A 72,089-nucleotide genomic window follows, 5' to 3' on the forward strand; every position below is an offset into this window, starting at 1 on the left:
ACTCTCCATCAGGTAGAGGCCCTTAGCTTCTCATTATCAACAGGGGGAGGGGGGATAATGATGAAGACAAGGAAGAAGGGAGGTGAGGGTTGGATGATGAAGAAGGAGAATTCTTTATTGTCACATGTACATTGTACAGCAATTTTTTTTCATCTGCATTTAACCCATGGGGTGATGTCTAAGGGCTGAGGGATGTTGTATGCTGTAAAGCCCTTTGAGGCAAACCGTGTTTTGTGAAAATGTACTTAATTAAAGTATATATATATATATATATATATATATATATATATATAATATATATATATATATATATATATATATATATATGTATATATATATATGTATATATATATATGTATATATATGTCTAAAACCAACCACAATTTATTAAAACTAATAATTAAAAATGGTAGAAAATGTAAAAGAGAGTGCTGAAGAATTGGCAGCGATGGCTGCAGACAGAGGAGGGACAAAATTCACACTGGGATAGAGTACCTCACCATACTCCAGTGCCCTGCACACACACACACACACACACACACACACACACATACAGCAAATATATAAACATAATCTAAAACAACAACAAACAAACAAACAAAAAAAAAAAGAAACAATATATATATAGAATTTCTTAGGGGAAAAACAATCAGTACCAGAAGGCCAGGCAGGTACAACAAAAACAAATCACTAACATTAAAACCTCCCTAATAAAGATAAAGGGACAATATAGAACATAATATTAACCAACACTTAAGTAAAACAGTTGACCAAACAGACAGCTGACCAACAAAACAGGCACTCAACCAGATCCAGAATCTACATGCTCACCAGCAGCAGAGTCATAGGGAGAGCAGCAGCACCATATTGAAGCCAGAAAGAGGTGTGGTCAACCCTATGTGACCTGGAAGTGACCTCACACTACCTGCTACACTATCATTTAGTAAATTTACGTCTATTACTACTATAGTTATATGATATGCTTTTGTAACCATTATTGCTGTACTTCTCTCCCCTTCTCTCCCTCTCTCTTCCCATTTCTATTTCTCTCTCTCTTTCTCTTTCCTCTATGTCATTGCTGTAATTTAATTGTTATTTACGACATCTACTGCATGTCTGTTCGTCCTGGAAGAGGGATCCCTCCTCAGTCACTCCTCCTGAGGTTTCTACCATTCCCTCGTTACAGGTTTTTAGGGGAGTTTTTTCCTTAGATGATGTGAGGGTCTAAGGGCAGAGGGATGTTGTATGCTGTAAAGCCCTCTGAGGCAAACTGTATTTTGTGATAATGGGCTTTATAAATAAAATTGAATTGAATTGAATCAAATTGAATTGTATCGAATTGAACAAAGAGAGTTCATGTTGGGAGGAAATCAACAATCTTGCAGAGTGTTGCTCAGAGAAGAGCCTACTGCTCAACATTAGTAAAACCAAGGGGGCTGATTGCTGATTTTAGAAAGAAGGGGGCAAAGATACACACCCCTGTCTACTTCAGTGGAGCTGAGGTGGAGCAGGTGAACTGTCAGGTCAAGTCAAGTCAATTTTATTTATAAAGCCCATTATCACAAAACATGGTTTGCCTCAGAGGGCTTTACAGTAATACAGCTATAGGTTCCTTGAAATTACTATTACTGAGAACCTATATTGGTCATCACACATCACCACCTAAGCACAGAAAAGGCTCTACTTCCTACAGAAACTTAAGAAGGTCAAATTCCAGAGCAAGTTGATTATTCTTTATTAGATATAATCAATGTGCCTTTATTATCAGGCTATGTACCAAAGTCCTTTAAAGTAGCTGTCATTAAACCTTATAAAAGAAGACCACTCTTGATCCAGAGGTTTTTTAGCAAACTATAGACCAATATCTAATCTCCCCTTCACCTCTAAAATCCTTGAGAAGGTAGTCACTAATCAGCTCTGTGACTTTCTCAACAACAATAGCTTCTTTAAGGATTTTCAGTCAGGATTTAGAGTGCATCATAGCACAGAGATGGCACTAGTAAAATCACAAATGACTTACTGATTGTCTCTGTACTAATTTCATAAGATCTCAGCGCTGCATTTGACATAGTTGACCATGAAATCTTACTCAATCCTATTCACTTTATGGATGCTTCCCCTAGGCAACATAATTAGAAATCACTGTAAATTACCATTGTTTTGCGGATGCAAGACAACTGTATTTTCATAAAGCCAGATGAAACAGATCAATTAGAAGCAGATCAGTTATCTAAACTTCAAGTGTGTCTTCTGGACATAAAAGCCTAGATAAGCTGCAATTTCCTGATATTAAATTCAGACGAAACTGAAGTTATTGTACTTGGCCCCAAACACCTCAGAAACTCTTCTTTTAAGGATATAGTTTCTCTAGATGACATTGCCAGCCATTAGAAACAAATGGAAAATGGATTAAAATGATTAGAATGATTTTTTTCTAAATCCCCCAAAAAACACACACAAACCACATCTGTACAGGTAGTAGTCCATTCTGAAAGATATTTGTACCTGACAAAACAACCTACTCCACCTGACAGAATGACCTACTTATCCTGAGAGAATGAACGACTCATCCAATTAACTTTGATAACTTGTCTGTTATGAGAGCAGGCCTCCACTTTAGATGTAATTTTCTGCAAAATGTGTATTTGGATCAGTTTATGTGGTATTTCATTAAAAAATTCTAATAAAAAAAAATTTGGATTTTGAGTAGCCTTTTAGTTAGGGCTGTCCTGTTTGCCCAGAAGCCCTTATTAAGACATTGTAGTGGATGATGAGGACAACTCCTGATAAGAAGATATTCAAATTCCTACCCAAAACTGAAACTTCTGTAGGAGATTCCTTAGATGACCCTTGGGGCCAGCTAATAGACCAAACTGCCCTATTAAAATTTATGACTCTGGGCAGCAGAACTAAATTATGGCAGATTTTATTGCCCAACTGACAGTTTGAGTTAAGTTATGACTCATTTGGGGCAAGGAGCTGTCAACTGAGCTCCTGCAAAGACCTAAGGAGACATCAGGAGATCCCTACATCATAGAAACCGACAATTTATGCTTTTGTTGTGCAATCATCATGTGACACACATCTGCACATCTCCAGACTACAGGACCACATTAACTGATTTTCGTATTCAAAGTAAAATGTACTTTGAAATGTTGTGTGGTGATCTCATACTCATACCTAAAGAACTGGAACTTTGCTTACATGCCAATTTTAAGGCCTAACTGAAAAACACATGCTGTGTGTGTGTGTGTGTGTGTGTGTGTGTGTGTGTGTGTGTGTGTGTGTGTGTGTGTGTGTGTGTGTGTGTGTGTGTGTGGAGGTGTGACCCTTGTAACCCTCTGCCAGCAGCATGCTACACACTGACTGGAAAGACTCTTAATACAGACTTGCATTTTGATCTGCAGCTCCCCAGGGAAGACCCAGAACACGCTGGAGGGATTACATATCTCGTCTGGCGGGGAATGCCTTGGGGTCCCCCAGGAGGAACTGTAAAGTTTTGCTAGGGAGAGAGATGTCTGGAGTACTCTGCTTAGCCTGTTGCCCCTGTGACCCACCCTTGGATAAGTGGAAGAAAATGGATAGATGGACGGATTTTCATTGTCGCTTCAATTGTAAGTGTGTGGTTCAGTTGATCATTTTATTCACTTGTCTCTGCTGTATTTATTGTTTCATCATTTATTTTGCAGTCTTTTAGGAGTAGTTTTGCTGTATAGTGAGTAGTTTTATAAACCTTTCGTTTATGAAGACACTTGATCTTGTGATGTGTGTGTATGTTTAATGTCGAGTCACTGTACACCTGGAAAAAAACCCTCAAATTATGGGACTAGATTAATTAATAAGGCAAAATGAGCTATCAACCGTTCTATTTCAATGGGTGGTGCTGCAAGGTTTTTAAATTCTAATTCTTTATGGAAACCTATTGTTCCTGAATGACGCAGTTTTTGCATTATGAGTTGTTTCATATTTTGGTATTGATTTATGCACAGATATATTTATTATTATATAAACCCCTTAAAAAGAAATTGCTTCAAAATTTCCAGTTGGTAAATCACAGTGAAAACTTTCACTTTTGGACCAGTTGTCCTGGAAAAGTGTGCACTGTGACCAGTAGGGCAGGCGATGTGTGTGTGTGTGTGTGTTCATAATAATAATGATAATAATAATAATAATAGATATCCGCAACTCAGACTCACTCTCATTGAAAATAAACTCCAAGCCCACCTTTTCTCTACAATTCTTGTCTCCCACTGCCTCCCCAAATCTGAACTCTTATATCACTGACTTTTGCTTTTGCATTCTGTTCTTGTATCTCTATCAGTTCTGTTCATGTTAGTGTTTTTTCATTATTTTGTATTCTCTATTTGGCATTTGTATGTGTTTTTCTTTCTGCAGTTCATGTAAAGCGTCATTGAGTACCTGGAAAAGCACTATTTAAGTTGTATGATTCTTTCTCTTTCTTACTCACTCACTCTATCTATTATCATTATTATTATTATTATTATTATTATTAGTTATTAGGTGTAATACTGCACACTGCAAAACAACTGCAATACATGAAATTTAGATGAACAGATATAACAATACAAAATGTAATGACAAAATCAAAATAACAATATGTCTCTCAATGACAAATATTCATTCACTATTTCCATTTAAAATAGGCCATTCTGTCAGTTACAAATATCTATCATAATACTTCCTTCATAGGTGTAGTTAAATGAGGCGTGGATCATTCTGATAGATGGCGTAGATCATTGTGTCAGCTACAAATTTTTATCAGAATGTACTACTTCCTGTATAAATGTAGTTAAATGTGGCATAGGTCATTCTGTCAAGGGTAATAGATCATTTTGTCAAATTGAATGACTTTTATGATATATTGAGCTATGCCGCCCAACTATAAGAACATTCAGTTCAAGTTTGGGTAGGGTGGCTGTGGATATTAAAAGCCCCTGACACTACTTAGCCTGTTATTGTATGAGTTCTTGACTGTTTAGACTGATCAAGTGTTGATTTAATTAAACCCCATCATATCACCTCTGCGTGCTAACCTTTTTCCTGAAAATTAATCTCTAGTCTGTAGAAAGAATAAAAGATTATCAAAATGTGGATGAGTTTATTGGGTCCAAAAGAATCTGATTTAATAATCTCTGAAACATGCAAATAAAATGTGTGCATATCAAAAGCCAATAACTTCTTTGAAATATTCAAAATGAAGCAATGAAAATAAAAGGCTTGCAAACGATTAATGAATAACATGAGGTAAAGTTAAAGTGAATACAGGACAGAATCTGATTTTCCCTTTACCTATATGGAAATTTACTTTAAATAAAAGTCTTTAAGTTCAATGTCATCCAAACTGAGGTGACATTAGTAAGGTTTTGTTTTTTAAAACTAGTGCACACTTTCTATGTTGCATACCCATTTTTTTTAAACTGAACATATGTTTTAATAATTGCGTATGCATTTTGTGAAATGGCTGCATGAAAATAGATAGTGAACATGCATTTTTTAAAATAAAATATTATTGTTGTCACCTCCCACGCTTGGTAATTTAACTCATCATTTCTAAGTCACACAGGTGTTTGGGCAAAACCTTTCAACCTAACAATGCATTTTAGATCTTCTAAACAATGCTTATCATTTGAATATTACATTAATGTTAACATTATATTACAGCTGCGATTTTATTCATTCAGAATTACATTAAAAAAACAGCTCACATCTCTTTCTTTTCATGTAAAGACATGTCTAACAACTGCAAGTGTAACAACAGTCCACAAATGTAATAGCAAACAAAAGTAATACAAAACTACAGTAGTACTTTTAATGTAATAATCCCCCAACATAATAAAAGTTCCACAATTGTAATAGCATTTCCCTACTACAGGGTAATTCATATTTTCCTGCAATTACATTTACAGTATACTATGGTTCTACCATGTGGAGGTGCAGGTGGACTGGCAGTGGACTGAACCAGTTATTACAATTTTTAAAGCTTAAGATTTTAACCTTCCCACAAACATAACAAATCCCTGCAAATGTAATAGCTTTAACATTTGCAGAAAATTATATATTTTGTTCGTAGTAGGCAACTGCTAAGAAATCGTGGGATTATTACATCAAAAGCTGCAGATTTGTATTATGTTTGTGCTATATTATATTTGCAGGCTGTCATTATGTTGGGGAGTGTTTACAGTGTCAGTGAAACAAAGCTTCTGGTCATGCTCTGAAGCAACCGCTGGGCAACCAACGTTAAAAGAGACTGCAAAACCTTTTAAGAACCCAAAAGATCTTAATAAATCATTGTCTCATTTCTTATTCAAAGATATGCCATTTCAGCTGCGCAACGCTGGGATTCCTTACAGCCTGTTCTACCTGGCTAGACTGGTGATAACAACTGACGGATCCAGACACTCATTCACTGATTCACAAGAGGCTGAAAAATTCCTGAACTCCAACAACCTGACCGTGGCTGAGAACTGAGGTGATGATGCTTCCAGAAACCCTGAATTGAGGGAGATCAGGTGAAACACATATTTACTCAGGACATGTGAAGTTAAAGATTGATTTCTTGGAACTGATGAGACAGGTTTCTAAAAACTGCCTCTTAGGCAGACAGGTCTGATTGTACGTTAGTTATACACATATTATGATTTTATTATTATTATTTAATGGTTTTTCTCTCCTTTTTACCCTTTACCACCACCAAATCCTATTGAATTTGAATGGTTAATTAAGTTAAATATTTATTTACTTATTCATCTAATTTATTTATATTTTTATTTATTTTATGTTACAAAACATTTTGGGAGAAAGGAGTTGAATTTCATTTTTTATTGCTATTTTAAAAAAATGCGAAATGCTAGGCCTAAAATTTTAAGTTATCAGTTTCAAGAAGGAATAATATGGTCCAGAAGGAATAATATAAGTGCTCAAAAGGAGCTTAGTGGTAAGTCAAATGTCCTCTTTCCTCTCGAAGTTTAAGTGGACAGAAACTTGTTCTTTTTCTAGGTTATCTCTTTGTCTTTTGTTCAGGTAAAGATAGAGAGGGGTTCAAGTTACGTTTCAAGGGGTCCTTTTTAGTTTGTTTTGTCAGATTTTTTTTTTATTTTTATTTTTTTTTTTTATTTATTTTAAGTGGAGGTCATGTGAAAAATATAATTCTATGGGTCTGTCTGTTATTAGATTACAAAAAAAGTCATGGCAGGAAAACATGATCAATCTGTAAAAACAGTATCACAAAATTTGGTCCAGTTTGTTTCATGGAATTGTAAAGGACTTAATGGCGTCATCAAACGTAATAATGTATTAGCCCACCTTAAAAGATTAGGAACAGACATTGGCTTCCTATAAGAAACACATTTAAAAAATCAGGATCACAGGAGATTAAATTGCAAGTGGATAGGATAGTTATTTCATTCTAATTTCAATGTGAAAAGTAGAGGCACAGCAATATTGATTAAAAAAACTATACCATTTATAGCAACTAAAACGATTTCAGATCCTCATGACAGATTTGTCATTGTGACAGGGACTCTTTACAATAATCCAATTACACTGGCAAATATATATGCTCCTAATGTGGATGATGAACAATTTATCAAATCTTTTTTCGCAGTATTACCAAATTTAGACTCCCATCAGCTCATAATTGGTGGGGGCTTCAATTTAACCTTAGATCCTAACTTGGACAGATCATCACGTAAACCAGCAATCATCTCCAAATCTGCTAAGTACATTCAGACATTCATTAATACATACAAATTAACAGACCCATGGAGAGCTTTACACCCTAACAGTCGACAGTATTCCTATTTCTCTCCAGTCCACCATACTTACTCAAGGATAGACTTCTTCTTAACAGACTGTGAGCTTCTACCACGAGTTAGACAGTGTGGTTATGAAGCAATAGTACTGTCTGATCATGGCCCAATTACCTTACAAATAACTTTTGGAAATAAGCAAATGCCAAAATCCTGGCGATTCAATAATAATTTACTCTCTGATCAGAGAGCAGTTGAGGGAATTAAAAACCAAATAGATCTGTATTTGTCTATAAATGATAACGCAGAAACCTCGAGATCCACGTTATGGGAAGCACTAAAAGCATATATTCGAGGGCATATAATTTCATGGTCTAGTTTAGTAAGCAAACAACGAAAAGGAAAGGAGGCTAAAATAATTGATGAGATAAAAAATATTGATAACCAGTATTCAACTTGCCCTCTGCAGATTTACATAAAAGAAAGCTGGCACTCCAAACAGAATCTAGTTTACTTTATACCAAAGAGACAACTAAACGTATGATTAAAACAAAACACAAATATTATGAACATGGAGAAAAAGCCGGCAGGATATTGGCACATCAAATAAAAGAACAAGCGGCATCAAGATCAATTACTGAGATACGTACCGATACAGGACAAATCACTATAAATCCAAAAGAAATTAATGACACCTTTAAAACCTTTTACACCAAATTATATACATCAGAATCTAAGGGTGATCAATCACTGATAGAAAATTTTCTGGAAAACATTAGTATCCCAACAATTAGTCCAGATAATAGAGAACAATTAGATAGACCTATAACAAAAGAAGAGATAGAACAGGCAATACATAAAATGCAAAATTCCAAAACTCCTGGCCTTGATGGTTATACCTCTGAATTTTATAAAGCTTTTAAGTGTCAACTTTCACCATATTATTAGCAGTTTTCAATGAAGCACTTGCTAAGGGCTGCTTGCCACCTACTTTTTATCAGGCAAGCATTTCTTTAATTCATAAACAAAATAAAGACCCTTTAGAACCAGGATCATATAGGCCCATAAGCTTGCTGAACGTGGACTACAAAATATTGGCTAAGATTCTTGCATTGCGCTTAGAAACAACTTTGCCAACAGTAATCTGTCAAGACCAGACAGGATTCATAAAAAACCGACAATTGTTTTTTAACATTAGGAGATTGCTAAATATCATTTATACACAAACTGCAGATTGTAAAACCTCAGAAATATTGCTTTCTTTAGACGCAGAGAAGGCCTTTGACAGGGTCGAATGGGACTACCTCTTTTCGACCCTGTCAAGGTTTGGATTCGGCCCTCAATTTATTGCCTTTACAAAATTATTATATGCTCAACCACAGGCCTCAGTACGGACAAACAATGTGTGTTCTGAATTTTTTCCTCTAAGTTGCTCTACTAGGCAGGGCTGCCCCTTATCTCCGCTATTGTTTGCGCTAGCCATAGAGCCTTTGGCCATTTCTTTACGAACAGCAAAGGAATATTCAGGAGTGAGAAGAGCAGGAACAGAGCACAAAGTATCTTTATATGCGGATGATTTATTACTGTACATCAAAGATCCTGAAATATCAATACCAGCTATCATTACACTCCTTAAAAAATTCGGATCGGTGTCAGGTTACAAACTGAATTTATCTAAGAGCATATTATTTCCCATCAATTCAGAAGCAAAACAAAATTTAAATACTTTCAGTTCTTACCATTTGCAATTTCTAATCATTTTAAATATCTTGGAATCAATATTAGTCAGGAATTTTCGCATCTTTTCAAACATAATTTTTCGAAACTTTACGAAGAAACAGAAAATAATCTCAAAAGGTGGGCTAAGAACACAATCTCATTAGCAGGACGCATAAATATTATAAGAATGAATATCTTACCTAAATTTTTATTTTTACTTCAGTGTATCCCTATCCTTATAAATAAATCATTTTTAAAAAAACTAGAATCTTTAATTTCCAATTACATTTGGAATGGTAAAACTCCCAGAATTAGAAAAGTGTTTTTACGAAGATCTAAAAGGCTGGGGGGGATGGGAATGCCATGCTTTCAACTATACTACTGGTCATGTAATTTAAGATCTATGTCTTTTTGATGTCAACCACAGGGGGTTGGTTGGTCAAGGATGGAAAATCATAGCTGTCATCCGTCTTCGCTACAGGCAATGATCTACTCACCTCTACCTATCTCTAACTTAAAAGTCGGAAATGTAGTAGTTTCACATTCATTAAAAATTTGGTCTCGGATTAGAAAACATTTTGGGTTAAAGGAAGGTTCCGTTTTGACACCGCTGATTAATAATCATACACTCAGACCATCTCTTGTTAATCCAACATTTATCCAATGGTATCATAGTGGGATACACACCTTGAAAGATTTATATATTAAAAAATATTTCCCCCATTCCAACAATTGCAGGAGAAATTTCATTTACATAATAGAGATTTTTTCAAATACTTACAAATCCGTAGCTTTGTTAAGAAAACATTTCCGTCCTTTCTCCATGAACCCCCTGAATCCATCATGGAAACATTGCTCCAATCTGACCCTTTAAAAAAGGGTTCAATATCCAAAATACACGACACTCTGTTTCAAATAGACTGTACAGCTACACTGGATCATCTAAAAGAAGCCTGGCAGGAGGATCTGGGTGTGGAAATCTCAGACAATCAATGGACAAAAGCCCAGGACAATGTGCACTCCTCATCTGTATGCATAAGACATGGACTTCTGCAATTTAAGATATTACACAGACTGCATCTGTCCCAAACTGAAACTTTCTAAGATGTTTTCTTCAGTGAGTCCATCCTGTGACAGATGTGGACAAGATCCAGCTTCTCTAGCACATATGTTCTGGAAGTGCCCACAAAATTGTTAATTATTGGAATAGGATATTCCAAACTCTATCTGAGGTTTCACAGAAACAGATCTTACCTGATCCCGTACTAGCATTGTTTGGAGTGAAACCTATTAATGTATGACTCTCAACTAACCAAGATAACATGATTCGCCTTGTAACATTATTAGCAAGGCGATTGATATTGCTTAATTGGAAACAGAGAAAACCCCCAACCCATGCAGCTTTACTAAATGATGTAATGCAATACTTGGAGTTAGAAAAAATAAGATACTCATTAAAGGAGAAAGAACACATGTTTTACTCTATATGGCAACCTTTCATGGATTATTTTAACAAGAAAGACCCATGTAGGAGAAAATGACTGAATGGAAAAAAAAAAATGGATGTAACAATATATTATAAGTATTACTTTGCTTTTTTTTTTGTTTTTATTGTCCCAAAATGTTTATGTATGAAACCATGCATTTATATTTTATTTTTGTATGTTTTGGAAAATGTAAAACCCCAATAAAAAGAAGTTTGAAAAAAAAAAAAAAAAAAAAAAGATTTCCCCGCCATTTCAAACAGTTGAAAACCCTGGCTGTTTACGTAAATATCTGATTGCCACTTGACAGAAAATGTTTGTTTCTGAGGTCAAGTGATTCCAGTAATTTAAGTGCTTTTCAGTGTAGGTTTTAAGAGTTTTTTAAACATATTTTGATGATTATCTGGATGAAATTGTTAAGCACAATAATTTTGACAGTTTTTTTTATACATATTGTAAACAAGCAACTCCATATACAATATTAAATAGAAAATTCACCACCTCTTCTGTGAATGTTCAGTCAGTGCATGCTGTATTGACAAAAAAAACTGTTGCTGCCAGTTGTAACCTACATGTACCATGATGTATTACACAAGCTACTGACGCCCACTTAAACACAGTGAAGCCTGCTATGCAGGTGATAAAATGGAAACATGGAAGCTCAGTAGTCCGAACCAGCGTGAACCAAGATGGTAGCTGATTGGACATCCACATAAGATGGCAGATTTTCCCTTTTAGTTAAGATGGTTTCTACCCGCTGTTCTGGTGAAAACTATTTGTGTCATGAGATAACAAGCTTTGATCATGGTTGCTCATAACAAGGCAAAAAGGACAGGTCAGTAAAATAGTCCATCTCTATCTGGATGGCAGTGAATACAGTATATGTGGAATAAATATTTCTATGTTGGAGTGAAGATGGTCTCTCAATCAATTTAGATCAAAGGAATCCTTCAAAAGGGATGCACCCACGTCCTGCTTCTTCACCCTGCTGGTTGGGTGTGCTGAATCATAGGGAACAGAAGTATCTGTGGACAGGGAAAGCAGTAAGTCCAGCCAGAGCTATACCCAGACTGTCCCCTACACTGGCAGCAGCCATGGCAAACTCCCTCTGTCTATCTTCAGTCTGTTGGACAAAACACAGATGGCAGAATGAACACACATATTTACTTCAAGGCTGCAACTCAGGTGCACACAGAGCAGGGTGTAATGGAAATGTATTACCACACATAGACACACATTTACTGGCATTTTTTAAAATAAAAATTAAAAAAACAGCAGTGTTTGTTGATACTGTCAGAAAGGTGTCAATTAAAACTGGCTTCTGTATGTTAATATTTAAAGCCTTTGGACAAAATATTAGAGACAGATTTAAATTTTTTGTCTTCAAGTACTTCACCAACCAAAGTTGGAAACAAGTTCCCGCCACCAGCCATGGTGGCAGGTAACAAAGGCGGCATTTAACAAATGACTGATAAATCGTCTGGGGGCTTCTTGAAAGCAGTGGGGACAAGGAGCTGGGCTTGAGTTTGTTTTTCCTCATCCCAGTGATTTGCAGATCTGGTTAATGCCACTGATGTTGCCTGAGCATGTTTGATGTATTTCCTTTCACATCCAGTATAACAGTGGAGAAATGCTGATACAGCGCCCTTCTCTTACACACAACTCTCTCTCCATTGCTGTTGTAGCTGTGCAGGAACCTGCAGGCGGGTCTTCCAGCTCCACCCTTTTATTTTAGCTTTCCATAGTGTGACCGACTCCCTGCCAATCACCATTTTGTGCTATCCTCAGCATCTTGCTTACACTGCTAATCTACATAACACCGGTATGTCCAGCTGTAGGAGCAAGACAATTTTGGACCCAGGCAGGCAGGAAGGAAAGATCAGGAGGACAAAATAACACTTTCCATATGTGATTAAGATTCTGATGTAGAGAAGGCAAGTCAGGGAGAGAGATTTTGCATTTGTGTGTGTGTGTGTGTGTGTGTGTGTGTGTGTGTGTGGTAGATTGTTCAAAGACAATGTTGTGATCTACAGTAAACACCTGGCTGTTTGGGTGTCTTTATTTTCTTTTGTTGTAATGTACTTTTTATATTGGCATTCTCAATAAACATTCAGTGTATGCATACAGGAGATATACATGCCTGTCAGAGATCGCTTAGTATTTTCACCGGTACACACACGGAGCAGGAAATTTTTATAAAAAAATAAATAGAATAGAATAAAATAAAATAGAAATATAACAATAAACAAAAATATATATATATTTTTAGAAAAAGATAAATAGTAGTAGTGATAATAGTAATAAACAAATCTATAGACAGTTACTGAGTGATCTTTTCTTAAATGTCCAAGACAGTTCTTCCTTTAAAGGGATATTACATGTTACATTTTTCTTCTTTCCTTTTTCATTGTTTGTATACAGTGTATATTGGCTTCCTCTTTGATATAGAAATACAATTTCTCTTTAAGTGAGTACAAAACACATAAAACAAGAATTTCTTTGTATAAATCTCTTTTAGTCGTTACTTCTTTCAAATTCAATTGCACTTGAATATGTCCTGTTTTTACCTTTTTTCCCCTCGATTAATTTTATTTTTTAAGTTTAACAGTGAATTTATCAGGAGTTATGTACCATACAACTGTTGAGCCAGAGCTAGCAAAATGGTAAATTTACACCTGTGAACACCCTGTGTGTGAGAATATTAAGAAAAAAAGAAGAAAGGCATTGCAATCCACTTTGCCAAAAGTATAAAGCAAAACAATTTACAAACAATTCTATTTGCAGAATTTACAAACAACAGAACGCTAATCAAAATGTTGATTTTTTATGGCACATTTTTGTATTGCTTTGAGTGCCCTACACTGTAACAATTTTCTTTCCTTTTCTCCTTTTTGAAAAAAAAAACAAGGAAAAAAAAGGACTAACCAGTGCGAGGACCCTATTGTAATTAGTCCGTCCGTTTATTAGGGCCCGAGCACTGGAGGGTGCAAGGACCCTATTGTAACTGAAGGAATAATTATCATTGGGGCCTGAGCACCAAAAGGTATGTTATGTTGCATTCATTGCTGCTTGCTTAGTATTTTTCTCTCAAATGAATTGCCTTTTTGAGGGCTTTAACATATTCAAAAAGTCATGACCATTAGCCTTAACCATTCCTCTACTTTAACAAAGAACAGTGATGAACAAAGAACAGAACAGTGAATAAAGAACATTTCAAAGTAAGATAAAGCTTCCAATCCCCAGGTCTGAACTATGACCTTGACAGAGCCAGTCGAGTCTAGCTTTTAAGCAAAACCTATGTCAAAAAGCAAAGGGCCCTCGCTGATCTTTTTTCTTTTCTTTTTTTCTTTTTCTTTAAATTTCCTTTTACTTACAATGACGTATGACACTACTTATATGCTGCAAAAATATACCTATCTGTCACAAGTATGAATTAAAATGACCCCCAATGATCAGACAAACTCACCACAGATAATTTAGGGGTGCCACACAGCATACCCACTCTCCCCCTTTCAATCAGCCCCTGCAGCGTCCTTCTGTAGAGCCTCCGCATCTTGGATAAGGCTGCACGTTATCATCCCCGCACTGAGTGGGCCGCTCATGCTGCTTCTCATCCAGCCTATTCGGTTTCATTCTCTGTTCAGCTTTTCCTCTGCTGAGATGGAGATCTTGATCACAAGAGGCAAAAGGCCCTCTGCTGCTATCCATGCTGACTTGTATGTTTTCATACCCTCCCCTAGATCAACCTTCAGTTTAGCTGGGTACAACGTTTGAAATGGTGAGTAGTTGTGATCCATGAAGATCCGTTTTCCCTTGTACTGAAGATTTTTCATGCCCCAGGCTTTGGATAGCACCTGTTGTTTATGCTGGTGCTTAACAAATCTAAGAAGTGATCTCGTGGGGCATTTGAGTCCGTTGGTCTCTGCTGGTGGCACCTGTAGGCTTGTTCCAGCTGAAGAGGAAAGTCTGCTGGTAAATCCAAAAGCTCCCACTGAAAGATCACCGTCCACTGAACCATGTCCCCCTTCTCTGAGCCCTCAGTGACCCAATAGATTTGCAGATCGTTCCTCCTTGTGTAGTTTTCAAATTCTTTGCATCTTTCCTCGAGTTGCCTCTCACATCACAGCAAGTAGCTTAGCAGGCAAGTGGAACAGGTGGGTCCGTCTGCCACCTGGCTAATTTCAGTCTCTGCGTGGGTCATACGCTTCCCCCATTTTCTCCACAGAATGCTCCAGGGAGGTCATAGCTGACGTCATTGCCGTCAGCTTTTCATATTCTCCCGCCTGGACGTTTTAAGCTTGGACAGTATTGCTGCGCTTAAATTGTCCTCTTCTTCCAGTCCGGTTTCCGAGCTAATGTTAGTGCTAGCGAATTTGAAAGAGTACAGCCTGAAGGTACCTCCTCCTCCGCCTCTTCACGGTGCATCAGCACTGCCTCCAAAGCCCCTCCCCTCATACACGTGCACGCTTGTAACCATAGCAAATGAGGCGGCCAGTAAAACAACATGGCGGACACACTGGTAGGAACAAAATACAAACAATACAGCTGGAAATAGCATGTTTTATGGTCTGTTTCCGACAATATTTCAACTAGACACTTGGTCTGCTTTACATTACCTGTATACTTAGCAGTCTGTTTGATACTGGTAATGTTACAGTGTTTCTGAACGTACAATAGCATTACCTTCAAATTGAATCGATTAGCTATCGGCAGCTAGCACTTTAGCTGCCAGATAGAAGGTACGCCAGTAAATAAGCAGCTAATTTACATTTGTCGCTTTGCAAGCTAATTGAAATTTTATCTTTGGTGATTATTGGTGTTTTTTGAAAGCATGAAACTAGACTCCTCCTCAAGTGATTCTACAGGCAGACTGGCGGGTAGACAAGGGAGCCAGCCGTGTCGAGGTGTATTAGGCAGGGCCCATGGAGGACAAGGCAGAGGGTGTTGAGTGGGCCAAACACCCGAGGATCCTGGCCTTTGCAAAAGGGAGCCTTGCGCCTGACAGGGGGGATCTGGAGAGGCGTACAGGCTGTAGCCGACCCTCCAGATGCAGGGGAAGGGGAAGGCAGTGGACTGCTGCTGTGGCAGTTCTTTACCAATTTCCAGTTCCTTACAGACAATACTACTAGTCTTACCCTTGTTATATGTAAATACTTTGAAGTGCGTATAAACTTTGTTTAAAGTAAAGTAAAGTGACTTGTTTCTGCTTGCATAAATCAAACACCACATTACCATATTATTATCACAATACTTTGTGAACCAATTTGAAACAATCTGAAGACCTGCATTCGTAGCATTGACATTCACAGTCAATATTAGGCATGCATAAAGTAGTACCTAAGAAGCATATGCAAACATGTACAATGAAATAAGGCAGGGGCTGAAAAGGAAATAGGCCATAACTTCAGATTTCTTTGAGCAATCCTGAGTAAAATCAGCTGGCACATGTGGTACTAACGTCTTAACGTACAGACCAAGTTTCAATCAATTCCAATGAAGGGACAGCAAATAGCAGGACTTTAAGTGCTGTTATTAAAATACTGCATACATTGTAATGGTGGGACAAGTGTTTGATTGATCTCCCTCCTTCTTTAGAAAGAATTACACAAACTGAAGTGACTTTGCTTAGCTGTTTGAGGCACAACCTGCTCCCTAATGCCTGAGGCTTTGATTCTGGGCGATTAAGCTACTTTCTTCTGGAGGCTAAGAAGGGCTTTAAAGGGCGGGTATGCCACTTGGGCTATATTAAGGCTTTTTTGTTGTTGTTCTTGTTCTTTGTCGGTCATTTACCTGCTATTTTATGTATTTCTCATGAGATGGAATGAGCTATAAACTTGAAACTTGGCCCAATAACTGAAAATTATATTTAAATGTGTCCCAAATATTTTAGAGTTGCCATGGCATGAGATTTTCACAGTACTATAACCATCTCAGAACATGTCATGATTTTACTGTATCACAATATTACAGAATTACATAGAATTACCTTTAAAGGCATAAAAACAGGAGTTTTTTGTTTGGTTCAACAAGGGTTTTATTCCTTCAATAGAAGTTATATAATAGTTCTTCTTGAAAGTATCTGTAAAATGTTTCGCTTTTAAAAATAACTAAAATAAAGGTGAGATTATCTGTCCAGTTTCTTTTCCCCAGTACTGTAAATAAGCAAATGTACATGGTATGATAATCATCAATTTTTGTACCTCCGTATACCTTGAATCTAGTATACTGCTGGAATCCTAATTATGAACTCTATTGACTACCTACATGGTGACACTGTGGTCAATGCTTAAAAAATGCAAATTGGGAAGAGTCACACCCCTCACACTGTAAATCCAAATGACTTAAAATTCTTCACGCATATACAACTCAATTTGCTCTACAGCAAGTCATGCAAGTCTACCATTTTTTGTTGCCAATTTGCATAATGTAAAAAAAGTGTCAAATGTAAAGACTATTTTGGATTTTGACTCTACCAACAACAAATTTGACATACAGCATTGTGGGACTAGCAATTTTACTATAAATAAGCAAAATCTGTAAAAAAGGCAAAGAAAAAAAACCCAACAGCAGCAATGTAGAAGAAGCTGGGAAAAAATAGTAAATGAAAACAGCATTTTTGTTGGAGAAGAGAAACTGAGAGCAGCATTGGTAAGTTTGGCTTGACTTTGTTGTACTAGTGGAATTAATGTGCTGACCTTGCCATGATAAAAGCTTAACAGTGGCTAAGTGTTAGTTTGCATTAACAGCAGACAGCTGATTTTAGTGACATATGGATAATCCAAGTAACACACAACTAACCTCCTTGCTGATGAAGTAGAAGGTGTTGACATATGCAGCTCCACCCAGCAGACCCTCATAAAGGACAATCGTAAACACCAGCCAGGCACTGGGAAGGAACTGGTAATGTACTGCAAACAGGAGCAGCACTGCATTCAACACCTGTAGACAGCAGAGAGCCTTCTAATTGACACTTTGATACAAATAATGGGCTTGCAGTCTTAAGTTGAACCTTAATAGTTTAATTATTTTGATAATACTGTAGCATAAGTGTGGGAGCCACGTTTACATGTGCAAACTTCTGTTGGTCTTACTCAAGCACGCATACTTGGAGCTAGGCTACCACGCTAGGAGCTACATGGTGAAACAAGGACAAAAACATGGCATCAGTGACATTTTAACTACTTGGCAGGCGGGGGCTTCAGGACACTTGGATTACTTCAGATGAACAGTATAGAGACAGTTTGTCGTTTTATTATATTTTTGTAACGTTTGCACCCTGGTCACCATTTGCTTCAATTGTTTGGGAGATCAGTGCCACGCTTTTTTCTGTGAACCTTCGGCAGTGTGATGTGAACTAAAACTTCACCCAACTTTCCATCCGCATGGGGGAAAGAAGATAAATACTGAATTTTCATTTTTGGGTGAACTATCCCTTTAAAGGCCACCAAGATGGATTCTTTGCTAATCTGCATGATTTTATAAACACCAACATGAATATATTTCTTTGGATTTTGATTCTATTACCACCCCACTCAATCTGCAGCCTTGTTGAACAGAGAAGGACTATATGAGGTACATACCTATAGTCAGTGTATTACATAGAGTGGATGGTGGGTGCCATTTCTTAACAACATAACATATTCCTACGCAAAAGCGCAGCTGTACCACAAACTGTATTACACTTTCACTCTTCTGTTTCAGTTTTAGTGGTGTATGGAAGAGACAACAAATGCAAAAAAAAAAAATTAAAAAATAATGAGTTATTATGACAGTGCCGACAAACAGGTAGCTTTGTGAACCACAGTGTAAAGAAGAACTTTTATGGAGTTAGACTGAATGGGCCAAAAAAGAAATAAAGGAGGAAAGCCTCTGTGGAAACACAAGGCTCAGACAGAGCACAAGTAAACAGTAAATGAATACTCATGGACCCAAATATTTAAGCCTGCCATAAGTGGGACTTGGTTCGAACACAACTTCAGAATTTTTCTGAATCAGAGGATGCCAGTGCTACTGCTTGTTTGGTAAGTGGTTCATTTATTTGTACATATTTAGCCAAAGCACAGCAGCAAGTGTCACTGTGTTACATCAACTTTTCTTTTAACACAACACTTAGTAAGTGTTTGGGAACTGAACACACTGATTATTGAAGCATTGAAAGTGAAATTATTTCTGTTTCTTAACAGTCTGGGGTCTCCATTGCTGTATTTTGTTCTACATAATGCGCAACATAAGTTCAATGGAAGACAGGTCTAGTCTGCAGGAAGGCCAGTCTATTACCAACCCTCTTTTACTACAAAGCCACGCTGTTATAACACATGCAGAATGTGTCTTACTGTCTTGCTGGAAAAAGCAGGGACATCTCTGAAAAAGACTTTTGGATGGCAGCATATGTTGCACCAAAACTTATATGTGCCTTTCAGCATTTTTGGTGCCTTTACAGATGTACAAGTTAATGATGCCATGGGCAATCACACACCCCCACACCATAAAACCAATTTGAAATGTGGACTCGTCAGACCACAGCACACTGTTCCACCCAGAGGAGCTCGGGCCCAGAGAAGTCAGACCTGATGCAGCTTAGCATGGGGGATGAAAGGGTCATGGCTATTATGGCCTTTTTGAGTAACGGTGTGGACGTTACCAGGCCATGTTTCGCCACATAACAGGAAGTAGTTTTTAACTCAATTGTACATGATTGGATCTGCATCAAACTTGTTTCACCACATGTTTGATAAGAGTTCCGCCCTGAACACATCTATATGACAATTTCAATCAATAGTGAGAGTGCCACCTGTTGGCACAGAAAAGACAAAGTTTTACACTAAGAGGTGCAGCTCCTAGAAGGTTGACTTGATTGATCTGAAAACTGTGCCAAAAAAATCATAAACATGTTGGTGATGTTGTAAAATGAATATTGTCCATTTTCGTTTTTCCATTCAAATTCAAATTCAAATTCAAAAAACTTCATTTGTCCCCAGGGGGCAATTCAAGGCACACAGAGCAGCATGACAAACAATAAGGTAAAGATGAAAGTAAGAAGGAGAGAAAAAATAGAAATCAAAATAAAGATAATTTAAATATTTGTGTATATACAGTATATAGGTGAATAAAGTATAATAATAATATAATAATAATAATAAGGTGCATGTAAAGGAGGTTCCATGGCGAATTTCGATGTTGCAACATGACATCAAAAACTGTCACAGATGGTCAGATCTTCACAAAATTTCACAGATTTGATGACAGTCCAGGCCTGAAGACACCTGCTGTGCAATTTTTAATCACAGTCATAGCGCCACCTAATTGTCACCGGAAGTTACTTTTTTTACACTTTGATGTTTCCCCTGTAGGAAGTTAACCTGAGCAACTTCAAATCCAGCCTGAATACGGCCTTCATGATGGAGAGAAAAAAAACTTCTGACTTTTCAGCAAATGTTGTTGCCATGGTAATGCACTATTCGCCATAAAATAGGAATCCCTTTTTGAGGGACAAGGCATGCACGAAAACTCACCAAATCGAAAACAGACATCAAAAGTCCTAAATTGTGATATCTGATATGATTTTTTTTGCATTCATGTGCCAAAATGACTCTCGAGCACCCCCTAGAATATTTCAACAAAGCAGCCCCCACAGACCGTTTATCCTAGAGCTACGAAACTTGGGAAAAAAATGTATAAGACTAAGACTTCCAAAAAAGCCGCTTGGAGCCATGCCCTAAACCCAACAGGATGTCCACCATTTTAATTTAAATTTTCATATATTTTGTAATTTTAGCCTCTGTTCTAAAATGAATTTGTCCTACAGATTTCTTCTGATAAACTTCACATCCGGACTGTAGTGGACTGCCTTGGCGTGGTCTTTACATTTGCCCTCTGAGGAACTCCAGAGCTCAACTTTCCCTGTACAAATGGGGGACACGTCAAGAGACACTGTTTTACAAACCCAAAGCATTCAACAGAGGGTTGTTAATTAACTTTACTGAGACCCTCTGTGGACATCTGCAAAACACGTTCTGCTTTTAAGCCACTAAAAGTGTCAGGCTTTGAGGCTTTCCTGCTCAAGATGCCATGAGAGATAACAGTTTCGTGGGGTCTCTTCCAGTTCACACCAGGGTGTTAAGACATCCAAATAAATTCCTGAGGCCATTCGGACCTACAAGAACAATTGTTTGTCTCTTGTCTTTGACACAAAGACTGAAGTTTGGTATAGAGGACTGGAAAAACATTCCTACCAAGAATTTCAGAAGGGCCCACAAGATTAAATGATGATCCTCATTCTGAAATCTAATCCTTTGTCTACCTCTCTCTCTCTTTCTCTTTGTTGTCTCAGTCCACACATACACTGACAAACAAACACATGTTCTCCCCCCTCATGTCCTCTTCCCCCCTGCTGAGATGACAGAGGCAGGACATGTTGTAAACTCATTCTACATTCCAGCATTTAACATGACCACTTGGACCAAGGTTGTGAGTTAAGTTTAACTTAATTCCCTAATCTTTCTCTTTGTAGGTAAGAGTTTGTCTCTGTGCTTTGATGAATAAGTAGGACCAACTCCCATTCTTTTATCATTTAATTTGAACGAGTTAGGTAAAAGCATGTTTTATTCCCTTTTTGTAATGGAGCCATACTGCCATCTAGTGTTCTTCTTCTTCTTTCAAATGAATTGCTGAATTGAGGGCTTTATCATATTCAAAAAGTCATGAAACTTTGCAGACTTATCAGGTCTGGTGAAAAATTTGATATTTTAATGGTCCCGTGTGTGGGTGGGAGGAAATGTATCAGTTGCGCCCCCTACTGATTTTCATTGAAGCAGTCCCCGCAGCACGTTTTACCTAGAGCTGTGAAACTTTGGAGGCCTGTGCAACACCCCAGTAGCTACAAAAAAGTCTCTTTGGGCCATACCATAAAATCAACAGGAAGTCAGCCATTTAGATTTGAAGTTGTAATTTTGGTGTATTTTTGGCCATTTTCAGGGGTTGTAATCTTGAGAACTTGTCCTAGAGGTTTCATCAGATTGACTTCAAATTGTATGGCTACCTTCATAAGACCTTTGACACCAAACGTTATTCAAATTAAACTTTTGAGTTTTCATCAAACGCTGTTGCCAAAGATACGCATTATTTGCCATAAAACTGGAAGCACTTTTTGAGGGGCAAGGCATGCACCAAAACTCAGCAAACATGGCTAGAAACATCAGAAATGGCTAACTATAATAGTTGATATGATTTTTTGCATTGATCTGTCAAAATGGCTCTTTAGTGCCCCCTAGAAATTTTCAACGTAGCACCCCCTGCGGATTGTTTAACCTAGAGCTACGAAACTTGCGTGATATGTGTAACATACCAAGACCTACAAAAAAGCCTCTTGGAACCAAGCCCATCATTTTTTATTTTATTGAAATTATTGGGTGAATCTTTGCCATTTCTGGTAGAGACCACTGATTTTTTAATTCACTGATATTATCAGCCGATACGAGCCTTTTACAGACTTAATGGAGCATTTTGGCATCAGCGTTTATTTTTTCCAATATCGCTGATAAGAAATTTTTTTATACCAACCATATAATGCAGAAAATGATGGCTGGTGGGTTAGAAATTGTGCCTACAGTTTGTCCAGCAGAGTGCACTCTTATTCCATTTTCAAACTACTCTAAGCACTCAAGCACCTTGTGACAGAGAGTGTTGCAGAACAGTGGATCGTGGTGCAGTCAGTCAGTGTTTTCACGGTAAGCAACATTGAAATACATACTGTGAAGTTAATAAACAATGGCCTCATCATTCTGCAAACGTACAAGACGATCTCAGGTCCCAGGGTGACACGAGGAGAGGACTATTAACGTGCCGACAATATCCGTATTTAGCGATTATTCGGACCCTCTCATTGGCATTATATTTAAAAAGCAACAAGAGACACATTTAGACTTATTTAGATTATCAGGGGACGGGGGGAAATATACTGTCATTTACTTACTCCATTTCAATATTCCATAATAACACAGGAAGTTGCTGTCATTTGACTTATTATAGTCTTTGACTTATTATTATCGTAGGGGATTTTAACATTCACATAATAGTGATAGCCTTAGTTCTGCTTTCTCCACACTTTTGGATTCAATAGGCTTCAGTCAGTGTGTAAATAAACCCACCCACCGCTACAATCACACCCTCGATCTAGTCCTTGCATACGGCATCGATTTTGCAGATTTGTTAGTCTTTCCTGAGATTCCTGCTCTGTCAGACCATTATTTAATAACTTTTAATTTTTTATTACTTGACTACAAGCCTTTTAGTAAGAGCTACTATTCTAGATGTCTATCTGATTCAGCAGTGGCTAAATTTAAGAAACTAATTCCTTCTGCTTTGACATCATTACCATGTCTTACAACGACTGAGCACACTACTACTAACTTAAGTCATTCTCAAATTGACTGTTTCATCGATAATGCTACTGGCTCACTGCGATCAGCTCTCGACACTGTTGCACCCTTCAAGAAGAAAATAATGAAACAAAGAAAATTAGCTCCATGGTTTAACCTCCAGATTCGCAAATTGAAACAAACATCGCGAAAATCTGAAAGACATTGGCATTCTACCAAACTGGAAGAGTCCCGTTTAGTCTGGCTGGACAGTCCTAAAGTGTATAAGAAGGCCCTCTGCCATGCCAGGGCAAACTATTATTCATCATTAATTGAGGAAAACAAAAACAATCCCAGGTTTCTTTTCAACACTGTTGCCAGGTTGACTCAGAGTCACAGCTCCATAGAGCCTTGTATTCCTTCGGCCCTAAGCAGTGACGACTTTATGAATTTCTTTAATAATAAAATTATAACTATTCAAGATAAAATCCATCACCTCTTGCCCTCAACTGACCTGACCCCGGACTCAGATAGCCTGGATATGGCAGCAAGGCCTGAAATTTATCTGGACCATTTCTCCCCCATTGACCTTCATCAACTCTATACTTTGGTTTCTGCATCTAAGCCATCAACATGCCTGCTAGACCCCATCCCAACTAAGCTCCTTAAGGAAGTTTTGCCTTTATTAGACAACTTTTTATTAGATATAATCAACGCGTCTTTATTAACAGGCTATGTACCTCAGTCTTTTAAAGTAGCTGTCATTAAACCTCTTCTAAAGAAGCCCACTCTCGATCCTGAGATTTTAGCTAACTATAGACGGCTATCTAATCTCCCCTTTTTTTCTAAAATCCTTGAGAGAGTGGTTGCTCATCAGCTCTGTGACTTTCTCCAAGACAACAGTTTATTCAAGGACTTTCAGTCAGGTTTCAGAGTTCATCATAGTACAGAGACGGCACTGGTAAAAATTAATAAAGACTTATTTATCGCTTCTGACACAGGTCTGGTCTCTGTTTTAATCCTATTAGATCTCAGTGCTGCATTTGACACCATTGACCATCAAATCTTACTGCACAGACTTGAAACCTCATTGGCCTTAAAGGAACGTCACTAGCCTGGTTTAAGTCGTACTTATCAGATCGTTCCCAATTTGTTCACGTCAATGATCAACCCTCCGCACATACAAAGGTCTGCTTTGGAGTGCCACAAGGTTCGGTGCTTGGACCAATCCTTTTCACTTTATATACGTTTCCTCTAGGCAACATAATTAGAAAACATTCTTTAAATTTCCATTGTTATGCTGATGATACGCAATTATATCTATCTATGAAACCAAATGAAACTGATCAGCTATCTAGACTTCAAACATGTCTTAAGGATGTAAAAGCCTGGATGAGCCGTAATTTCCTGATGTTGAATTCAGACAAAACTGAAGTTATTGTTCTTGGCCCAAAACACCTCAGAAGCTAATTTTCCAACGATGTAATTTCTCTAGATGGCATTAAATTGGCCTCTAGCACAACTGTAAGGAACCTCGGAGTTTTATTTGACCAGGATTTATCCTTTGCCTCCCATATAAAACAAACCTCAAGGACGGCTTTCTTTCACTTGCGTAACCGCAAAAATTAGACATATCCTTTCCCAAACAGATGCTGAAAAATTAGTACATGCATTTGTCACCTCTAGGCTGGATTACTGTAATTCCCTATTATTTGGTTGCCCCAACAAATCTCTTAGGTCTCTCCAACTGGTGCAGAACGCTGCTGCTCGTGTTTTAACGGGAAGCAAGAAAAGGGATCATATTTCTCCTGTTTTAGCTTCTCTGCACTGGCTCCCTGTGAAAACCAGGATTGAATTTAAAATCCTCCTCCTTACTTACAAAGCTCTAAATAGTCAGGCTCTGTCCTATCTGTCGCAGCTCATAGTTCCTTACCAACCCTCAAGATCACTGCGATCTGAAAACGCAGGGTTACTTGTGGTTCCCAAAATTTCCAAAAGTAGGATAGGAACCAGAGCCTTCAGCTACCACGTTCATCTCCTATGGAACCATCTTCTATTTTCGGTCAGGAAGGCTGACACCGTTTCAACTTTTAAGGGTAGACTTAAGACTTTCCTCTTTGATAAAGCTTATAATTAGGGCTGGCTCAGGCTGCCTGGACCAGCCCATAGTTAGGCTGACATAGGTTTAACCTGCCGGGGGACTTCCTCTGATACGCTGAGCTCCTTTCCTTCTCTCAATGCCGCCATCGGAAATCATGCATGTCTGTTAACTGCATTGCCATTTGCAAGCTTAGCTTAGCTCTGTGTTAGCCATGTGGTACTCTCGCTACCTGGGGCTCACGATTACAGAGCCTGGGTCTGTTGAATTGCACTACGCTAATCCTGTTGCCTCTCTGGAGCATTCCTGCTCCCTTGTTTCCTAGTTTTCCTGGATCCTGGCTGTAACCTTGACTGTGCCTGACTGTGGTGATAGCTGTGCTGATGCTGCAACCCTGCCTTTGGTTGTGCTTGTGCTGTGGCTGTACTGATACTGTGCCCCCCACTCGCCCTGATTGTGGTCTGGTCCTGGTTGCGCCGATGCTGTGATCTTCCCTTTGGACACCTCCTTTTCAACATATGCATGAGACTGTTATCATCTCCCTCAACATCATCATAGAGTGCAATTACTAATTTCACACCTACCATTATTGTAATATGACATGCATCTGTTTCTATTATTGCTGTGCCTCTCTCCCCCTCTCTCCCACTCTCTCTTTCTCTCTCCTTTTTTGCCATGATTGTATTTCATTTGCTATTTGCGACATCTATTGCTCGTCTGTCCGTCCTGGAAGAGGGATCCCTCATCATCCTCTACCGCTCTTCCTGAGGTTTCTTCCTTTTTTTTTTTCCCCCTGTTCGGGAGTTTTTCCTTGGGTGATGTGAGGGTCTAAGGGCAGAGGGATGTCATACACTGTAAAGCCCCCTGAGGCAAACCATGTCTTGTGATAATGGGCTCTATAAATAAAACTGACTTGACTTGACTTGACTTGACTTGACTTTGCATGGTCCAATCTGTCTCAAACTTCACATCCTGCTTAAGTGTCACAGCCTGCAGACATCTACATGTCAATATTTGGTTATAGCACCACCATTCTACAACAAAAAAAAACAGACATCTCCAGCCTCAACACTACATGGAGAAAACACTAATTCACTGCTGTGTGGAGTGTTCCCCATTCTCTGAGAGACACAGTCGCATCAGTCGGTTGTGAGGGCCTGTTCATCGCTGCTTGCAGCTTTAATTTAATGTTGATTTTCAGTCTTCCCCAAACATGCAGAGATTTCTTCAGATTCTCTGAGTCTTTCAATTATAATATGGATTAAAAAATGTCATCCCTTCACCACTCTATTCAGTGCAGCTAGTCAAGGCTATTTTCATTTCTTAGAAATCTTTAGAAAAATTAAGTGTTGTTCCAGGCTGATTGCATTACAGCACTTTCTGATCCAAACAGCTGACCTGCAGTGTAATACAGCGCAGTGAAAGGGTTAAGAAAATGTAGCGCCAAAAGAAAGGCTGTCTGATGGCAAGGTAAAGTAGTGAAAATATTCTCAGTATAGCATCCACTCAGATTGATATTTTTTATTTTTAGATAGGCTTATTTTTGTGGCTAAAATATGTTTTGCTGAAAACCCTCATACAAAGCAATTCATTGCTGAGCTTCAAAGGTGTTATTCAGACTGTAATCTTCTGTATATCATATACTGACTGTAGATAAGTACCTCATACAGCCCTAATTTAAAAAATCCACACTCTCCCTTTAACAGGAATTTGAAATAACCAAGCTTTGAAACTTATCTCTGTGGGTTATCCTGTTCCTGTTACTATTGCAGGTTAGGGAATAATATTATGTTTTGAGCGATTGTATATTACTGAAACACTCTTACAAATGTTGTGGTATAGGTTGTGCTGAAGATGATAATAAGTCGTGTGGTTCCATAGAAACAAGTAAAAAGGACATACAAAATAGTGTTTCATGCAAAAAATAATTTGTCTGCTGACTATTTCTCACCTGCAGCAAAGAGAGAGCCCACAGTTTCCTGATCTTCACACAGCAAAGGGAGGATCGGGACACCAACACACCAACTTGGTACAGGGTCTGATACCTGAGCACACCGACACACACACAAGTAATAACTCAATTGAATTATAAGTCCTCACTATTTAAATAAAGTAATTCCTTCAGAAGAATATTCTAATGAGCTTAACTGACCAGCGATACTGCTCTGCATGGGACAGGAAAAATTTGGGGAAATACAGAAGTTCCATCTGGATAAAGAAACATCTATATTAATCTGGGCTCAACATTATGACAAAGCTTGCTATATCTACAATAATAATCAATATTTACGTCTTCTCAACACATAACATCTCATTCAATTTTTACAACCGACTCAACAAGGAAGCTGGGTTTGGCTTAACACCATGCAGTAAAATAAATGTGGTGCCAGAGGGCACCAGAGAACATACCAAGCCTTGGTTGATGAAGTACTCAGCAAAGTATACCAATCCCAGAGGAAACACAAACCTCAGCAAGCCCTGCACAAAGAAATCAAGTGGAGTCATAGTTAAATCACTCAAATCCCCAAGCTGATAGTTAAAAGAAGAGTGCACTTACTTTGATGACATGAAGTTTCTCTGTGAAGGTCAGTGCTCCGTTGGCCTCGTCCTCTGTTAAATTAAGGGGAGGCACACATGGCTTGTGTAGTTATTAAGAATCATACCACACCAATTTCAAATCTTTCGTATCAACCAAAACCAACCAAATCAATCAAAAGTTTTCCTCACTGCAACATCTGGTCAATTCGGAGGTCCATCACTATATATTTTTTGGAATATGCTAAATTAATTACATCGATATCTCCAAGACGATATCCAAGACTTTATGCGTTTGCTACCAAAACTGACACAGACATTAAGTGGATACTAGATATCACATTTTAGGGTGAGGAGGAGCATGCTGTGAGTGCTAGCATTGGGAGAGTCTACTAGGAGTACATGATAAGAAATTAAAAATATTTTTTATTCAGAGTACATCCATCATCTCTCCATTTGGACTCAACACATGCAGGGACAGGGATCAGGGTTGAGTGCATTGTGTGCCAAGCAGCAGGCAGAGGTGGGGCCCCGGGCGTGCTGACCCTGGCTTCACAGACTAGCTCTGAGGATGTGGAATGTCACCTCTCTGACAGTGAAAGAGCCAGAACCTGTGCAGGAGGTGGAGCAGTACCAGCTAGATATAGTTAGGCTCATCTCCATGCAAAGCTCTGGCTCTAGAATCACACCCCTCTAGAGGGGCTGGACTGTCTCCTTTTCCGGAGTGGGTTGCCTCGATGAGGCTGCAAGTTGTTAGGAGGAGGTGTCTGACCATTGTCTGTTCGTATGCACCAAACAGCGGTTACCCGCTGTTCTTGGAGTCTTTGGCCAGTATCCCGGAAAGAATGTTGACCAGGGACTCTGTAGTTCACCTGTGGGACTTCATCACTTACATGGGCAACAATGAAGAAACCTGGAGGGGCTTGATTGGGAGAAACGGCCTACCCAATCTGAACCTGAGTAGCATTTTGTTACTGATCTTCTGTACAAGTCATGGACTGTCCGTAACAAACACCATGTTTGAGAATAGGGATGTTCATAAGTGTACTTGGTACCAGAGATCCCTAGGCCAAAGATCTATGATTGACTTTGTGGTCCTATCATCTGATCTGCAGGCGTATGTCTTTGACACTGGGGTGTAGAAAGGAGCAGAGCTGTCTGATTACCACCTGGTGGTGAGTTGGATCAGGTGGCGGGGGAGGCTCCCGGACAGACCCGGTAAACCCAAACGTGTAGTTAGGGTGAACTGAGAATGCATGGTGAAGGCCCCTGTCCGCCAGGTCTTCTACTCACATCTCTGGAAGAACTTTTCGAGCATCCTACAGGAGGTTGGGGACATGGAATCAGAGTGGTCCTTGTTCAAAGCTTCCATTCTGGAAGCAGCTACTTGAAGATGTAGCCAGAAAGTAGTTGGTGCCCGTTGTGGCAGCAACCGAAAGACCCGGTGGTGGACACCAGTGGTGAAGGAGGCTGTCAGGCTGAGGGAGGAGGCTTTTCGAGCTTTATTGGCCCAGGGGTCTCCTAAAGCAGCAGACAGGTACCATTTGGCCAAAAGAGCTGCAGCTGAGGCAGTCACAAAGCAAAAACTTGGGTGTAGGAGGAGTTTGGGAGGCCATGGAGGAGGACTTTTGGTTGGCCTCAAGGAAGTTCTGGTAAACCATGAGACATCTCTGGAAGGGAAAGCAGGGCTTGTCTCAGGCTGTGTACAGCAGGGAAGGAGATCTGCTGACCCGGACTTAGAGATATTGTCGAGCGGCGGAAGGAGCACTTTGAGGAACTCCTGAACCCAGCCGTCATGTCCTCTGTAGAGGCGGCAGAGACTGAGGGCTCGGGGCAACCATCGTCCATATCCCTAGCAAAGGTTGCTGAGGTAGTCAAGAAGCTCCTTGGTGGCAAGGCGCCTGGTGTGGATGAGATTCACTCTTAGATGCTGAAGACTCTGGACATTGGGCTGTCTTGGCTAACACGTATGTTCAATGTCGCGTGGAGGTCAGGTATGGTGCCTGTGGAGTGGCAGACCAGGGTGGTGGTTCGCATTTTCAAAACAGGGAACCAGAGGGTGTGCTCCAACTATCAGGGTATCACACTGCTCAGCCACCACGGGAAAGTTTACTCCAGGGTGCTGGAAAGGAGGCTCGACCGATAGCCAACAAAGACGACAAATATCCTTTGGCACACTCTTACCTCATTAATCCCATTATCACCTTTAGTATTATCATCTGTTGTATGATAATTGGATGTGTACTTATAACTTCTGACGATAACAGTAACACGGGTAATAGTTCTGGCATCAACCATGTTCAAAGCAATGGAATGCCAACACTTACATACAAACAACAATCAAGCAGCCAAACTAATCGCAGCCAAACAAAATTTTAGCAACAGGACCCCTTTGAATTTTAGTTGAATACCCCTGCTCTAGATGCTGTGACTGCCTCTCAAGGTGATGTTTGTGCAATTGTAGGTGAGGGATGTTGTACATATATTCCCTCAGAGTCAGAAGGTCTAGGTTATCTGACTGTTGCAATTAGATATTTACAGGAGATACAGGAAGGAATTATCAGGAGCAATAGTGACACACAAGCTACAGCAGGTCATAGCAATTCACAAATATGGTATGCAATTCTTTAATGGAAACCCTACAGTAGCACGGCTTATGAGTATTATGGCTCCCATATTAGATATTGTTTTAATAGTTGCTGTAGTAGTATGTTGCTGTTTTCCTATTCTCTGTGCACTAATTTTAAAATCTGTTTCTTCATTCACATACATGACCATGATTCAAAATCCGGTTAGAAACATCAACATATACCCCCCACCTGAGCCGGATCGTTCTGAGTCCAGATCTCGGTCTTCTGACGGTTCTGATGATTCTGTTGATGATGTGGACTAAGCAGCATTCATCAATTACAGACATATATTACGTGATGATGCTGATTTATTGCTAATCTTATGTTTTGACTATCTTAGAAGGTTGCTGCTCCATATACAAAGATTTTGAAGGAACAATTCCCATTCCCTCATCTTTAGTTTGGGAAGGTATAGGTGAAAGAGGGAGGTCTGGGTTTCTCAAATTAAACTGGGTCTATGTTCCTCAGGCCTTAGTAGAGGAAGAGAAATCCAACCGTGCCTTAAGAGAGGATGGGACAAACCTGATGATTCCAAGTGACGAAGCTAGCACCTACACATTATTGTCAACAATGCTCATTTACTCATATCTGTTATACTCGGGGATGATGTTATTGATGGTTGACAGTTGCTATATCCTATTTGGAGTCTGTTATTATGCATGGTGTTTTAATTTGCTAGTTATTATAGTGTGTTTGTGTGAAGTGTTATAAAAGAAGAGTATCATGATAAATAAATAAAATTAAAAAAAAAAAATTTTAAAAAGATAAGAAAAAGGGGGAACTGTTAGTATGTATTTTAGGATTATGCATCCTCCACAGTTAGTTCGAGATTCTATGTCTACCTCAAGTAAAGAGCTACCCATATATAGTGAAGCCTTAGTGCCTGTAAGTTGACCATAGATACCTGAGATGGACCAGTGCCAGCAAATTTAGTAACACAAACACATTCCTCACTTCTAAGGAGAACCTTAGTTCCTGACATGTTAGAATTTGATCCCAACCTCTACGTCAGCATAAATACCACTGTCTTTTCTCTGTTCGTTGTCGAACGGCCACTTGCATGTTTCTCTCGTTCCTGTGTCGACCCATGTGGTTGTAATAAACATTTCCTGATAGAAGCTTCAACCGGTATCTCTGCTCTTCTTTAAGAAATGTATATGTGAGGGAAAAAAGGCTATTTATTTTTTTGTCTGGTTAAAAATATGCCTGGCTAGTAGATTTTTTCTTCCCAGCCAAATTGGATGGTTAATTAAAAAAGTTAACTGTGAACTCTGACTGTCAACTGTAGTGGGCAACATTTTATAATATTCCAAAATAACACAGGAAGCTGCTGTCATTTGACTTGGCATGTTCCAAGGCGTCTCAAACTTCACATGCTGCATAAGTGTCATAGCCTGAAGACATCTACTTGTCAATACTTTGTTATAGCTCCACCTACATACAACAGGAAAAAGGCATCTCCAGCCTCGGCGCTACAGTGACCAAACACTAGTTCACTGCTGTGTGCAGTGTTGCCCTTTTTCAGAGACATGCGGTCGCATCAGTCTTATGCAGTCATTATGACCACTTGTGGTCAAAATAGGTAAAGAGATCACATTTCCTTTCACCGTTTTTGCAGTTTCTATCAATAGCATTCATCTATTCCTTGCCATGACTCCCCAAATTGATTATCTTCTTGATAGTGCTACTGACTCACTGCAATCAACTCTCGACCTTTTAAGAAGAAAATAATGAAACAAAGAAAATTAGCTCCATGGTTTAACCCCCAAACCCACAAATTAAAACAAATATTGTGAAAATCTGAATGAAATTGGCGTTCAACCAACCTCGAAGAGTCCCGTTTCGTCTAGCAGGACAGTCTTAAAACTATGTATTGAAAGGCCCCTCATCATGCCAGAGCAAACTATTACTCATCATTAATTGAAGATAATAAAAACAATTCTAGGTTTCTATTCAACACTGTAGCCAGGCTGACACAGTCACAGTTTTATAGAGCCTTATATTACTTTAGCCCGCAGTAGCAAGGACGTAAAGAGTTTCTTTAATGATAGAATTATAAATATTAGAGATAAAATCCATCACCTCCTGCCCTCAACTGACCTGAACTCGAACACAGGTAATTTCAATATAGCAGTAAGGTCTGAAATTTACTTAGACTGTGTTTCCACCACTGACCTTCATCATGACCTTCATCATCACTTCAGTGATTTCCTTATGCAAGCCATCAACTTGCCTGTTAGACCCCATTCCAACTAGGCTCTTTATTAGAAATAATCAATGTGTCTTTATTATCAAGCTATGTACTACAGTCCTTTCAAGTAGCTGTCATTAAACCTCTTCTAAAGAAGCCCACTCTCGATCCAGAGCTTTCAGCAAGCTGTAGACAGATTTCTAATCTCCCCTTTATTTATAAAAATTAGAAAGTAGTTGCTAATCAGCTCTGTGACTTTCTCCAAGACAGTTCTTTATTTGAGGATTTTCTGTCAGGATTTAGAGTGCATCATAGTACAGAGACGGCACTAGTTAAAATTCCTAATGACTCACTGATCGCCTCTGATAAAAGACTCTGTCTCTGTAAAGGTCTAATCTTATTAGATCTCAGTGCCGCATTTGACACAATTAACCATTGAATCTTACTACACAGACTGGAGCACTTAATTGGCCTTGAAGGAACGGCACTAAGTTGGTTTAAATCATACTTATCAGACCATTCTCACTTTGTTTATATTAATGATCAATTCTCAGTGCATACTAAGGTTCTGTGCTTGGCTTAATCCTTTTCATTTTATATAAGCTTCCCCCGCAACATTAAACATTAAAAATCACTCTCTAAATTCCAATTGTTATGTGGATGATACCAACTGTATTTATCTATGAAGCCAGATGAAACCAATCAGTTATCTAAACTATAAGTGTAGGACCTAAAAGCCTGGATGAGCTGCAATTTCTTGATGTTAAATAAAACTGAAGTTATTGTTCTTGGCCCCAAACACCTCAGAAACTCTTTTTCTAAGGATATAATTTCTATAGATGGCATTGCCTTGGCCTCTAGCACAATTGTAAGGAACGTCAGAGTCATATTTATATTAGATTTATTTATTTATCAACTTCAAGGACTGTATTCACATGCGTGATATTGCAAAACTTAGGCATATCCTGTTTCAAACAGATGCTGAAAAATTACTGCACGCATTTATTACTTCTAGGCGGGATTACCGTAACTTCCTATTATAGGGTTGCCTCAACAAGTGTCTAAAGACTCTCCAACTTGTCAAGAATGCTGCGGCAGGTGTACTAATGAGAACCAAGAAAAAAGATCAAAAGAGATATCCTCACTTTTAGCTTCTTTGCACTGGCTCCCTGTAAAAACAAGAATTGGATAAAATACTTCTCCTTAATTACAAAGCTCTAAATCATCAGGCTCTGTCATATCTTTCACAGCTCATAGTTCCCTATCATCCTTATAGAGCACTGTGCTCTGGAAATGCATGGTTACTTGTGGTTCCTAGGTTGCTTTTCATTACACGAACCTGACTCCAAGCCTCCTTCACTTGCTTCCTTTCCTCGCATCTTAGTCCCTCCAGGGGATGTGAGGAGAGAGGAGATGAAACTGTGGAATGAGAAATCCTCAGTACCACAGTGACAGTCAGTAACATATGACCTTCATCTGTATGCACGCAGCGTTAGCCACCAGATGACTGGCGGCTGGTGACATTTTAGTGATCAGATGATGTCTTTTACTGTAATCAAAGGCAAAGAACGAGTAGCACTCGAGACGGCTTTGTGTAAAAGTGCAAGTGACAGAGAGAGTGAAGGAGCAGCTGCACAGAGGAGTAGAGCCGTGCGCCCCTAAAAACACAGCAGAGACTCTCAGCAGTGTTTAATACATGAGATTTCATCACATTTGCTCATACAATGAGCTCCTTTCTCCCTCTCTCGCTCTCTTCATTTCTCTCGCTCATGTCCTTTTACTGCATAACACTAACTCAGCATTTTCTCTGGAGCATTTCTGCTCCCTTGTTTCATAGATTTCTCGGATCATGGCTTCACCTGGATGGTTGTGATTGTTGTGCTGATGCTGTGATCCTGCCTTTGGCTGTGCTTGTGTTGTGGCTGCACTGATGCTGTGTTCCTACTTTCGGCTCAGCTTGGATCGTAGTCATGACTGTGCTTGGGCCTTGGCTACACTGACAAGCATTTGCTTGTATTTGCTTGCATTTGCTTGCATTTGCCTGTTCCATTCCTGTTCTTTGTGTGTAGCCTAAATAGGCTACAGGAATTGTGGCGCTGGAGTGCTGAGGGTCAGCAGTGAAGAGGTGCAATTATGGAACAGGAATGGAACAGGCAATGAGGGAGTAAAGACAATAGATGGGGTCCAAGCTTACATCCAACAATCAAAGCTGGGACTCCAGACTGTTATGGACTTCTGAGGAAAAAAACAGCAAATCACAAACAGCACCCATCCTTCCAGATGACCTTAATTCCTTCTATGCCAGGTTTGACACCACTGCTAGAGAATCACCATTACCACCATTGTCCCTGTCCCTCAAACAACAAAATATGGTCAGTCAAAATAACTGGTGCGCTCATAGCCAGCAAGCATCTTGAGAGGCTGGTTAAATCTGTCATCTTTCCCATGCTCCCCTAACCCTTAACCTCCTGTAATTTTCTACACCCATACACACACTGCTTACACAGAGCCACAGAAAATGCCCAAGTCCTATACACCAACCTGTCCTGGAAGGGAGGGATACTTCTACCAGGATACTCTTTGTTGACTATAGCTCAGCATTCAATACCATAGTAACCTCCAGCCTCACAAGTGGGCTCAATGATCTGGATCTAAACACTGTGTTTGACTGAATTGTTGATGGACTGCCCCCAGGTGGTGAGAGTGTACAATTGCACCTCTTCACTGCTGACCCTCAGCACTCCAGCGCCACAAGACTACTACTCTCTAATCACATCACTAGACTGACACGATTACAAATGTAATTTTTAGATACTAAAAAAAACCACATCCTTTTTTAGGGGTTGTTGCGTTGAAGCTATTTACTGACAATCAGCATTTATCCATTTGCCCAAATCCTTTAAACAGCATCTCTGGCTACATTGCAAGTTACCAGATAGTCAGTGACCACAGGTTTAAGCCTTTATACAGGCACGATGTACCAAACCTGGCAACCTCACTGTGTTCAAAAGCCTTCAAGAAGCTGCCCACAGTCACTGTGCCAAGGTGTTCAATAACCAACCAGCGTGCATCCAGCATGCAAGTGGCAAGTAGTCCCCAACTATGCAGATGTCAAGGAATAGCCTACACTCTATTTGAAGTCTTACTTAGTGACGAAGGTAAGCACATGGAATGAATCAATCACCTTTTAACAACCCTTAAGCAATTTTACCTTTCTAATGCAAGCCTGTGTAAATGAATGACATGCAACATCCTCCAACCAATCCAAGATAAAAACACTGGGGCTATAAAGTTATCTGGCCTCACAATAAACTATGTTTTCACTAATGTAATATCTCACTTTAAAGTGTAAAGTGCATTTTTTTCACCTCAAAAGCCTGATTAAGATAAAACTTTTTTCACTGCAAAACGGACACATGCCTTCATCTGATTAGATTACAGCAATGCACTGCTATTAGGCCTTTCCAATGAATGCATCGTGCAAAGGCAGCTGATGTTAAACTCTTAAATCACCAAGCAACAAAATTATATAATAATGCATTTTTCAAAGCCCTGCTTTAACTGGATTTTTTTTTATGTCCAATTATTTTTAGTAATTCATTCATTAATTATCAGTAACCAGACTTTCAAAGGGCTGACATATAATATATAACAGACAACCATTCACACTCACATTCAGCCAGTTTAGAGTCACCAATTAACCTGCATGACTTTGGACTGTGGCAGGAGGCTGGACAGACTGGAGAAAACCCAGGCTGACAAGGAAGAACATGCAAACGCCCCAAAGAAGGGCCCCTCACCCCAGGTTCAAACCCAGGACCCTCTTGCTGTAAGGCAATAATGCTCACCACTGCACCAGTATGTTGTGTTGTGTCAAATAATATTGATGTATTATGTGTTTTGTTATTTGTAGCGTGGGTTGTGAGGTGTACCTGGGGTTGATTTTGCTTGCTCCTCTCCTTCTGACCCATCCATCAGCTGCTGTCTCTCTTCTGAGCCCACAGCTGCATATTCTGTCTCCCTGCCTCTCCACTGAGGTAATGAAGGTGGAAGAACCAGCAGGAAAAAATAGCTGGTGGTAGTGTTAGGAAAAGCACAATGAAAAGCCAAGAAGAATCATGTCATTTGATCTGTGAGTAAAACAAGAGAAGGAATATACAGAGAAACTAGAAGTACCGCCTTATGGTTATATGCCTCCATGAACCAAGTTGCTGTTACAGTTTACATCCATGTCTGTGCAAACATGGATGCTTCTTACAGATCTTCTCCCGAGGAGGACAGAGAATCTGTTTCATTAGCACAGTTTCAGGGTGGCTTCTAGGATTAGTGTCATCAAGTCAGTATCTGACCAAATGACTCCCCTTCTGCTCTTGAGATATGATGTTGAGTAATGGCCAGAAAAGTGTTTTGCAAAACATTATGACCTTTGACCTTTTGGATACAAAATGTCATCACTTCATCATTTTATCCTATTAGAAATTTGTGTAAAATCATGTACATATGGACAGATAGACACAAGGAGGGATGTACAACCCAGATAATGCCTTAATGTTGCCTTAAATATAAGAACTGAAAGCAGCCTTCTTGGTCTGTGAAATCCAAAATTATAGTCAAAGAATATGGTAAATAATAACAGAATCAAAAAGAGTGACGACTCTTAACTTTTTCATATTTAAAATTATATTGAATTTTCTGTTTACAACTTCAAAGTTGAGTTGTAAAACAAAACATGAAACAGTGCAATAAGCATTAATTGTAAGTGTGCAGATCCATCTGTTCAAAGAGTGAAATCTGTGACATGCATGAACACCCACAACAATCTTTCTATTCTTTGTCTATACTTATATATATGTGTAAATATAGTCTATTTTCCAAGTGTCAGATATTAATTAGTTGTCAAATGGTATTTTTTATCATATCTTTTCACTTCCTTACTTACCTAATCAACATAGCAAATGGTACCACCAGCATGATGAGAAGCGTGATATGGGGAGACAGGCCAACTTGGGTGAGGCCTGAGTACAGGAGGGCTCCAGCAACACCAGCACCACCAGTACCCGAGCCCCAGCCTCCCAGTACATCCCTGAAGCAGGTGAGAAAACAGTGCTTACAATCCAAATTAAATATCTTAATGAATCTGTATTTATTGCAGATGCATTACAAAAACACAATGACATACTGTACACGCGTACATGTGGTTTGTTAGATCAATTGCAGCTACGGCTACTGTAACAGCTTCCAGTTATCAGGATAACCGTGGTGAAATTGCCTGCCGGTAAGTAATATCAATCAAATGTTGATTATCATGATAACCGACATAAACCCACAGACGGATTAAATTCCAGACTATACCTTCTTTTTTTTAGCAAGTGTTAAATGCAGACCTTTCTGAACTCAAATTTTCAGTCTTCTCAGTAGATTTCATCAGACCACAACGACATCTGATTACAAAGAGCAAAATTTTTGCGATGTAAAAAATTGTTTTTGAAATCCCACTGTTTACATGTGCATTTTGACTAACATTCTGACTATGTATGTGCAATGACTTTACAAAAAGTTTACATTTCTATGATATTGCTGCATTTTCAGTTTAAGTTATTTCAAATCAATTTCCAGATTTGGTACAGTTATACTGTATTGCACAGTATTGCACTGTGACGTACAAGCGTAAAGGGAAGTCTGCATATGATTATGCACTGAATTTTCTGTCACAAGTGGCGTCATTTCCGTCATGTGTGAGTTTTCTGAAGTGTTGTCGTAACAAAATGAAGTTTGGCACCTGACATTCTCATCAGGGATTCCTCCTGGTGAAAGATCTTGTAGTGTGTGACCTCCTGTGGTCATGTAGCGTGAAATGCACGCTTTAAAGACAACTGATTACAAGATGGCATGTTATGTAGTTTGAAAAGTACACATCTGACAATTTTAAATGTTGTGTAGTGTATCTTAGTGATTTCTGAGTCAAGTAACTAAAAACACACAAACACTACACGATTCTGAAATCATGGACGTCCTCAAAGTTTCCAAAAAAGAAAGATATTTTCAAACAGCCTCTGTTTACAACTAGAAGCAAGGAAATAAAAGTGAGGCATGAAAGTTAGAATAATTAAGAAAAAAAAAATTCTCATAGTAAATCAAAATTATCACAAGTCATATACAAATCGCTCTTTTATTTTGATATACAAAGTTATAATTTTAATTTATAATTTTAATTATTTCATAGTTTAGAAATCTTAGTATCACTAGTTTTTTTGACTTAAGGTGAATATTTGCTTTTTTGTACCACAGAAGTGCATCTCAAACATGAACACAAAAGGAGGCCAAACAAAAACTCTGAAAATGGCTGGAAATATATTTGCAACCTGCAGTTAAACATGTAAAAATACAAGCTGTTTTTAAACATGTTCTCAGTTATTAAATAGTTGTTGAAACTGCTAATAATTATTACTGCAGTAATAATAGGTACAGTCATCTGCTGTCATTACATGCTGTTATGCTAATCATTTTACTATGTAGCACAAATTTGTTTCAAATGTAGAGTGAATAACAAAATCTATTATTATTATTAGTAGTAGTAGTAGTAGTAGTGGTAGTAGTAGTAGTAGTAGTAGTAGTAGTAGTAGTAGTAGTATTACATCTCTAAAATTGATTAGAGATAGTCATGTGAGGTTGGAATGGTTGTTTACCTGCTGAAGTAGACAGTGAGCGCAAGGAAGGACAGTTCTCCCAAACCGGAGCTGATACTGGCAAAGATCACTCCTAGAAACACAGGAAGGAAGGACAAAGACACCTTTAATATGCTCAATAATTACAGAAAAGTAATAACCACAGGGGGTTATTTCCTACTTTGACTAGGAAAAATTACCTTTGAAATCAACACATACCTGAATCATTTTTGTGTTTTGTATTCCTACATCGAATCATGTTATGTCCTCTTTCCATTTCAGCATATACCTTCCAGTGCCTTGTTTGTTTTTTAGGATATGATGAATTTCCTCAAAATTATGTCAGTTGTCTAGCTGAATTGCTTAGCCCATAGAGAATTTTACACTTTGTAAACAAAAGAAGTCGTGTTCTATTCTATTATTTCAATATACATGTCATCAGTGCAGTACACTGTTTTTTTCAATGGCTTAAACCAAGCTGCCTACTACCAAAAGACAGAATCTTCCCAAAACTATAACACTACCACTATCACCTGTTTTCCACGTTTCAATATCCAAAACTCTTTCTGTAAAGCCTTATAAAATGATCAATATAATTAATATATATTAATATATAATTAATATAATTAAGTCAAGTCATCACAACCTAAACTCAAATGGCCTCATTTTTAATTCATATTGCCACATAAAAAATGTATTTTAATTTTTGCACAACCCTTTAGTATGCCTTGGATCATTTTTGAAGGTGATTTGCATTTCATATTTTTTGATTGAGAGTATACTTCACCCATGGATGAGTCCCTCACAAGATGGCAAAAACTAAGCCTCAAGATTATTAACACAGCAATCAGAATGCACAGGACAGGAAAAAAGGGCCTCATGGCATGTATCACGAATCACAATTCACGACACGGGGTTTACAATATGTGCAGCATTTGATATCTTCTGACCTTAGAACCTCATAGCAGATATGGGAAAACTACCCCCAAAACATCCTTCATAGTAATGGGAAAAAAATGGAGAAAACTTCAGGAGAAGCAACCAAGGAACGGCCCCTCTCCTAGGACAGACAGATGTGCAACAGATGTCATGTGTACAGAAAGACAAGCCATAAAAAATATATTTAACACTAAAGGTGCAGGACGACAGAGACAAGGACAAGGACAACAAAACTTAATAGTCTCAGACATGGTTCCACTGTGTCTCATCATGTGCTCATACACAGTGGAGTGAGAGAAGTTTTGATTTGGTCCTTTTGGCTATACTGGACTCTGACCTCTGATATGCTCAGAAGGAGAACAAGTACGTTGATCTCAAACATAGTAACAGCTGTCTATGGTGTAACAGACTTTTTAGCTAGATTCATTTGCCTCCTTCTCTTAAACTCCCTTGCTACAAAATTCAGACAGAAGTCTGTATCAAAGACAAGTGTATGGAAATTTACAAACTTGAACTTCAATATCAATTCACCAATCAATGTTGGCATGACGACAAATATCTGTAGCAGCAGGTCATGATAAGACTAAAACGGTATCATATTTCTGTGGAATAACCACAGCTGCAACCATTCGGATAAGATAACAGGAAATATATCAAGCTGTATCTAATGCATCATCAGAATTCTTGACAGTTGCACCACCAATGATGATAAGAGCTGTAACTAAAAGTAACAAGAGCTCTGTAAAAAATGGCAGCTTTACCTAGAATGCTCATCCACACAGCTGAGGAGAAGGACACAAGAAGGAAACTTGCTGCTGCCATGATGGCACAGAACAACACTCGGATACTAGAAAACAAGAAATAGGTGGTTAGTGCACAACACAGTACAATATTCATGTAGTACTGTCTAATAACGTACAGACAGCCCTATGTACAAGTCATACAAAGATAACCACTCTGTGTACTGTCAATAAATATTGAATACAATCTGGCCAATCAATAAAATCATAACCACTACCTGTTACCATCAATGAAGCTTAACACTTCCTACACACTTTTTCAAAATAAAAGCCCACCAAAGGGAAGCATTGTAGAGGAAAAAAGAAACATCATGTTACCAGTACCAAGGAAGTGTTGAGTTTCATCGACAGTTGGTCAGCAGTGATACAAACACTGTAAAGTGAAAGCAACTGAAAAGAATTAGTGAATGAAATGTATATGATGCCAGATGTATTTGGTCTAAAATGTTTCGATATAAAACACTACATTAAAATGATGGGATGTCCGATGCGAACAATTATCTTACCCATAAGGCAGTTTGTGAATCACAAAGGGAGCAGACAACTTGATGACAAGTGTTGGCAGGATATCAGCTAGCAGCACCGCCTGACGAGAAAAGCACCAGAGTCCTCTTTGAAATTGTTAGTGTTGATATGTCAAACATGCTGAGGGACATGACATTATAACATTTCTGTGGAGTATTTTTCATAGTTGCCCATAGCAGCGGCTTCCAGTGCTATTGGGGAGGCATATATATACATATATATACACACACACACACACACACACACACACACACACACACACAGTATGTCAGTTACAAACGCGCATTTTCTCTGTTCAGGCATCACTTTGTCTCATAATACATAGAGATTCTGTCTTACTAGCAGCTGAACATTTTTCAATTTTCCATTCTGCTACTTTTAGTTCTGCTTTGTCAGATTAGTTTCTGTACCTGTTTACTCATCTTACTTTTGCTTTTTTAACACACATTTTAAAAGGCAGTAACTACTGCTAAATGATGTCTGAGGATATCACCCAAAATACACACAACATCTCTGTTGTGAGAAACTAACAATTCTTTGTTAATATTCAGACTGGTTATGGTTGATTCCTGTTGTGTGGTGAATCTCCATTTACCGCAGTGGAGACAGGATTGCAGTCATAGCGGCTGCTGTTGCTACTGTTCCCACCTTGGAAATCCACGGCCAATGAGGCTGAGGTCTAGATATAAAAGAGGAAAAGGGCATAAAGAGAATAATTTGCTTTCTTTTTGAGTATACAGACTTTAAAGCCATTAGCAATAACAAGGGTCAATATAATATGAAATATTTTAATAAAAGTTTGCCTTCTTACAGATGCTGTGGCGTTTTCTGACTCTTGTTTTATGAGGATGTCATGGGCCGCACTCAGCATTATCACATAAGCAAAGTTGTTGCACAATCCAAGGAGCCTAAGGAGGTAATCAGAAGAGGAGACAGATAATAAAGGGTAAGCAGATTCAGATGCATCAATAACTCACAACCAAGCCACGGACTGAGAGGTTCATTTTTGTGTTTTTATTCTTACTGACCGATTTCCGTGGGTACAAAAATGTATTGCAGGGGTCACATGATGCAATGACCTGAGCAGATGTGAAAGTATCAACTCCTTGCTGGATTGCGATAAACTTTATTTTTCAACTAATTTTGTACCAGTGGAAGGTTCCGTTGGGTGCACGTTAGATTTATAATGTCACTCGACACATTTTTTGCACACTCTTGACAGAGCAAGAGGAAGAAACAGGAACGTAAAAAGGAAGCTTCGATTTGCAATAGGTATTAAGAGTTATAATACAATATTTTGCATCATGTCTACATATCTCCACATATCTATAGTAAGTACAGGACAGGAACCTCACCAAATTGTCCTAAATGCAAATCTCACATAGGCACCAGGTTGCATTGTTTCTCGAATGCAAACACCCACTTTTGTGTCTGCTTGTGAAGGTCCCTGCTTCTCTTAAAGCCAAGATGTAATGCAGTTGTTTTTAATTTTAGCAAGAAAAGCCATAATGGTAAAGTGGGTTGGAGAGGACCCCCCTTCTATCTCTGTGTGGAAATTTCTGATCTCAGAGGTTGTGACTGGAAAAACTTGGACATTATATCAATGGAAGAACTCATCTTTTTCTGCAGAAATGGAGAAAGCCACTGGAACTTTTGAGAGTTGATAATAACCTGGACTTAAATTTGTGATATGATGGTCAATTGCCATATTTTTGAATAAGGAACAAAGGGCATGGGTTTAATTAATTTTTTTTTTATTGATGTATTTCACCGCATAATATAGGATACTGCACAAGTATTGTGCATTATTTCTATTTCTTTGTGCTATTAATGCCACCAGCTTCTTTATCATATGGATTAGTCTTGCAGTATTGTTCCTGTAATATGTTTTTTAATGTGTACTGTTTGTGCATTTGCGTTGTAAAAACAAAAATTGTAATAAACAGAATTTACAAAAAAAGTATTGCAAAATGATGCCTTGCACTAATATTGATAAAAACTAGGGCCTAACCAACTCACACAGAAAATCAATAGCATTTGAGCTTGTCAATTCTGCTGTCGAGTCTCATGGGTCCTTTGTTGTAAAAGTACATCTCAAGTCAAGTTATGTCATTTAAATCCAATCACTACTCTGCGTACATCAATTGTCCAATAAAGTTTTTTTAATATAATTTCATTGTCAAAGGGTAATAAACCAAGAAAGAAGTAATCTGGTGGTCAGTTGCTTGAGAATGGCTGAATGTGCAAAGAGGTTAAAAGTTTGGCTACATTTTACCAAAGCCAAAGACAAGGTGGATGCAAAATACAATTTATGTTGCAAAATAATTTCTTGCAAGGGGGGGAACACAACCTCAATGGCCAAGCACATCAACATTGCATCAAATTAAACCAAAGTGGAAAACTTTTGACTTGTTTGGCAGTTGAAAAATCTCCCTCAACTCTGTCAGCTGCTGCTGGGCATAGCCAGCACAGTCTGTGGAAAGCACACCCAAACTTTGTAGCGAGTCCTGTCATTTAATAATGGTAATCCATGTTGAAATTCCAGTTGAAATAGGCAGGATAAGAGCTAGTTAGCTAAATAAAGGAGGTTGCATAAGGCGTCACTGTGATGTGTTCAATTTCAGCTCAGTTATATAACTATTAGATAAAGGTAAATAAAACATCACCATGATTTGTTCAAATTTAACATCAAGGAAGAGAACATTTATATTCTGCTCAGCAAATTGAATAATACAAGTTGCTGGGTGGGAAATTTGTCTTCCTTGTAATATAAAATGGATCATAGAGATGGAATTACAACCTGTTTAACGTCCTATCATGAGCTCTGATCATCTTTTAATACATAATAAAAACGATTGAAGCCAAGGTTTTTCAAAATAAATATTTAAATTAAAATTATTTATTCCTAATCAGTTAAAACATGACTGACAGTGACAGTCTCGATAATGGTATCAATGTCAATAAAAATGAACGATCCCCATCCCCATTCATGACTGCATCTTGTGGTCAGAAAGATAGACAGACATATAAATGGGACAGGATACTAAACTTGTGACTTATAAGTGTACCAAACACATTACATTAGATTCTAGTAGAAAAGGGATTATGGGTTTTCATTCTATAAACATTGGGCCTCATGGAAGAAAAGATGCACGAACAGATCTTCTTTTATTTTATGAGTGGTTGAGACTCTCTGACTAAGAAAACTTCTTGTTTTCACAAATTGTGGCCCCGGGCAACAAATGAAAAGTTTTACATTTGTGGAATATTTCTAAAGTGCATGAATATCATTTAATTAAATGGAAATGTTGTTCAAGCATAACTTTAATGACTGCATCATTAAATTAAAGGGTTAAAGAAAAATACAAAACTTGGTGCATTGATCCCAGAGCCTGAATGTAACTAAGTAAATTTACTCAAGTACTGTACTTAAGTACAAATCTTTTATTAGAAATATTGGACTTTTAATAAATACTGGTTTCAGCTTCTCATATATGTGCATGAGAACTTGCTGCTTTTTCTTTTCATTATTTTAATTATTTGGATTTATTGACTTTCTTTAAAATTTTTCACATTTACTTTTAATACTTTTTACAGTGTGGTATGAGTACTTTTAACCTGGACTTAGTCTAAGCAGAGGATCTGACTACTTCCTGCTGCTGACATGGCAAATGTTTTGTTATTGCTGGTTTTTGATTTTCCTGTAACACCAGTACTTAAATTCTGGAAAATTACATTTTCTTTTTTTTAAGTTTATTTAACAGTGCCTATGTCAATTTCACTACTGGAAGAGAGTTGTTCTTCTTAAAGCCTTTTTTGTTGTAATGTCTCCAGTCTTGTTTGTGTGCTAGAGTCTTTGCACACTGCACCACCTGTCCTTACATGGTAGTTAGGAGGCGTTATCTCTGCTAACAGGTGACTTATGATCAGTGGGATTCATCATTGAGCTAACCTGGTCATAGCAGATTTGAATGTTGAAGTACATTTGGTGCATCTGAAGTTGACCTATTCTTCCTCTTACCAAAAAATTAATGGATAATATGAAAGAAATTTAGGAGAATGTTGTGGTATTAGGCCCATTAAATCTTATTCATAATAACAATATAGCCTGATCACAATATGTTAATGTTCTTTCAGCCCAGTAGCTGAATGTTTACTGTTGCAGTAGCAACAAGTTGCAGCTGAGCCTGTATTAGCTTAGCCTATTCTTCATAACAACAATAAAAACATAAAATTGTTCCGAATTTACCTTTTTTTAACAAAAATTATCACAAATCCCTACAGCCCTACCCCATGGGAACATATTGTGAAAAGTTATATTATCAAAAGTAGATAAATAAATCACTTAAATCCCTGGAGAGCTACCTTAAATGTTGTCCCAACTAATCTACAGTAGCTACCACTGTCATTTAGTCAAGCATAGCAAGAAAGCACAATAACTTGATAGATCAATATATAGATAAGTAAAAGTTATAACATGTAAGAATGCTTAGGTGACATTTGAAAGGATAACTGAAAGAAGAAGTGGAAAACAATCAGTGAGTTCGCTGGTCTTCAGCAGTGTTATGTGTTATATATATATAGTCTATTAGGAACAAACTGCCAACTGAAGAATGCAGCGCAAACCCACAGCTTATATGCCCACAGATGATATTGTGCCTTTAATACTCAAAACAGAAATGCTTGAACTTGAACAGGGGTGTCTGTAAACATGTAAAATAAAGTGCATACATAAATAACACATGGAAACTAGGCCATTACATGTAAAATTATCTGTGCCACATTTGCTATGGCCATCTTGAAAAATCACATCAAACTGGATATTGGGCCATCACAAAATTTGTGATGGCCCTATATCCAGTTTTGTCTCAAACACATCCAAACATGTCTGCCGAATTTGGTGCTTTTAACACAAAATAAACAACTGATATAATATATTGAGCTATTATATAGTATATATAAAAGCCTTGAATCATTGCCAGATGAGCAGACACACACACACACACAAACAATCAGACAGAGAGAGAGATAGACAGAATATTAGCTCCATATGGGAAGAGCACAGAGACAGAATCATGTATTATCCTACAATGTCACAGCTTGTTTAGATATTACATGTTTATTAGCACAGAAAAAGAGGTACAGTTGGTTACCAGTTCCAAATTACAGGTAAAAAAAAAGTACTCAAATGTGCTTCTGTGGTAGTTCAGTACCATATTTTGCCATGGTGACACATGCAAATACACACATTCACAAGGTGAAAAATTGTTTTCCAGCCATTACAATTTTATCTCGGCAGGTTAAAAGGACATTAACACTTAATTGTAATTTGTGGGGCCCTATAATTTTCTGATTGCAATCGTGGAAATTAACAATAAAAATGGGTCAGCTGTAAAACGCAAAATATCATGGAATTTACCAAAATACAGAGTGCAATTACATGACTTTTATGACTGGAAGAGGGACTGGATATAAAGGAAGGTGACTTTATAAAAGGGTTCCAGAAATCTGTGGGTAGCAAATATCGTCACAAGATTGAAACTCATGTTGGATATGATGCAATACAAAAAAGAAAAGCAAAGGACTCTGGGAAAGGGGAGGTGTGTACTTTATGGTAAATATGAACTGACATGACAGTCCGCACTTTCTACTGAGGAAGCTCACATTAGTCATTATCACAGTGGTCTACATTCCACAACAAGCAAATAAAGGACTGCCCTGTTGGACCTACGTAAAGACCTGCACTCCTCATAGACAGACAATCCTGATGCTGCCATCTTTATGGCTAGAGACTTAAATCAGGGGAACCTTCAAAAGCTGAAGCACTTTCTTTGATTTAAAAAAAAAAGTGCAGGATTTTAATAAATTCATTATCATTACATTGAATTGTAGAAATTGTATTCATTGACCACATGATTTGGCACTCTTCCTGATGACAAAATGTGCTTAAAATTGTAAAACCAAGAATTTTCTTTATATTCATTTAAGACAAAACACAGAAAAAATTAACATAATCTTGAAGAATTAAAAAGATTTCATAGGGCCCTAAATGCGAATCCTGATGTTGCTTTTCCTCTAAAGCTCAAATTAGCACTTTCACTAAACTGCACAATCTTATGTCACATGGGCGAGTTTGTAGGGAATTTGTAGTCTTTTGTCAAATTAAGCTTTATGTGAAGATAAATTTCCCTCTGTCTGACAGTGACTGTAGCCGTGGCTGCTTCTGTGGCTTGACTGAAGCCTTCACTGGTTTGGATTTAGGTTTGACTCGTTTCATTTTCTATCTACCAGTGGCTTACACTCTTTCCACCAAGCTTTTTTTTTCAGTGTGTGTTTCAGCAAACACTGGACACTCACCAGAATCCAGTCCAGTTCCGCCAACGTGTGCAATATCCTACAAAGAATAGATAACACAAACCTTTAGAAGACAGTTTTAACTTTAGTCCGACAGAGCTGACAGCTAGCAGACCCACCGTCACCGTCAGTGCGTTCAGCCGAATCTGCGTCCATGCTGCCTGTCTGCTCCATGTCTCAAAGGAAGCGCACATCAAATGAACACAACTACGGGGGCTATCGGACCGGCTGGCCTTACCGGACTAACAGTTTAAACTACGGAAATACGAGGGAGACATCGCACAGTCAACAGACTACAAACTCGGAACATTTTGATGGTGTCACATGACACGCAGTGCATCATACAAATAAATTCCCGCGGAAACAAAATCAACCTTAAAGGTTCCCATTTATCGATGGTATATAGATGGTAAAAAACTTGAACAAACCGTTATTATTTATATGCAAATTACAGTAATTTGTAATAACAAAACGCAATGTCTTTAAATATTTTTTAGTTCTTAGTTTATTTACTGTGACTTTGCCAGCTGTGGTCCAGTTTGCTGTCCTTCATTGTCCCTGTCATGAATTTGAACATTTCAGTGAATGAAAGCCTTCGGCCCCAAAGGGAAGTTGCTTTGCACAGTTAATATCTAGCCTGTAAGCTACATCATCAAATACACAGCACCATCTATGAAGGTGTTGTGTATTATATCAAGTTAAAGCGATAAATCATTCTTAAATCAATTTGGAAACCTGGGGTGATGCAGGGACTCTCTGGTAATCATCATCTCTGGGTTAATTTCGTAATACATTAAGATGTGCATTTGTTGGCTCCATCTCTCACAGGTCATGATGTCAGGGTAAGAACACACCTCAGCAGCATCCAGGCTTTCAGTTAATACCCACACTTGCTGTTAAAGCTTACTATACACATCATACCTGACAAAAATAAACACTTTGTGCACAGTTATACATTTTACAATTGTATGGCACTTCACATTCTAAACATATGAGCTTAACCCACAAAGTTTTTGTCTTTAACTTTGTTATAGACCAAAAACTTAGTCAGATCATCTGCAGCCACGTCTGCCTTTGGACTATATTCAGGGTTATTTGACTGTCACCCAGTGCAGACCGAAGAATGATACCTGATGACAACAGGTTGATCATATTTTATTATGTCATTTTTGTAGGCTATTTACATTTTCTGCTAGAGATGAGCATGCCTGTGTCTGTTTGGAGGGGGTCAGGCTTGGTTAAGCTCAGGATCAGTATTCAATGTTATGATCGCAGCTCCTTGAGCTTTGTGACCAGTCTGGAGAAAGCTGGTGTTAAACACCGAGCTGTAGTCAATGAACAGCCGTCTCACATAGCTATTTCTTTTCCAGGTTAGATATGGTGGTGTGGAGAATGTGTTCTATGACGTTTTTTTTCTGTCTTCTGTCACTTGGGGAGGTAGGTAAACTGTCGTGGGTCCAGTGTGCTGGTTAGTGAGGAGCAAATGAAACTTAAATCACTGGATACATATTTGATCTCAACTAGATGGCTGCATGGTCAGTCTTACCAAATGGGTAAAGTAATTCCACTCTGTATTCCCCTTGTGGTGCAATCAAAATGTAGATGGAAGTCAGGAAAAACCTGAAAATCCTTCCTGTCCATGCTATCGGGATTGTAGTTTGAGATCATCCTCTTCACTTTCTTCTTGGTGTTTTTTCTGATGTTTACGTTTAAAAACCTTGACCGGCCAGTTAGCAGAATCAGCAGGAGAGTTTACAAAGCAGTGAGAAGATTTATTTATGATTTAGTCAAAATTATCCACTATTATTGTTGTCCAATATTAATCACAAATAGCTAACCTAAATAACATAGGTTAGCATGTAACAGAGAGGAATCTCGAGAGCTCTGCCTATAGCAACCAGTCTTGTTTGCCAATAGATAATATTTCATGAGCTAATATTAACATTATGCACAACATTATTAATTAAAAAAGAACTCTACAACTCTGAGATGCATATAAAAATAAAAGTATATTTATCTCCTAAATGTCATGGGACAAAAATATAAAGCCTTACATAGTGGAAATACTCAAGCAAAGTTTAAGCTTGAATCTGCACTTAATAATAATAATACATTTTATTTATGTGTGCTTTTCAAAAAACTCAGACACCTTACAGAAGTCAAGAAATCATAAAATAGAATACATTAAAATACAAAATAAAATTCACACAATATTACAATTTATATGTCATTGATTAGACATTAAAAGCTGTTTTAAACAGGTGAGTTTTGATAATTGGTATAAATTGGGAGAGGTCGGTGCAGTCCCGGATGTGTTTGGGGAGAGAGTTTCAGGGGGGGGGGGGGGTGGCTATGGAGGAGGCTCTGTCGCCCCCTGTAAATGTACTTGAGTTTATGTCCTTTTCCCGGTGTGGTTTGAGATGACATAAAGGCTGATCTTGCTGATAAGAGCTGTGTATATAAAGCTGCTGCCTGCAGAGGCACTACTTCACTCCATCACAGCCATGGCCTTTACCAAACTTCTCACTGTGCTGGTTCTGATCCACAATGCTGGAGGTGAGCACAAACCAAACCCAAGAACATTATTCTTTAAAGATTTATCTTCAGGTTAATATAAATAATGCATTCTAATAGAATTCAATCTGCAACTTTATACAAATGTAAATGTTTTTACACGTCATAAGATAAGGTATTAAAATCATGGGTCTTTAATGCCAAAACTAGTAAAATTGTTCTAATGCTAGGAATTATTTGTGTGATATGTATAGTTCTTTGATTAATGGTGATATCTGGACACCGCAGATTCATTTGTGTTTAAAAACACATTGTCACCTGTGGTGTCTCTGTTTTGATTTTTAAAAAAGAAGTTTGACCTTTCAAATCAAGTCATATCAATTTTATTTATGAAGCACTTTCAAAATAACCAGAGTTCACCAAAGTGCTGTAGAATTTAAGTAATATGAACAAAATAAGATAACATAGTGACAGCAGAAAACAGAGAGGATAACAACAATACTGTTCCATTGACATGCACAAATAAATGAGTAAAATAATAAAGAAAATAAAATGCAGAAGAGTAAAATTTGAAAAATACAATATAAAATTTAAAAGCTTAAATCCTTAAGGACACTCAAAGACCAAAAAAAAATTGTATCAAGCATAGCCTTGCAAGGGTCTAGAGAGGGGGAACATTTGAAAATGCACAGCTTACTCCCACATAAGTAGCTTTACAGTACTGGATGAGAGGAAGCTAAAGCCTGTGTGTCAGTCTGCAGGTAATTAAATGAGAGGACCAGTTTAAGTCTGGCAATAGGGCTTAGCTGGAAAAAGTCACTTTTCACAACAGTGTTCAATTATTTGTCACATTTCAAAGCTGGATCGATGATGAAACAAAGATTTCTGGCATGGACATGAAAGACATAGGTGACAAGTAATTAGTTACACCCCTGATGGAGTGATAGGGAGCAAATAAGTCAGTCTTAATATCATTTAACGGAAGATAGTCTTTTGATATTTTTGCCATTTTGGAAATTACTATTATTTAATTTATTGCCAGGAGTTAGATGAGAAGATGTTGCTCCCCTGTCTACATATGAGAGTGATATCGATCTTCTCAACTCTTTGGAAAGAAAGCAAATAAGAGTTTTGGGTTTTTTTTCTATAATAATAATAGTATAATTTTTTTTTACCTTTCTTTTTATGTTTATATATATGTTTATATACAAATGTACATGCCCATACATGTGTGTCCCTTTGACAAACATAAAGGAGACCTGCTACAAGTAAAACTGCTCCATCACACAGAAGGAGCCAAGACAGGGGGCTCAGGAGGTAAACCGTCCCCTACTCTAAACTGCTGTAACAGTAAAATTTACCATTGGATTTATAAAGTGCTCTGTCTGTCTGTCCACCTATTTATCCAGCTATGTTTGTCTCTCGGTCTGTCTCGCTGTCTGTCTGTCTATTGAGCTATTTATCATAGCTTTTGTAAAGTTTCATTTTTGCTGTTTAAGGCTTGCTTGGAGCTGAGGTGAAAAGCTCCATCATTGGAGGGAAGGATGCTAAAAGTGACAGCTGGCCATGGATGGTCCACATAAACATTACATCTGATGGTGTCAACAAGTGGCGCTGCGGTGGGACCATCCTCAACAGTGAGTGGGTGCTGACTGCTGCACACTGCTGGGATAAGTAAGTGTGTTTTCACAATTATAAAGTCTGACCCTGACCGCCATGCAGAGTAGTGAGAACGCTGATTATGATAGGCATGTAGTTATATCAATAACACTGTACTCAGCTACAAATTACCAATCAATTCTATAATAGTTCAACTAATTCTCTATATACCTCTGATTTTAAAAAAAAGATTCATGTAACAACAAAACTCAATAAAAATGTTGTCAGCTAATCAAAGGCTACATCTTTGAATGTTAAAATATGATGTAACATACATTATTAAATACAATGGTTAACAGCAAAGTGGATATGCTGTAGGTAATATATAGATAATGTAGATTCTGAAAATAAACAGGTCATTATTCTGTGATAACGTGTGAAACTAGGCAAAGGCTTATATGTCCCACTTCTGCTGGACCTGCCTGCATGTTAAAATACTAATGTGTATTATGTGTTTTTTACAGTTAATGGAGGGTGTTCGTTACATCTAGAAAACTGACATGTTGGTGTTTGTGTTGCCAGACACCCTCCACCTAAATGGGACAGATCCATGGTTTGGATTGGCTCATACAGGCTAAAAGAGAAGTCTGAACGTTACAGGGGAATATCGTATGTCTTGAGTAACCCTGATTATCGGAACCTGGGCAGCTACTATGTGAACGACATCGCTCTTGTAAAGCTGGATAAAAAGGTGAAATTCTCAAAGCAGGTCAAAAATGTGGCTCTGCCCAGCGCTGACGACACCTTCGGTCCATCATCTGAGTGTTGGATCACCGGCTGGGGCAACATTGAAAAAGATAGTAAGTTTTGCACATGATGCAAGTAATGGCCTGTAGCTAGGATTTTAGAAATACAGAGCTCATGATTTGAAATACCCCTAATTATATTTTTGACTAGCTAATTAAATTGTTCTTTCAAGGAAATATCCCCAAAATTTGCAGCTGCTTATAAACATATCCACACAACTAATGTTGTATGGAAGTGGCAAGTTGTGGTTTTATGGGGATGTTGGGCTATTTTGTGACTAAATTTTAATGTTTTCAGATAATTTTTACACACCATTTTTTTGTTTTCAGTAGCTAAAAGCTTCTTCTGACTCCCTCTAAGACACAAAAAGCATTTGTCAAGCTTTAAATAATAATTAGTGACTGTTGTTTTTCTTCCAACAAGCTAAATTATTGTCAATTCTGATATAAAAGCTGGTATTCAGATAAAAGCAAGTGGCATGGCCAGCACCAACAAACTGTACATTCTGTATAATGTATATGAAAATATTTCAAATCAGAAGTGGAACTGCTGGACATAAGATGTCTCCCACTTCATATGAAATGTGCCCTGAATGGCAAGTTGGGATGGCCCAAATCCTGCAGGTAGATCCATGTGTCAAGGTGAGCTCAGGGTGACTTTCCTTCTCCAAGAGTAGAATGTGAAATAAGCTGTTTACAGACATCATTCTGCACAGTGAAGCTCAAAATGACAGTGAGGAAAAAAGATATAATGTGATGATTAGGTAGCTTTGGAGGTACAAACTGAGTTTCAATATTATCATCATTTGTATAATGATTATCTTCTTCAGTCTCCTATAAGTTTGGTTGCAATTCTTAGAAATCATCACCATCATTCTCAATGGTAGCTGTGTATTTGGCCCTGCACAACCGCACATGTGAAAACACATGTGCGGGTGTGCAGGGCCTTTAAGGCAAAATAGGTTGGTAATACACAGTTTTCCTCTAGAAACCCTGAGCTTGTCTCTGTCTTCTCCCTCTGACAGAGACACACACACTCTGCTTCATTTCCTCATTGATTCATTCCTGATTAAACAGCATTTACAGAGGTTTTCTGTGAGTCAGAATCAAAATGCTGTTTGCATATTAGTTTGTTACTCAGGAATATCTAAAGTTACTGTTTATATGTGCTAACAGTCATTTCTACCTCACATTCAAATACCACACAGCATCAAGTCAGCCCTAATCCCTTTTATTAGACAGCATATCTGTATATGAAGCATGTGCTTTTATTATTGTTAGGCAGAGGGTAGATTTATTGGTCATTTTTTAAACCAAATATAAAAAAAACAAAATTTCTTTTGTCCTTGACCATGCTACATCTTTGGAGTTGAAGGATGAGTTGATTAAAATTAGGAGCTACTATGAAAATTCCATGCCACCAACAGCGACATACCCAAGGGTATGTCGCTGTTGGTGGCATCATTCAATTCCTGCAGTGCATTTTTTGAATTTGCATCAGAGTCTTGTGTCCAGATGGCTCCCACAAGGTCAGTCCATCCAGTGCAACAGCTTGATCCAGAATGATAGGGGTTTAACCATGTCTCTGTGAAAATGTGCGCAGAGCAGTCACTGATCTCCCATTGCTGAGTGAGCCTTAATCGCATCCCATCCACTCCATTCTGCTGCGACCGGACATTAGCCAGAGGAAAGCTCTCAGTCCAAGTCGGGTCAGCCTCGCCCTGATGCCAGCTCTCCTCCCTCTCTTTGTCTGGCACTTTCAATTTTTTCCAAAACCCTCACAACTTTTCCTGATGTTGATGAGAGCTTCTCTATCGTAGAGAAGTCGTGCTTCAGCAGAAGGGGTCATGGTTTCGAAAAATATAGAAAAATAGCTGATGGATTTCGAGATTAAGACAACCCCCACTCAGAATGAAATATCCTCATGTCCATCTTTTTGCTAGTTGAAGTTTTCTTTTATATTTACGTGTGTGTGTGTGTGTGTGTGTGTGTGTGTGTCTGTGTGTGTGTATTACACTGTAACTCTTTACCAGAGACAGCTGTCCAGAGACAATTAGAGCACTCCCACTAATTGCACATAATGTGTGTAAAAATCTGTCACTCATGATTGGTCACATTAATGGACCATAATTCCTATAATATTGGAGATTCTATGTTTATAAATCTGATGAGCAGGATGGTGGTGCAGCTGCAGAGTTAGAAAGTGATTAATTTGAATTACACTGTTAATACACTGTTAGTATGAATGTGTTTAAACAGTGATTCAATTCAATACAATGTTTAAATTTACATTTGTTAAAAGTTTAAAATCTACTGTGTCTACTGTGCAACTGTGCATTATTACTGGATAAAATTGAGAGTTTATCATGTCTGTGTCTTTGGATTATATATTTTTAAATCTTCAGTGGCCCCTGTGTTTTGTCCCCATCAGATTAAAAATCAACAAATATATTTAGAATGTAATGTAGGCTGTGGCCTAAATGATGAATACATGGATAATACTAAATAAAATTTTATTGTCTTAAGTCATTAACTCTAATTCAGGCTCTGTTTAAAAACAACAGAAAAAAGATAAATGTGCACAGTCTGCATATACATACATTAATATTTAAAATACAGGCATTAATGTTTATTAATCTTATTATTGCTCTCTGCCTGCCTCTTAATTCAATTCAATTCAATTCAGTTCATTTCAATTCAGTTCAATTCAATTCAATTCAATTCAATTCAATTCAATTCAATTCAATTCAGTTCAATTCAGTTCAATTCAATTCAATTCAGTTCAATTCAATTCAATTCAGTTCAGCTCAGTTCATTTCAGTTCAATTTAATGGGCTTTACTGGCATGACATTTGCAATGAGTTGCCAAAGCTCAGTTACAAAAGATTGTAAATTAAATTAACAACTGATGACATGAAGAACACTAAAAGTCTGTGTGTGTGTGTGTGTGTGTGTGTGTGTGTGTGTGTGTGTGTGTGTGTGTGTGTGCGTGCGTGCACAGCTCAACTGCCGGATCCAGAAACCCTTCAGGAGCTAAAGATTCCCATCATCTCTCACGGTGTGTGTAAGGAGAAGCGTCCTGAGCTAACCTCTGACATGCTATGCGCAGGGGGGGACAAGGCTGGGGGGAACGATGCCTGCGAAGTAAGTTTTACTAACCAAGGCGGTTGAATATCAATTCAGCTGTCTTCATGGGTTAGAAAGCTACATAGTTTAACTGTACATAGAGTCATTTACTGGCTTCACCTCAACCAGCATTAGCATAATGCTGCTTAGGTATAGATGAATCCGTATCAACAATCTTTAATGTGTCATGTATGATAATATTTGAGTTTTATGGTGGCACCCATAGCGATAAGCAGGAATTGAAGGTTTGTTTTTGGATCTTGCTTCACAGAAATGCAAACAAGTGTGTACATGTGTGTTGTGCTTCCAAAGGGGGATTATGGCGGCCCACTGGTGTGTAAAACAACCAATGGCTGGATGCAGGTGGGCATCATGAGTTATGGAAGTTGTGGTTCTCCAGGCCGCCCTGGCGTCTACACCCAAGTGTCCAAGCACCTGCGCTTCATCAACGACTACATCCACAACTAAGAAGAAGCGTCTGCTGAAGTGTAAACTTCCAAGAAGCTCAGGCTGACATCCTGCCTTACTCTTCATAGCTCCTCCCCTGTGTTCTACCGTCACTCCTTGTAGTCCCTTATGTTAGCTGCCATGCATTCTGTTTTTTTCTAATTAAATTCCTTGCATTAAAGATTTAAAGCATCAATTTAAGTGTCACAATAGAGAATTTTGATTAAACTCCCAGCATGGAGAATTTAGCACAGGCTGCATGCTGCATTTCATTGTAAAATTATGCAGTTACATGTTTCAATGCACACTTAACACTGCCACACTTACAATGATTCCATTCCAGCCACCTGAAGGGTATTCCATCAACACCACCAAGGAAATGTGTGCGTAATAGAAAAAGCCTTATTTGACTTGAGCCAACTTCCGATTAGAGCTCAAACAGTTCCCCTAACCTGCGCTAACTCTAACCACACTGGAATAAGCTTTAAATGAACGCACACAGGGTTCATAAGGGGCCCCCAACAGTTGATTGCTGAGGTTATAAAGGAAGGTTAAAAGGAAGTAAAAAAAAAAAAAGATGTGTTCCTCTCAGTAGCAGAGCAGACCACTCTGATGGACCGAAGAATACAAGGCAGTATATGCATAAAAAATGCGTGGGAGCAAGCCTGAGATAAATGCTGAAAGACTATCTTTGATTTGTATTTGATGATAACAGAACAGTCAAAGAGGTTACAGTAAAACTGTGGCTGTATTATCAGTAGGCCGGATAATTTCAGATGTGTTTAAAATTATTGTGTAGGCTTACTGTGGAGAACTGTCATGCATATGTGACCAAACAGTATTAAAGTAAAATATGAGGTCCATATAAACTTATGGGCCATGGGCCTTCACTGTGTATTTGTTGACACAAAACAAATTTAGTATCTAAAGGAGAGCAGGAGACGTGCATTCAATATCACAAATAAAATGTTTATTCAAAATATTAAGATTTTAGTTGCGATAATAATGATTATAAATTTAAGACAAGAACTTTTATTTCACAAGATATATAAATAGCAAAAACAATTAACCGCTAAAAGTTAATACTCCAATTTAAATGACATAAGTATTTGATGAAAATAACTAGACAGGGTACTACCTCTTTGGCAGACCCAATAAATAAGCAAGTACAATAATGCTGCAACCTACACGGCAGCTCGCACTGCAACTCATACTGCAATTCACACTGCAACGTAAACAGCAAGGAGAAGCAAATCTACAAAACACTCATGTGACCCCCACAATTAGGCCTACCACACTGCATGCAAAGCTATGGATCCCATGTGTACTCCCCACAGTTTGTGAATTTCAGTTGGTTCAGTTTCTCAACAGTGTAAAAGGTATTCCTGAATCCAATTATGCTCAGTACAGCAATAAATAATCAGATTAGCAGTATACAAATCATGAAAATTTCACACAAAGCTATGGTTAAGTCCAATTTAACATAATAGGTACTTAAGGCCAGATGATAAGAATGGACTACTTCAGACAAAGCAGCAATCTAGCACTGCAATGTGGGAAAACATGATGAAAATCATTCATATAAGCTGAAAAAAATACCTCAGAGGGAATAACCATAACCAATAACCACATTACCATGACTGTTCATGTTAGCTCACTCAACCTGGGACCCTGATTAAAGGAGACACTGGGAAGGTCGGTGGCTTATTACTCTGGTTCAAAGACAAGGGCTACATTTCCTAGAGTATTAAATTATTACATTATTAATGATAGCCCTAAATTTAAACAAACAAAGCAGTTATATATATGGCCTACCTCTTCAGCAGGGGCCTACAGAGCAAACATCTGAATCAGGATCAATCAGGACACAGCTTCACTACATCTGAAAATGCAAGAAACCTCAGATTTCTGATCAAACCACCCAAGCAGTGTGTCTCCCCAGATCTCCCTTACCTACACATACCAAACAGTCCTACCACACATCTACCAGGATTCAGATCAAACCAAACTTTATTTATAGAGCACTTTGCATAAATTTAATGTAGCACAAAGGAAAAAGGAAAAAGTTCTTCAGGCAAAGAGACACTGATTGCCCACACCTGGGCTGCGGTCGGAAACCTCTTTTTGTTTGGGAAGGTTCCCAGCTGAATGAGATGAACCAGAAGTACCTGAGCAGCTGCAAATGAGAGCTGTTTGAATACTGATATTAAGGACAGTTGCATCAATGCGTCCTTTGTAATCTCCTTTAGCGAAGGATACACCAGACGATCTTTTACCAAAGGAATAGAAGTAATTTTTGTAGTCATTTTTGCATTACTTTTTTGTTATTTCTGTTGATGCTTCAATTATATATGCACCCTAATTATTTTAGTGTTGTTTTGGCACAGCTGGGACAAGACTGTCAAATTCTATATACACTGGCCCGATTATCATTATGATGAAAGTAAGTCGTGGAACAACAAAACACAATTTATTTTAAAACTTTTCATAGAAACCTTTCTTTGGTAACCTTAGAATGCCCTCAAACCGAGCACCAATACACTGTTTTGACAACAATAATTTCTTACTAGACAGAGTGGTTTATCCGTTGATGCATTAACAGAAATTCAAATCAATTGCACTCAATTCACATCATCTTCAATAATGGCAGACAATATAAAAGTAAAATTCCACTCATTCTTTAAGTCTTGCAGCTCCTGCATTCCCGAAAACACGGTCGTGCAAATGTTTCAAAATGAAATGCCTTGTGCCAGAAACTGATGGGATTCTGTTCATAGAGACGTCATCAGAGGGCTTTTATTTTAAAAGGGAAGCAGTGAAGTTGGAATAAAGCAGACATTTTTGTATTTTTCTCAAAAACTGCAGTAAAAAGGGGTCTAATCATCAAAATTCCATTTTCATTGTTTCTGCTGGCAAACACCTGCGGCACATGCAAAAAATTAGCGAGCCAATGTTTCCCTAGATGCGCTTGATCACTGCTGCTTAGATGGGCAGTGTGGAAGCTCGATGAAATTTGATAACATGGGCGCCAAAATAAAAAAACAACACCTTTGGCGCTGCTCATGCACTGCTGACGCGCTGCTAAAGCGTACTGTGTGAAACGGGCCTAAGTAAACCAACACCAATGCCTAAGTAAGTAACGGCGTTGGTAATGGCGTTACTCGGTAACACGTTACTCCCAACACTGCTGTTAACATGCCTTACCTTTTCAGGATGGCTCAGTGGTGCAAGTGTGACAGGTTGTTGTTTGACAGAACAGAGTAATTCATCTCAGAATAATTCATCTCTAGGTGAAATTTTGGATTTAAACGAGGTTCATTTTATTCTTCTTTATTACAGTTAATACCTCCTGTTCATTAGTCACCTCTTAGTCACCGTAAGTCACCTGTAATGTTAGTTATCTTTAAGATATACAGCTAACAAAACACATAGACGAACACAGATAAGAGAGTAGGTTGATTGCTCTGTGATCTGTTGGTAATGCCTCGGGGCTCCGGTAGAGGGAATCGCGCTCTACTTCCTCATTCAATACAGAAGAGTGAGCGCAAGACCTGCATCCTGTGGTTTTCCGCATTTCTCTCTTACTATTATCCCCCTTATTTAAGGTAATTACCATACACAAAGCACTGTAAACTTGAGAACATACGTTATCAACGTTTTTATATGTGTTATTGTGATGCTGTCTGTAAGAAGAGTTATGTTTTATAGAGTTACTGTTAAAGAGTTTCCTGCTATTTTTCGTCACATGTGAGCTAGCTCCAGGAGACCACATGGCGGCGCGGCAGTATTAGACTGTCGACTTCAACAACTTCACCGTTTAAGCTACTTACTGTTATGTGTGTACTTGCTCTGCTGTAATGTAATAGCATTTATAAGATTTGATGTAACATTTGATAAGTTAGTGGGTTAAAAACACAATTCATAAGTCACTTAAGACACATAATAAGTTAAAGGTGATTTAAATAATTAAGAATAAGTTAAAACATTTCATGGTACATTGGCTATATAATAATTTAGTTAAAAAGATATTTTGAATGGTAAGACTTTGATAAGAGTCTACGCCTGAAGACATCTGCATTTTAAATCATTAGCGCCACTTATCGGTAGCAGGAAGTAACTTTTTTACCCGTTCATTTTTCCCCTGTAGCAGATAAACTTAATTAACCTCATATTCAATTAGAATACTGTAAAGACCTTCATAATACACAGAAATTAAATTTTTTTTTATCATCAAATGCTGTTGCTACAATTACGCCTTATTCGCCACAAAACTGGAAGAACTTTTTGAGGGGCAAAGCGTGCACCAAAACTCAGCAAACGTCTGTAGCGCTTCCTACAGATTTCAATAAAGCAGCCCCTGTAGTACATTTCACCTAGAGCTACAAAAGGTGGGAGCCATGTGTAACAGCCCAAGACCTACATAAAAGCCTCTTGGGCCCATACCCTAAACCTGACAGAAAGTCAGACATTTTAATTGAATGTGCAGTTTTGGTGTATTTTTGGCCTTTTTCAGGGGTTGCAATTTTTAGATCTTCTACAGATTTCATCCGATTGACTTCAAAATTAAAACATCCTCTCTGAAGGCCTGGGACATAAAACGTTGCTACATTTGTGAGTTTTCATCACAGGCCGTTACTTGAACAAACATTTCCATGTAAATGGAATGGTAAATGGACTGTACTTGTACAGCGCTTTTCTAGTCTTATTGACCACTCAAAGCGCTTTAACACTACATGTCACATTCACCCATTCACACACACATTCACACACTGGTGGCCGAGGCCGCCCCAAATTTAATTTTGTAACATACTGTTTAAGAGGATCTACAATACATTTTTCAATGTATGTGAGAAAGTCAGTTTTTAGAGACAGTTGGTTTCTCTCTGGGATGTGGAGTGGATCTGTCAGAGGTAGAGGACTGAGGGTAAACTTGCTTCACATTCTTTTTTGCGGCAGAATATATTGGTGATGGTCCCAGGGTGTCACTGGAGGTGCAGGAGGTACCAGACTGTTAAAATGTCCACTTTACTCTTTCTTCTTGTAGTCCTCCAAGTGGGCCAGGATCCAGCCAGATGGTCCCAGGATGGCCAGAGAGAACATGGTGATGGCGACAGTAGTTTCCATTGGGCCAATCTTCTCTTTGGCCGGGGCTGTGAACAGATTGGCCCTCTGAGCGACGCTGTGTCCCCGCAGGACAGGAGCAGCACGGCTAGCGACGGTCCTCAGGAACCCCGGCATGTTTCTCTGTTACGGGAAAGAGATGTCTTCTCGAGTTAAAAAGCTGGTGTGGTGATGCCTCGCTATTAAACAGGAAGTAGTTTATAACTCTGAGGGACACGGTCCAATCTGCAATAAATTTCACATGTTTGATGACAGTCTTTCCCTTAACACATTTACATGACAACCGTAGCTATTACTTATAGCGCCCCCTACTGGCAACATGAAATGTCATGAAAATGACATGCTTTCTTCATTGATGGACTGCTCCTACAGATTTTATCCGACTGACTTCATATCTGGTGACAAAACCTTTAAGACTGTAACGATTCCTCCCTCTGAAGTATAGGTTGACCATAAACCCTGTTGCCGTGGAGACCCAGCAGTGGGAGCCAAAAAGGAAGTTGTTGTAACTTCACTTTGCATCAAACAATTGGCCCCAGTTTTCACAGATGTGGTCAGGCTGCAGCCCTGAACATATCAACATGTCTTTGAACTGTGATACTCACTGAGCCACCGACAAGTAAAAGGAAGTACACCTTGCACCACAGCTATCCTTTGATTTTCAGGAAATTTACATGTTTTGGTCTACAAATGATGTAGACCAAATGATGTAGATTTTGTGTGTCCAAAGAAAGTAACTCATCATGTGAAATATCCGGGCCAATTAAGGGCTCTCTCCACCTAAGGGGCCACAAGGGCCAATTAAGGGCCCCCTCCACCTAACGGGGGCACAAGGGCCAATCACAAGTGGAACTAACTGAATCTTCAGTGGCCACAAGGGCCAATTAAGGGCACTCTCCACCAGAGGGGCCACAAGGGCCAATCAATGGCCCGCTTGTGGCCCTTCCTTTGGAGGATGGTAGAAAGATATATATATATATGTATAAAAAGAGAGAAACAGACTATGAGAAAGACAGAGACAGGCAGACAGACAGAAAGAGGGACAGATAGAAAGACAGAGACAGACAAAAAGACATACACAGAGAGAGAGAAAGACAGACAGACAGAAAGACAGAGAGACTGACACAGGGAGTAAGAAAGAGAGAGACACAGAAAGACAAAGAGATAAGGAGAGAGAGAGGTAGAAAGACAGACAGATAGAGAAAGACAGAGACAGGCAGAAAGACAGAGAGAGAGATGGACACAGAGAGTAAGACAGAGACAGGCAAAAAGACAGAGAAAGACCCAGAGTAAGAAAGACAGAGACACAGAAAGACAGACAAAGAGATGAAGAGAGAAACAAAGGTAGATAGACAGACAAATAAAAAGACAGAGACAGACTAAAATGCATACAGAGAGAGATTTTTGATTTTAAGAGGACCTTTATTTCAAGGTGCCTTCTGCTCACATAGCTGTCTTCTCAATAAAAGTTAATGATTAATTAGTAAATGAAGAGTGGAAACAAGAAAAGTTCGCCTAGACCCTGAACCCAGTCCTGTACCTGCTTGAATATCCTGCCAAGTCTGGAGCACTCAATGAACAGATGTTGAAGTATTTCTTTGTGTGAGCAGAATGGACAGCTGTCCCCCGTGCTAGGATCCAGGTGCACCAGATACCTGTTCGTAGCTATGGCCCCACGTACAATCCTCCACTGGAGGCCACCCGTCCGTTTATCAATGGGGGCTTTGTACAGGGACCGCCAACAGCCTCTAAGGGACGATCCAACGCCAAAAAACCCTGTCCACCTCAACACCTTCACCCCTGCCAGTGAGCATAAGTTTGAAACCTTCACACTGACATTAGAGATGGCTTTTTCCCCTGCAGAATCAAAGTCCCCCAGCTCAGGGGTCCTAAGAGACAGCAGGGCGTCTCCCTCATCCTGCCATTCCTCCTCAACAGGAGAGACCACCAGGGAAGGGAAGACATACTCATATTCATCATCCCACTGGTCAGATAGAGTACGGTCTTCAACGAACACTCTGAGGGCAGCTGGCAAGGAAGCACAGACCTCCTCCACCAGCCTGAGCAGCAGTCTGTTCGAACGGATGCCAAACAGCTCTGTTAGACGAGGGACGGACGTCTCCATTAGGTGACCCAATTTGACAATGCCAGCCTCTCTCAGCCTGGATCTCAAGCTGACGAACAGGACCTGAGAGGAGATGAAGCTGGTTCCGAAGAGTGGCTCCTCAAAGAGCCACATCCCTGGTGTCTCCACAGCCTTACGATGGAACTGAAAACCCGCCATGCCTGTAAAACATACTGGTAAAAAGGTGTTAGACCACTGACATCCAAAGACTGGGGCTGAAGCAGGAAGAGGTGTTTGTCCAGTCCTAAGCATCCAGCCCTCCTCAGCAGTGTGTCCATCCATGGCAGGCCAAAGCTGTACCGTTCTGTGCTCGGGCCCTAATAAAAAATTTTTTTTTAAATTCCCTCAGTTTCAAGAAGGTCCTCGCACTGTTCGGTGCTCAGGCCCTAATAATAATAGTAATAATAATAATAATAATAATAACCATCTCTGATCAGAGGTCATCTGATTCAAGAGGGTCCTCTCACCATTGGGTGCTTGGGCCCTAATTAAAGCTGCAAGCAGCAAAAAAACAGGCCCTTGCACTCCCATACAACTCAGGGTAATTGGGGTGACTCCAAGTGCCGCGATCTTTAATTGTTGTCAGAAAATGCACGCAGACAGTTTGGACCATTGAGTGACATATTACACACGGTGTAGTACTTCTTAAAACCACTAAGCTACCAGCGACAACACAAAATCAAGTCAAAGTCATCCTGGTCTACATCATGCGTAGACCAAGCCATGTAAATTGCATGTAAATCAAAGGATGATTTGATGTTACATGGCATGCTTCCTGTTGCCAGTAGGTGGTGCATTGAGCATGTTGATGTGTTCAGCGCCACAACCTGATCACACCTGCAAAATTTGGGGCCAATCGGTTATTGCAAACTGAAGTTACAAAAGCTTCTTGTTTGGTGCTGAATACTGCATTGCCACGGCAACGGCGTTCATTGAAAACATATGATAGAAAAAAAAGGAGGGGGGCTGGATGAACAGGTAAGTTGCAGGTGGTTGGTTGACAGGTAAGGTGCAACTGGTGCAACTGGACGGACTGTAAGGTGCAACTGGTGCAAATGGATGGAAGGTGAGATACGGGTGGATGATAGGTAAAGTGCAGGTAAATTGCAGGTAGTTGACAAGTAAGGTGCAGCTAAATAACTGGTGAGTTGCAACTGGTTACAGGTAAAGTGTAACTGGATGGAAGGTAAATTGCAGGTGGTTGTCAAGTAAGATGCAGCTAGACAACAGGTAAGTTGCAACTGGATGGATGGTAAGATGCAGGTGCATGTAAGTTGAAGGTGGTTGACAGATAAGATGCAACTGGACACAAGGTACGGTGCAACTGGACGTATTGTAGGGTACAACTGGTGCAAATGGATGGAAGGTGAGATACAGGTGGATGATAGGTACAGTGCAGTTAAGTTGCAGGTGGTTGACAAGTAAGGTGCAGCTGATTTTTATAGGTAAGTGGATGATAAAGTAAGGTGCAGGTACTTGCTATTAACAGCCCCACCACTTACCTGTCAACCACTTGCTACTTAAAAGTAAGGTGCAGGTAAGTAGCAAGTGGTTGACAGGTAAGTGGTGGGGCTGTTAATTAATGTATGATTGTAATGTATTCTAAATCATCAGAAATAATAAAGCTTCTCAAATGCAAATTGAAGGTTTTTTTTTATTTATATTTTTTCACATGTTGTTACCCAGAAATACTGTCATACAATGGTTCAAAATACTTTCTCAGCGGCTCTCAGACAAATAAAGGGGGGGAGGTCCCGGCCGAAAGAAACAAAAGATGGAAAGCAGCTGAGCCAGCCCACAGAGGGCCGTCAGACTCAGCGTTTTCCCCCCTAACTACCTATGAAATAAAGACAAATCTAACTGATGTTAAACAAAACCGAAAACTGAACTACCGGAAACCTCCGACCCAAACTAAAATAACAAAACTCAGCAATCTAAAACATGCTGGGGAAAAGTAAAAAGAGAGCAGTATGCAAGCAGCATGTTTTTCTGACCCACAATGACTTGCTCAGTGGCAGATACGTCACATCAATAAAGCCATAAACAGATACAACTCAATAACAGCTGATTAACAGCTGACAGAGGCCACAGTGATGGATGTCAGCACACTGAAGTGACTGCTGTCCAGAGAGCAGACAGTAATAATAGGAATTGTTGAAGTGGACCAAATAACCCACATAAATCGACATAATATAATAAAAAATAAATAAATAAATAAATAAAAGCACACACATGACTATTCAAAGCAGAAATGTAATAGGAAATGTTTAAAAAAAGGAAACAAATATGACATAATTAAATAAAAAAAAAAAATAAATAAATAAATAAATAAATTCTCCCCCCCCTGCTGCTGCCCCATAAGCAGACTTTAATAATGTTTTCAAACAAACCCTCCATTCCTCCAAAATAAATTTTCCTCCGACACTGAAGTGCAGTACGCCACCAGACATACAGTGTTTAAGTGGCCAGTTTCCAGTCTTTTAAAGAAATTAACATAAAGGGCTGGCACACATTTTTAGAAATGTAACTAATGTTTAAAAAAAGGAAACAAATATGGTTAAGGAAAAAAAACTGATTTGATATTTATCCCCCCCCCCTGCTTTGCCCCATAAGTTCTTTTCATTTCCTCCCTCCATTCCTCCACGGATTTTTTCCTCCGACCGATGCGCAGTACGCCACCCCATACAGTCTCGTGTGGCCAGTTTCCAGTCTTTTGGGCTGGCCACACTTTTTGCAGGCGTACTGCGACATCGGCCGGCGGGTTTTGCTCCCGGGTGGTGGCCCCTGCCCTGCAGCAGCAGCCTCGGCCGCCTTCCTCTTCCTGTAGGCTGTAGTTCTTGTGTTCTTAAAGGTACAGGAAGAGGAGGCGGACCAGCAGGGCAGGAGCGATGAGGATCTGGGAGCTGTGCCTGGAGGAGGAGGAGGGAGGGAGAAGGCCAGAGGGTCCAGGGCAGGAGGGGGGGAAAAACACCACCAGTTGAGGGCCCTGGCTGCTCCTCATCTGGTGGTGGCGGTGGCGGTGGAGGAGGAGGAGGAGGAGGAGGAGGAGGAGGAGGTGGTAAACCCCTGGTGGAGGGCCCTGGCTGCTCCTCGGGGACTTTAAAGTTAAAGGGCTGCCCTTGTCCCACCTGGACAAAGGACAGCCCTTTAGCTGCAGGCAGGGGCAGTGCTGCTACAGCTGCGGCAGGGACGACCCCAGTTCCCTGCAGCAGCACAGTCCTCACTGCCCCTTTCTGGCGCTTCATGTACCTGGAAGACAAACACGGCTGGTTTTAGTTCCGTCAGCTCTCGTAGAAAGATTAATCACAGGACAGATTACAGCAGAGCTTCGTGTTAAAAGTCTCACCACTGGGACAGGGTCCGCTGGTTTACTTCAAAAAGCTGAATGTCAGTCTGAGCCATCAGCCTCGGGCTGGCCAGCACTGCCTCTCTGATGGCCACGTAGTCCGAGAGGACAAGGGACCACCGAGTCCTGGTGACCCCCCCGAACCGCGTGGCCCCGGGGGGGTGGAGTTGGCAGAGCCGGCTGTAAATGGCCTCCACCAGGTGGCTGGCGCTGGGCCAAGTTGCAGGGCCCGAGGCCTGTCCGAGAAGGCAGCTGAAAGAGTCACGGAGAGGACAGCGTGGGTTAAACAGCAGAACTTTGTGAGAAGAGACAGTAAAATTTGAAATGAGTCTTACCGTTTCGACACTCTCCTTGCCAGGACAGGAGGTGTTTTTCCCCTTGGCTGCCTTGAACCGCCCCTTGTGTTGCCTCTCCCGGTACCTGGGAGGGTAGACAACCCGCTTTTTGTCCTGCTCTGGCAGGCGATGCCAGAGCGCGATGAGTTTGTCTACCCTCGAGTCAGGAAGCCCCTGAAGGCTCCGCCCCTCCACCAGGACCTGGGCCAGCTTCAGGACCCGCTGGTACCCTGGCTGGCCGTCAGGCCCGTCGATGTTCTCCTCCTGAGAAGAAACACAAGAGGGGGAAGAGAAAGGAGGAGTGTCTTTAAAAATGTAAACACGTTATTGTTACTATGATTATAGTTAAAACTCTTATCATCAATCTTATCGTCGTTATCATCATCAGCAGCAGCAGTAGTTTGTGGTCAGTAAACTCACCTCAGGGTCTGAAGAGGGCTGCTGGGGGGAGCGGGAGCCTGAACCTCAGGGGCCCAGGGGGGGGGGGGGCATCTTGGTTAGGGGCGGCCGGACGGGATGGCTCAGACTGGGGTGCGTCAGCTGGATCACCTGACCGGGCTGCTGCCACTGTGCTGGTGGAGGGGATCTCGGCCTCGAAGACGGTCGGGTCCTCAACGTCCCCCTCGATCCCCTCGTCGTCCTCGAGGGACTCGATGGCAGCAGCCTCGTCCGGAGTGTCAGGGTCCAAGCTGACATCCTCAAGCACTTTTCCTGTCTGCTGGTACAGGTACTCAACCCCGATGAGCTCCCCTGTCACACCGCAGAGGCAGACAGCAAAAGACTCAGTAAATACTTCTTTGCTCACAGTTACCATGTTGAAATAAAGTAGTGCACATCACATGTACTCAGCAGGCTTGGTGAAGTCCTTAACCATCTGAAGGCCAAGCACCCTTTGGCTCTTCTGGTTAAGGACGCTTGAGGTGGCCACTGTAGGAGTGCAGAGGTGCCATGCCTTCCTCAGCTGCGTCCGGTGGTGCAGCTGCCGCTGCTGCGCGGTCCTCATTCCACCTCACCAGTCCATCAACCAGGAACGCCTGGAAGTGTTTCGCACTAGCTCGTGTTCCTGAAAAGGCAGTTTTGGATCAAATATTAATTCATGTCTGCCTGAAATGCAAATACAGAATTGATTTGAGGAGGAGAGAGCTCAGAGACACATGAAAGTACCTGGGATGAACCGGTTGAGGTGGAGGTGGAAGGACTCCAGCGACGTGGAGCCCCTCGCGCAGCGATAAACCGGCAGGCTGACTCCGCCCTTCGTCAGTCTGCCAGTCTGGGTGTAAAGCTGCTGCACCCCCGGTGGGTCCTGGATGCAGCTGAGGTGGCACCTCTGCGTACTCCAGATGTCCTGGATGCGGAGAGCGTTCAGCAACGGGACGTCCAGGTTGTTGAGTCCTGCTGGTCCGCTGAAGGTGTCAAGAAGAGATCCTTGATGAGGAGTGCGGTTTCCACGGCCCCACGTGTCCTGCGCCGACAGTGGAGCCTCCACTCCTCCTTGGAGATCCTCTTCGTCACCTCAGCGTCAGTCAGGCCAACCATCCCGTGCTTCCCCTCCAGCTCGGACCGCTTAGCCTCGGTGAGACGGCGGGCATCTTCGGGGTCGACCTCGAAGATGCAATGAGACAGCTGCCTCATGAAGGTAGGGTACAGCTCGTGGCACTCTGGGGTCACACCTGATGCGAAGCGTCGCATCAGGTGCCAGATGTCGAGGCGCACCACGAGCTGTCCCCACTCCTGTGATAGAAGAACGTAGTGCGGTTTAATTTTCATAAACTGTTCGATTCTTTCATTTAGGTTTTTGAATGTTGTGACACAGTGTGTGATTAGTGTCGTTTAAATCCTATCGTTATTATCAATATCAACATAAAAATTCTCAGTTTCAGACCGAAAACAAGGCAGCTGGGCAGTCTTCGACACGCCGTCTCTGTTGCAGCAGTCGCGGTCCACGTAGCTGAGCTGGGGGGCTGTACCCCGGCGAGTCGGTACCGCCTCATCAATCCGGCCGCCATCCTGGACAGGCCCTCAGAGCTCAGCGCAGGTGAGGACGCTCATGAGGACCTGCCCGTGCTCATTGCCGATGTTGGTGACCCAGGCGGCCGTGTCCGAAGCGGTACCTGCGAGCTTCTTCGTTACCTGGACAGAAGAAGGGAGATTTTAAATAAATACACAGCTGTGGTGTAAAAGCAGCTGTGAGAAAAGTGTGAGAAGCTTTACTCGCCTTCTTGGTGGAATCCATCTTTAAGATGGATCCAAAGGTAGAAGTGATCCTGCCTTGTACTCATCCAGCCGCGTCAGGATATGTACACCGTCAGCAGCCAGATGGGTGATGGCAGAGGGGGCATCTCCGGTGGTGGTGGAAATTGCCCCCTCACAGAGGACAAGGCCAGGAACTGCTCGCACGCCGAGGTACTGGATCGCTCTCCGCATCCAGGCATCTGAGTGTTTGCTCCCGCAGGGTGTTGTACAGCCGATTAGCACTGTTGCCCAGAGTGCGAGACTTCAGCTGTCCAACAACCCTGTGGTCACAGGACAGCCTGCAGAAAAACACAAATTATGTACAGCTTTGTCACCACATATACATCAAACAGGTCACTCAATACAAACACACTCTCTCTCTCTCTCTCTCTCCAAATGTATATATATATATATATATATATATATATATATATATATATATGTGTGTGTGTGTGTGTGTGTTGTGTTTGTTTAACATGTTTTTTAAATTGATTATAATGTCTTACCTGTACGTGAGTACAGCTGGGAACTGGCAGCTGTAGGTGGGGGGAAGCTGCCTTATGATGCCCTGTGACCACCCGCCGACCTTCTTCTTACATCGACGGCACTCCAGGTACTCAGTGGCCATGAGATACCAGCCGTCGATGTCTAGGACCCTCCGGATGGTCCTGTACAGCCCAGCCTTTGTCATGGACCCTGTGCACAAAGGCTGGGGGCATGTCAGCTGCAGATGCCAGATGCGGTGTGGCATCCATAGGAACAGCCGACATGCAAAGAAGGGGTCGGGGGGACGCGGGAGGCTGGTTGTAGACCGGCCGGGGTTGGGGGGGGTACCACCAGACGTTCAGCTCGCTGATGAGCCGAGGCCTCCCCCCGGCTGTCCCTGGAAAACAGCACCCGACCGATCCACTGCTGCTGCTCCACAGTGAGAGCTGCCCGCCAGGACTCTGGCAACAGCTGAAAAACAGAGTAACACAAGGAGCATTTTACAATCTGAGGACATCGATTTATGAGGTGGGGGGCAGCAGAGCGGCCACAGGTGAGGCCTGACGTGTTAGACAGACAACCTTTACCTCAGCACTGCTAGCAGGTGGGGGGAGGGAGGAAGGCAGGCCCGGGCAACTCCTCCTGTACTCCCTCCTCCGCAGCGGGGGCTTGGGCGGGGGCAGGGCGGGCGAAGGATGGGGAGCTGGTCTCTCTGCTGGCTCGGCGATGACGAGGGCTGCTGGGGCTTGCGGGAGGGGGTGATGTTCTTGGCTGGCCTCCAGCAGCTCCTCGTCCGTTAGCTCACCCAGCGCAGCAGAGTCACCAGCCCCCGTCTGAGGTGCCGGTGAGGTGGGGGCGGGAGGTGGATGCTGCTGGAGCGAGAGAGGGGCCGGTACATTTGAGGCTGAAAGAGGAAAAAGAACGATTCAGTGACATGAAAGAATTAGATTTTAGCGTTGACATTAAATGACAGACACACAGTCAGCCAAGCTGCTTCTACAGAGACCAGGAGAAATACTGTTATGTTTCTAATAACATGGTATTACAATATTTTATATTAAAGAGAGAAAGTGAGGATGAGAGAAAATTATGATAACAGCTGATTAGACATGTAGTGAGTGAGCGATGCAGGCTGCAGACAGGCGGGTTACACAGGCAGCGAGGAAAAGGATGATGAGGAGAATGTTACAGATAACAGATGCTCTCATTAGTGATGCTTTGACCGGCGATCAGCAGGCAGAGCTGTCAGTGATTGGAGACGAGCAGACGCAAGATATTTTTTTTCATTCGACCGAAACTTACCTGTTGTTTGATGTCCTCTCTGATTACAGAAGCATTTATAAAGCAAAAAAAAAAAAAAAAAATAAAAATTTTAAAAAAGAGGCGTCAACACTTGAAGTCAAGTCTCTCTGTTATTAACAGTTTTGTCATCATAATTATTTCGTTACTTTCTACTCACACTCCTCGATGTCAACTACCGCCTTGACCAGCTCTTCATCCGAGGGCTCCTCAGATGGTCGTGAGGGAAGAGCTGGTCTGAAGGGTCTGAAGGAGGAGGCTGTAATCACGCGGTAAGAGAGAAACACAACACACACAGAGTCAACACAATAAAGATTTACTCTGTCACATGAATGATATGTCATTTCAGATGGACTTGCCTGGAAGTGCAGGCTTAGCGAACATCATCCGCTTGATTTTGGCCTGCATTTCCACCGCAGACAGAGAACGCCGCCCAGAGACAAAGGCCGCAAGCGCAGAACCAAGGGCCTTTACCAAGAAAAAAAGGACACACAAAACCATCTACAGTGAGGAGACAATATGACAAAAACACACCTATTTACAATTTTTTTATATTATATATATATATATATTATATTTATATATATA

The 72,089-nt window shown here is 39.9% G+C and overlaps 2 protein-coding genes across 3 annotated transcripts; one reads left to right on the forward strand and one right to left on the reverse strand.

Annotated features, from left to right (window-relative positions):
- Positions 1–11,972: 11,972 nt before the first annotated feature.
- On the reverse strand, positions 11,973–48,388 carry cln3 (CLN3 lysosomal/endosomal transmembrane protein, battenin). 2 transcript variants are annotated; one of them, XM_042504688.1, is made up of 15 exons: positions 48,185–48,388; positions 48,069–48,105; positions 42,523–42,619; positions 42,307–42,390; positions 41,693–41,772; positions 41,148–41,233; positions 39,469–39,541; positions 37,722–37,865; positions 36,715–36,854; positions 27,984–28,036; positions 27,836–27,904; positions 27,579–27,634; positions 27,378–27,471; positions 17,771–17,911; positions 11,973–12,095 (listed from the first exon to the last, which is right to left on the reverse strand). In XM_042504688.1, exons 1-15 carry the CDS (start codon positions 48,237–48,239, stop codon positions 11,979–11,981), a joined length of 1,326 nt encoding a protein of 441 aa, XP_042360622.1. In that variant the 5' UTR covers positions 48,240–48,388; the 3' UTR covers positions 11,973–11,978. The 2 variants fall into 2 exon arrangements, with proteins under 2 accessions (XP_042360622.1, XP_042360623.1); XM_042504689.1 differs by lacking the exon at positions 11,973–12,095 and adding an exon at positions 13,303–15,488.
- Positions 48,389–50,543: 2,155 nt separating this feature from the next.
- Positions 50,544–56,753, forward strand: LOC121956934 (tryptase-2-like). Its single transcript, XM_042505378.1, has 5 exons — positions 50,544–50,621; positions 52,079–52,253; positions 52,761–53,038; positions 55,986–56,128; positions 56,423–56,753. Exons 1-5 carry the CDS (start codon positions 50,570–50,572, stop codon positions 56,576–56,578), a joined length of 804 nt encoding a protein of 267 aa, XP_042361312.1. The 5' UTR covers positions 50,544–50,569; the 3' UTR covers positions 56,579–56,753.
- Positions 56,754–72,089: the final 15,336 nt, after the last annotated feature.

Source organism: Plectropomus leopardus, chromosome 17 (assembly GCF_008729295.1).
Source record: "Plectropomus leopardus isolate mb chromosome 17, YSFRI_Pleo_2.0, whole genome shotgun sequence".
NCBI classification, from domain to species: Eukaryota; Metazoa; Chordata; class Actinopteri; order Perciformes; family Serranidae; genus Plectropomus; species Plectropomus leopardus.

Bases quoted from the DNA above. Each gene is read 5' to 3' on its own strand.
- cln3 (XM_042504688.1), bottom strand. From the start codon at position 48,239: ATGGAGCAGACAGGCAGCATGGACGCAGATTCGGCTGAACGCACTGAC. The intron at 37,866-39,468 runs GTAAACAACCAT...CACCTGCTTCAG, and splicing joins CTCACTGTCTACTTCAGCAG to GGATGTACTGGGAGGCTGGG. The intron at 27,905-27,983 runs GTAAGTGCACTC...TTCTTTGTGCAG, and splicing joins AGAAACTTCATGTCATCAAA to GGCTTGCTGAGGTTTGTGTT.
- LOC121956934 (XM_042505378.1), top strand. From the start codon at position 50,570: ATGGCCTTTACCAAACTTCTCACTGTGCTGGTTCTGATCCACAATGCT. The intron at 50,622-52,078 runs GTGAGCACAAAC...TTGCTGTTTAAG, and splicing joins TCTGATCCACAATGCTGGAG to GCTTGCTTGGAGCTGAGGTG. The intron at 56,129-56,422 runs GTAAGTTTTACT...GTGCTTCCAAAG, and splicing joins GGGGGAACGATGCCTGCGAA to GGGGATTATGGCGGCCCACT.